Below are 60,948 nucleotides of genomic sequence, written 5' to 3' on the forward strand. Positions count from 1 at the left end.
AACCTGGAGGAGGAGGTGTATATGATGCAACCTGAGGGATTCGTGTCCAAGAACTGCCCAGATAAGGTGTGTAGGTTGCTTAGATCCATTTATGGACTAAAGCAAGCTTCCCGAAGTTGGAACATAAGATTTGATGAGGCAATCAGATCTTATGACTTCGTTAAGAACGAAGATGAGCCTTGTGTATACAGAAAGGTAAGTGGGAGCGCTATTAGCTTTTTGGTGTTATATGTGGATGACATCCTCATCATTGGGAATGACATAGGAATGCTATCCACAATAAAGGCTTGGTTATCTAGACACTTCTCCATGAAGGACTTAGGAGAAGCATCTTATATCTTGGGGATTAGAATCTATAGAGATAGATCCAAAAGGATGCTTGGCTTGTCCCAGTCCAGGTACATAGAAACTATTGTCAAAAGGTTTGGCATGGAAAATTCCAAAAGAGGTCTCATACCGATGAGACATGGGATATCGCTTTCTACGAGTATGTCCCCAAAGACTCCAGAAGAAAGGGCGAACATGGATATGATACCTTATGCCTCAGCAATAGGGTCTATCATGTATGCCATGCTATGTACTAGGCCTGATATAGCGCATGCTCTGAGTGTCACGAGCAGGTATCAGGCGGATCCAGGCTTGGAGCACTGGAAAGCAGTAAAGTGTATCCTTAAGTACTTGAGAAGGACTAAGGATCTTTTACTAGTATATGGAGGTAATAGCCTTAAGGTTGAAGGCTACACTGACTCAAGTTTTCAGTCTGATGTCGATGATAGCAAGTCGAATTCAGGGTATGTGTACACCTTGAATGGAGGAGCAGTGTGCTGGAAGAGTTCCAAGCAAGATACCACTGCTGACTCGACCACAGAGGCGAAGTACATTGCTGCATCAAATGTAGCAAAGGAGGGAGTCTGGTTGAAGAAGTTCATCACAGATTTGGGAGTCGTGCCGGATAGTGAGGAGCCGATTTCCCTATATTGCGACAACAACGGGGCAATTGCTCAAGCGAAGGAACCTAGGTCTCATCAGAAATCTAAGCATGTTCTGAGGAGGTTCCACCTTATCAGAGAGATCGTGACCCGAGGAGATGTAGCAGTGGAAAGAGTTCCATCCGAAGATAACATTGCAGATCCACTAACAAAGCCATTGTCTCAGATTGTCTTTGAGCGTCACAGGGGTCTGATGGGGATCAGACACATAGGTGATTGGCTTTAGGTCAAGTGGGAGATTGCTAGTCATAAGTGCCCAGCAAGCCAATCACGTGAGTGATGGCACGTGTGACTTGATACAGAATCTTTTTGCTTATTATATTTTTGGCGTATATCACTTTATAACTATTGCATAAATGCATATGTATAGTGATGTCCTTGGATTTGTGCAATGGGAATCGGATCGTGATGAGATCACGATAATGAGATCAATTCACCTTTAAACACATATCCTAAATAATCCCGGTCATAGGTTACTCGAGAGGGACATCGTGATAACCGGATAGACTGGTGTGCTGTATACCCGTCCATATGATGGATGCAGCTGGTCTCATAGCTGCTCGTGTAGGGACACTAGGGATACAGTACAGGTGCTCATTGGAGAATGAGTTCACTGATTGATCCGTTTACGGAATGCTGGATGGTTGATGATGCCTTATTGTCAGACAACGATTCCGTAGTCCTAGTGGTGTATCTGGTTCTTAGACTTGAGACACCAAGGATGTCCTGTATGAGTGCTCCACTCTTTGATACCAGACTTATAGGTTTGGCTGTTCCCAGATCTAGTACAGCTGGTCATTGGGAGTGGTAGTCGACCTTACGAGGGCTATTGAGTGTCGATAGAGGATCATCCACTCTCGGTATCATGAGAGGAATATCCCATGTGTTCTTGCTCAGACAAATCCCTGGCCAGGGTCATTCGGGTTGAGAGAGAAAGAGTTCTCCGGGAGAATCCGATTAGAGCGAGACTCGAGTAGAAACCGTATGGGTCTGACAGCACCATGCTCGATATACGGTCTCTGGGATATTAGATGGATGAGGGACTATAGGTACATGGTAACTGAGGACAGACAGGTCCAATGGATTGGATTCCCCTGTATCGTCTGGGGACTACGGCGTAGTGGCCTAGTACTTCCGTAGTCGATGAGTCGAGTGAATTATTACAGAGATAATAATTCACTTAGTTAGAAGGAGTTCTGACAGGTATGACTCACGGCCAGCTCGATATTGGGCCTAGAGGGTCACACACATATGGTAGGCATTGCGATGAGTAGAGGTTCGGATATGAGATATCCGACGGAGCCCTTGTCTTATTGGATGCAGATCCAATACCCACTAGGGAAAAGGACCCATTAGGGTTTTGACATGGGATCTCTATAAATAGGAGGGATTCACAGCCTCATAGGCTAGAGTCTTTGCTTGCCCTTCCTATTCTCCTCTCCCTCTCCACCTCAGAGTAGGCCTGGAGTTTTGAGGAGCGTCGTCACAACCCTGCTGTGTGGATCACCGCTAGAGAGGAGGATGCTTGACCTCCTTCACCCTCTCCTGAGGATCTGCAAGGAAACAGGGATATACGATCTCCCTAGGTAACACAATCTCTATACGCAGTTTTGTGTTTTGCGGATTTTGCGCACCAATCTTCGCACGACGACGAACATCTTTTTGGGAATCGGGGATTTTTGTTTTCTTGTTCTTCCGCTGCGCATATGATGTCGCCCCCCATGATTTCCCAACAGTAATTTCCACCAAAAACTTAAGAGAATTGAGGAGGGAATTGATAGCAAAATCAAAGTTTATATGACAGCAAGGATGTCTAATTTAATCAAGAAAATTTTGGTAGTATAACAGCATGGAAATTGGTGCAAGTTGCGATAGTAGAATTCTCGTCGAAAAATTTCAATGGCTTACGACGAAAATTTACAGCAACACAAAATCATTTTTAGAGATGAATTCCTCAATAGATCAATCATAGATGGAAGCTAAGATGATCTATGAAGTATATAAGAAATTTCATTCAAAAAAAGATTGCAAATAGATGGGTTAAGGCAACAATATGCGGCTGAAATTTTCTACAGCACAGATTTTTAAGTATAGCAGATTGGACATAAAAGATCAATGGTTTATATTGAGAATTTTTTAGTGAAACTAAAGGGAAATCCACTGTTAGGAAGTGTCAAAGCTATCATAAAAATTTTGTAGAGATTTGGATAGAAACAACGTAGTATCAAGATCAAACATATAGTGCTATGAGGCTGAAATTTTACAGTGCAGATTTTCAAGTATAGCAGATTAGACGTAAAATATCAATGGTTTATATTAAAATTTTTTTGACAAAACCAAAGGAAAATCTGCTGTTAGGAAATATCAAAGATGTCATAAAAATTTCGTAGAGATTTGGGTAGAAAAAACACAGTAGCAAGATCAAACAGACGGTGCTATACGGTTGGAATTCTGCAATGTATCTTTCGTCGTAGAGATGAAAACTTTATGACGAAAAATTTATGCAGCAATATAGGAATAATTTTTTTTTGGATTTTTAAATAAGGATAACTAAATTGCAGCAGCAGTAAGGTAGAAAACCAGAACCTGTTGCAATTCACGGGGAGATCAAAGGATGATCCGTGGTGGTGGAGATGATGGCGAAATTTGGTGACGATCTTTTAAGCAATTGTGGGAATTGCTTTGGGCGGTTGTGGAGGGTTGATGGATGCCTATGGAAGGGCAGCGAGACTCCAAGAATGCTGCTCTGATACCAGGTGTTAGAACCCTTGTAGATTCTAAACTTGGGGTTGATCTCTTTAGGGGATCGACCTCCTTGGAACTCTATAGGGGTTTCTCCCTCCAAGTTGCTGCTCAAAGGCTGCAGAAAAGATTCATCTATTGCTTATGAAAAGAGGAGGAATACATAACTATTTATAGGGCTTCTAAACCCTAACTCCTAATATGACTCCTACTCAAGACTCCTATTTCTTTACAACTCCTTATTCTTCTCTAAGAAATAACCTCCTAACCCTAGTCGGCCTCTTCACCTCTTTAATAGGGTTCAGCTTAGGTAGGTTTTACATGAATGTCCCTCTCAATTAGGACTCTCCTAGCTAGAGTCCTAACACCGGCTTTCTCTCTTCTTCTTTCTCTCTCTCTCTCTCACTTTTTTTTTTTTGAAGATGAAGATAACTGTAGCGAGGGAGCAACGACGACGGTGGTGGCTGCTGGCTGGGCAGTAGCAATGGTGGTGGAGAAGGGGCATCGATGGTCATTGGCCAGGACGCATATGTTCCTTCTTGGTTGAGAAGGATCAGCGTTCGTGGCTGCTGGCTTCACCCTTCCTCACACAAATTTCTTTCTTTTTTTTTATTTTTGTTTTTGATAGCTATGACAACACTGCAGCGAGAACGCCAAGGATGATAGCTACGATAGCATTGCAGCGAGAATGCCAAGGATCGTCGCTCTAATACCAAATGATAAGACCCTAAAGTCTTATCGTAAAATGCTCTGATACCAAATGATAAGACCGTCAAAGAAAGAATAAAAAAGGGAATGATTGCTTCGAGGGGATTGGCCTCCTTGATCACTTTGAGAGGATCGACCTCTTTGATCACTTCGAGAGGATTGGCCTCCTTAATTGCTTCGAGGGAATCGGCCTCCTTGATCACTTTGAGAGGATCGACCTCTTTGATCACTTCGAGAGGATCGGCCTCCTTAATTGCTTCGAGGGAATCGGCCTCCTAGGGTTTATCATAACAAATCGGAATAATATTTCAGTGATTGATTGATTGATTCCTTGAAGAAAGGGTTACATCACTATTTATAGAGTTCCACTGTAACTTAGATTTTTAATAATAAATAAATATTAAATAAACCTCTACCCGATTCTAACTGAACTAAACAGACTCAATAAAAATTATTCAAAAGCTCATAAAATAAAATGATCCTAACAAACTCTAGCACTTATTTACAACACTTTTACACCTCAACAACTCAAGATTATCTCAATGCTTTTCGTGCCTTTTCATGTAAAAAAGGGTGAGGTTTTTATAGGCCCCAATGGTTTCAAAAATGAAGCAAAAAAGTGTCTGATCCTGGATTTCTGGGATCCTAACGGTACCACCGCCATTACTGGGCGGTACCATCGCTTGACAGAGCTCGGAGACCGAGCTTTGGTAGTACCATTGCTTGACAAGGGTGGTACCACCACTGGCAGCAATAACTACCAACAGTACCACCATCTAGTTTGGGCGGTATCACCACCCAGATTTCCTGAGGCACTGCTTTCCAAGCGATGCCACCGTCGATCAAGAATTCATGGGCTAAATTGGGTACTCAATTCGACCCAATTCAGCCTTGTTAAGGGCCCAATTGGCCCCCTAATTAAGTTAGTGGGATTACCTCCCAATCCTAACTTAATTTACGCTCTAACTATGACAATTAAGACATATTCTTATTCCAGTGTGTTAATTACTCTTCCGACGAGCTTTCGGCGTACTTTCGGCGAACATCCGACGAACTCTCGGTAATGCTCCGATGGACTCCCGGTAAGCTCCTGGACTTTACGACGATCTTCTTAGCAAGTTCTGACGAGTTTCTTTGGTAAGCTCCTGGACTTCTTGGTTGGTTCCGGTAAAACTTCCGACGAACGTCCGGACTTCCGACGAACTCTCGAACTCCCAATAAGATCTCGATCTTGACTCCGGTACAACACCTGCTTTATGTCTTACTGCTATCGTAGTTAATCCTGCACACTTTTCTCAATATATAGATTAGATCAAACAATTTATAATTGACTTCATCATCAAAATTCGAGATTCAACACTTTATATAACTAATATTATATTTACACCAACTATATTAATTAAATTTGCTTAGATAAAATCCAAAGATGTTAAATAATAATAATAATAATAATAATAATAATAATAATAATAATAATAATAATAAACTGGAAGATGCATTACAGCTAGGAGATTTATGCGAAGCTTGCTACATGTGTTGGGAAGGAAAAAACATCACAAATTGTGAAGTATGCTACATATGTTGTGCATACTGTGAAGAGGACAGGAAAAGGAAAAAATATCTTAAATTGTGAAATGCTGCAACATGATTACATAAAATTATCATCTTTCCCAATGTTGATAGAACCGAATCATGTCAAAATACTGATGAAAAATATTATTTAAATACATAAACAAAAATAAGCATAGATGTTCAGTAATCATTATAGAATAGCATTGATACCATATGTTCAGTAAGCATAGTGTACAATCCATTTGAGTATTTTGATTTAATTGATGAATTAACCTTCCAATTATAGAGTATCTTCGAGAACCTTTTGTTTCTTTTGATCGGTGAAGAGAAATATGAAAAATTGATATTCCTAACTCTATTTATATCAATGCCCCAGGATATTTTATATTCCTAACTTATCTAATCATCAAGTTAGAAATGTACCTATTCGTATCCACACAATTAATTTTATTTTAATTAGATCATTTTAATTTTGATTAATCAAAATAATTACTTAATACATTTAATTATACATATGTGGTCCTAAAAATTCTAAGGTATAATACCAATTTGATAGATTACCGAAACCTTAATTATTTTTTTTTATGACATCAAGTGATAAATCTCGGTACACCACCCTATATACTGGTATCATACTTATTTGATAGATTATCGAAACCGGTGTCGGACTGAGATTTAAATCCTTGCTCTTGACTACTTTTAAGTTGTAATGCATTGATGATCTCATAGTAAAAATTCTAGTCGAGAATTCAAGATATGCAATCAAGATGACAGCAAATGAAATTTATTTAGATGACATGTAGCGGTAAAATTCAACTTCCATAAATGAAAAAATCACTCTATTAGATCCTTAGAAAATTCAAACAGTTGGAAATAACAGGCTTACTCAATTGATATAATATATGCTACAGTATATCCCTGACTATCCTACGTTAAATATGTACCAATACTTGTGCTTGAATCAACATTATTATGGGTTGCTTTTGTTTCCCAATTTTTTCCTTGAATATTTTCCCCACCAACATTTTAGCTTTACAGAGCTTTTTCATTTCCATATCACAATTAAAATGACTGCAGAACTTTCCATATAAGCACATAGATCCTTATTGTCTCTATAAATCAATCACATTCTTGTACGATCTTCATTCTTGCTGTAAAAGTCGAGTCACATTGCTTAAGCTCTCTATATGGGCATTTAGCTGGTAAATTTTAGGCATCCATCATATTTAATGGAATCAATTAGTGTTGAACCAATTCATATGTAAAAACTGAAGCAATTGGTATTTAATATCAGAGCACAAAGCTCTGAACCAAACAAAAAATTAGAAGAATTAAGTATTAACTGGAATCAACCAAAGCTCGAATGAGGGACCATTATCCCATGTTCGAAAAAATGGAATTTATTTTTAAAGAAATAGATTGTGAAGAGACGTGACTATGATCAAATCTTCTCAAAGGTAAGGGTATCTAGATGAGAGATTATTATTATTGATTACACATTGCATAATCTTTTTACTTATTATTATTATTGATATTTCTTATTTTATGTTGCATATTACATATATTATTATGTCCATGGATCTATGCAATGAGAATCGGATCAATGATGAGATCACGATAATAAGATCGATTCGTCTTTAAACACAAATCCTAAATAATCTCAATCATAGGTTACTCAAGAGGAACATCGAGATAATCGAACAGACTTATGTGCTATATACCCATCTATATGATGAAGGTGGTTGATCTCATAGCTGCTTGTGTGGGGATATTAGGGATATAATGCATATGCTCATTGGAGAATGAGTTCACTAATTGATTCGCTCATGGAATACTGGATAGTTGATGATACTTCATTATTAAATAGTGATTTTGTAGTCTCAATTGTATGTCTGGTCCTTAGACTTAAGATACCAAGGATGTCCTATATGAGTACTCTATTCTTTGATATAAGATTTATGGGTATGAAAGTTTCATATCTAACACAACCGGTCATTGAGAGTGGTAGTCAATCTTACGATATCAATTAAGTATCAATAGAGGATCATCCACTCTAGGTATTATAAGAGGAATATGCTATATATTCTTACTCAAGAAAATCCCTGGTCAGGATCATTCGGATTAAGAGAGAAAGAGTTCTCTAGAAGTATCCGATTAGAGCGAGACTAAAATAAATTTCGTATGTGCTTGATAGCACCATGCCTAGTATATGGTCTCTATGATATTAGATGGATGATAGACTATAGATATACGGTAACTGAGGATAAATAGGTCCAATGGATTGGATTTTCATGTATCATCTCGAGGCTTTGGCGTAGTGGCCTAATATGTCCGTAGTCTCCACTACGTCCGTATTTGTTGAATCAAGTTAATTTTTATGGATATAATAATTTACTGAGTTAGAAGGAATTCAAATAGGTACGACTCATAGCTAGCTCGATATCGAGCCTAGAGAGTCACACATATATAATACGTGTTGCAACGAGTAGAGGTTCGGATATGGGATATCCATTAGAGCCCCTATTTGATTGGAGATCAAGTAAGCCCCTGAATTGTTAGGTCTTTTGAGTAAGACCCAATAAGAGTAAATAGAGATTATTTGATAGAGATCTAGTATCCAATATGATATAATCTATTAGGATTAAGTAGTAGGAACCTCTATAAATAGGAGGGGACAAAATGTGACATAGGCTAGTCTCCTCTTAGTCGCCCCTCCTATTCTCCTTTCTCCTCTTTCCTCAACCGACAACCCTTATTTGGGGTGTGTGGATAGTAAGAAGGATCAGCCCCTTCTTGAAGATAGTATAGCCTTCGTGGTGCATGTAAAGAGGAAGATCATACTTCAATTTGAGGAGCATCGTCGTTGCATCGGATCACCACTAGAGAGGAGGACAATTGACCATCTTCATCTTTTTCTATAAATCTGGGATCTTTCAGGAATATACGATCTACATATGTAACACCTCTTACATGATACACATAGATTTTTTGATTTTTTGATTTTTTGCGCACCAATCGTTATTTTTTGTTTTCTATTTTTCTACTACGCATATGATTCTCTAATCAGATTTTCTAATAATAAATAGGTCTTTAAGGCAAAACATGACTCAAAAGATAATATCAAACGATATAAAACTAAAGTTTTAATCTAAGATTTTTCTTTAAAAAAAAGGTATCTACTAAAATGAGATATTTTCTTTAATTTCTAAAAAAGGACTCATTATTGATTCTCATAACATTAATAGCTTACTATAATCTTAAGTTATATTAAATATATATGAAAACAGTATTTTTAAATAGATATCTACGTAGGATTCGTAGAGATGAAAAAAAAAGTTGGGCTTGTAAATCTAAGAATTTCATTTATGATTATAAATAAGCTTCCAAACAATTATATATATTTTTTTATGAAACCATAACTTTCTTCGGATTTAAGAAATATACTATTAATTAGTATATATATCTGAAAGTCAAGAGGAGCAAGTTTATTATATTGGTTTTATATATGAATGATATTTTGTTTGCCAATAGCAATCTTAGTTTATTATACAAAATTAAGATACTTCTTATCAAGAATTTTAAGATGGTTAATATGAATGAAACAACTTATGTTATTGGCATTTAGATATTTAGATATAGATATCAAGGATTACTGAGATTATTTTAGAAAAAATATATTGATCAAGTCAATAAAGAGATTTAGTATATAGCTTTGTCCAACTAGTGATACACTTATTACTAGAGGTGAAAAATCTAATCAAAGTCAGTGTTCTAAAAATAATTTTAAAAAAAATTAAATGAAAAATATTTCTTATGCATGGGCAATTAAAAGTCTATTATATGTTCAAACTTATATAAGATCATATATCAATTTTATAATTTAAATGCTAGATACCAAAGTAACCCAAAAATAAAATATAGAAAAGTTATAAAGAAAGAGATGAGATATATGTAGGGAATAAAAGACTACATTTTTCACGTACAAGAGGTCAAATCAGTTTTAAGTAATGAAATATTCATATGTTGATTTTATAAATTATCTCAGTAATTGGAAGTCCACTTTAGGATTTATATTCATGTTAGCTAAAGAGATAATTTTTTAAAAAAATCTAAAATAATTACTTATTACATCATCAATAATAGAATATAAATTTATGATATGCTTTGAGGTCACAAATCAAGTTTTATAGCTGTGAAATTTCTTTTCTAGACTTGATATAGTCGATTTAATTGCTAGGCTATTGAAGATATTTTGTGATAATATTGTATTAGTTTTCTTCTCTAAAAATGACAAGTAGCCTATTGGTTTCAAGCAGATAAAATACTTCATGATCAAATAAATGATTTAAAAATAATAAGTATCAATTGAGAACTTAAGTATCACTTCGATGATTATTGATCTATTTACTAAAATTTTACAACTAAAAGTATTTAAAGAATATGTTATTTTATTTACTCAATTAAAGTTTTTTATCTTATTTATATTTATGTATATGTATATTATAGTCAAATGTGATATTAAGATTGTCTTCATAATATAAATTATAGAGGTTATTGTAAACTATATTATGAATAACTAATAATATTATGGTACATAAAAATAAAAGAGAGTATAACATTTGTGATATACAACTACTATAACTCACATTGATAGTCTTATTGACTTATTTTAAAATTTATGATCATATTTAAAATATTTTTTAATTTTTTTTAAATCTAATTAGGTAAAATTATTTTTAAATAACTTTTTATTTTAATTTATTTTTTATATATTTTATCAATTAATGAGCTAAGTAAGAAAATATTAGATTTTGTGATCATATAAGATATATTATATATCACATTAGATTCTGATTATGATTATTAATTAATAAAAAAATCTGCTTGTAGTGAGATTCATTAGCAATGACCTATAAGATTACATATCTATTATCGTCTCTCTCTAGCTCTTATTTTATCACTTGTAGTGCATTTTCATATAAAAAAAAATTGAATGATATCAAAACATATATGTGCATCTAATCTTTGATATATAATTATTAGATTTTAAGTCTTGATATTAATTTTTTTAAAATAATAACATAAGTGTAATTTTTTAGCTTGAGGAGTCATAATAAAAAAAAATTAACCCCATATAGAAAGATAATTATCTTATTTAATCACATAAATTGACCGCTAATGATAACATCAACACAATCCATCGCTTAAAGCTTTAAATTATAGACACGAACCCGGCAAATTCCAATGTGAACATAATATACGCATCATTTTGCACAAGATAATAAAAAAAGAGGATTTGGTGTTGATTTGAAGTCTCACCGGAATTATTTGAAAACATGTTAAAAACATTTGATCCCCTAACGTTGTACATCGTGAACAGTCCCATTTGGGTGTCGACAAACTGTTCACGTTCACATTTTTCTTTCCTTTTGTTGTGGAAAAAGAGCTGACCGAGAAACCAAAACAATGACAAAAAGGGGAAGAAGTGTGCTTCTTGACTGGATCGTTTACCTAATTAATTATTTAATATGAATTTCATAATCAATGTCGATATTTTATTATAATTGGTACTCTTTAGTTATCTCAATATATCTCTTCCGTTTCTATCATTTTCTTTCTCAATACGTTAAAGATTACTTATATAGTGTTTACTACTTTTTAATGTAATATATAAATTATATTTATTTTACTAAAAATATTAAAATCTACGATCTTCTATTCGGTTTTAACGGCGATGCAGTGATCCGAGAGAGTAACTATGCGTGTGACGGTGACAGAATAGGGGAAGAGGAGATGGACGCCGTCACGCTCAGGCCGAGAAATATCAGCGGTGGGGCGGATCCACGTTGCTGTCTCCGCTTCTCTATCACAGTTACGTGCGCGACTCCATCACACTGCCTTGCCGCTCCACGTTTAAGTAACGTGCGGCGGTGGCCTCGTAGTCTCCTTTGCCGTGCGGCCTCCGCGACTACCACGCCGCCTTCCCTTCCGTCCTTGGCTACGCAGCTCTCGGCTTCCTTGGCATATTTATCATTGCAACCCATGAAAATTACATTACATAGCATACATACTTGTTTACATATGGATATGTAAATTTAACGATACATGCGAATACGGCTTACTCCGAAGGATATACACGTGCCTATTCACACTAGCGAAGTAGCGTGTCCTCAGAGAGCCACCAATCAGAAGAGGATATCTGCTCGTCGGTCGGCACTGGCGGGTCCCATGTCTATCTGGAGAATCGGGCTCACTCGGATTGGTGCGAGAATGGGGCAGTCGGAAGGATATACTTACCCACACAGTCAGGATCGAGCCACCAATCAGAGAAAGGATGCCTCCTCATCGGTCGGCAACTGCGGGTCCCAGTCGATCTCGAAGACCGAGCGATCCAATAGGGGTGCCGTGCCGGGTTCGAAGGAAGTGCATGCAAAGACTGGCGTTCATCCAACACGCGCCGAAGTATCGTGTCCGGATCGAACCACCAATCAGAAAAAGGATGCCTCTTCCAATCGGTCGGGACGCACATCCATTTCGAGGGCGCGTGCTTCTGTGAGTGGTGAGGAGACGCGGTACCCGCGGGCAACGGCCAAAATTGCGGTCTTGCCCAGGAGGGCCCCGCGTTCGCGATCGTACTCTGTAGCGTGCACATTTCTCGCGTGACGTGTCGTATGTCATGTCGTGTCCGCCTAACACGAGCCACCAACTCGCCTTCGCTTCCTTCGTTGCGCAAGTCTTCCCTCCCTCTTCTTCTTCTCCATCCCGACCACGCAACGTAGAAAAGGCAAACGATAACACCTCCTCCCTCAGCTTGTGCGGAACACGTCACCAATCAACAGCCAATTAAATATCGTATATATATATAAATGATTCCACGTACTTAAATAATTTTTAATCTCAATTAAATGATGGATATAAATGATTCTTTGAGATTAGTGAGATGGCGAACATATCAATGAAGGATTAAGAGTTGAAGGGATAAATACGTTATATATGTAAAAATTATATAGGGTAAGTTTTATAAAATAAATATCTGTTTTATTTTCTTTCCCACAGAGTTCCGTAGATGGTTTTTCTCTCATAAAGTAACTCTTACTTTTTCAAAATAATAAAAAGTAACCATCAATCACTCTCTTACCATTTTCCTCTCTTTCAGAACTCAAAATTGTCCAAAATAGATAGTAGCCAATAAATTAAATAATATTAATATATTTATTTATATTAATAAAATAAATTTAAAATACATAATTAATGTATAAACATAAACATTATACAAATAATGTCCTATCAAATAATAAAATTTTTTTAAAGCAATATTTTAAATAATAGTTAAAACGAATAGGGTAAATAAAAACTCAAAAATACAAAATAAAAATCATTTCTAAGTATATTATGCAGTAATTTTTCATATTAGAATATTTATTAATTTCGTACTCAAAACCTTATCTTTATGATTTTGATATAACTTAATTAAAATAAATCAAAAACCATGTAACTCAAGTAAAAAATATATCTATTTTAAGGCTTAAAAGATCATTTAGACATTCATAAGTTATTTTCAAGGTTTAGTTAAAATTTGATGATTTTGGAAAATTAGACCAGAGTTATATTATTTTAGAATGGAGTTATACTACTATAAACACAATGCAATCTCATTAAAAAATAGTGTAAACTCATGTCTCTAAAAAAACAAATAGAACTTTAAAAAGCATTCTCTGAAAATACTTAATTAGTTTTTGGTCCAAAGTAATTGTAAATTCATATTAAATTAATTTTTTAAAAAATGACATAATTTCAAGCTTTTAATGTTTGATTGAATAGATAAAACTATTTATATTAAATATTTAGAAATAGATATAATTTTTCAAAGTTTCTTGAAATTTTTAGCATTTTTTGTAAAAAGTTAGATAGTGACTGACTTATATTGTTTCTAAATGAGATTACACTATTTTTGAATGAAACCCAAAAATAATGTATGTCAATTTATAAGTAGAATAACTTAGGTCTTCAAAATATTTTTCATCTTCAGAATTTCAGAAAATCTTCTATGATAATACTCAATTGTTTTTTTGATCAAAGGTGATTGTAAATGCACCTTAAATTGGATAAAATTTTTAAAATAACATAATTTAAAGTTTTTAAGGGCTAAAGTAAACAAGAATATCAATTTTGAATCCATAAAATAGAAAAAACAATTATTTACGTCATTATAGCTCATTTTCAAGGCATTTTCAAATTTGAAAATTTCAAAAAAAAAATGAATAGTGAGTTACATTATTTTTAAATAGGACAAAAAGAACAGTATAATTCAAGTCCTCAATTTTGTTTTCCTTGAAACTTCGAAAAGCTTTTCTGATATTATTTATGTTTTAAACAAAATGATTATAAATTCATCTAAATTAAATAACACTATATGTAAATTCACCTTAAAATGGATAAAATTAAAAATAACATAATTTCAAGCTTTTAAAAACTAACATAAATAATAATAAAAATATATTTGAAAGATTTTAAAATAGAAACAATGATCATTGAGGTATCATATAGGCCTTTATAAGCTATTTCTAAGATTTTCTAATTATTTATGAGTTAGATCATAACTAATTTTGAATGAGCTTATTTAAAAATAAAAATAAAAATATTTAACATTTGGATTTGGTTTAAAGATGGAAAAAAGAGGAAAAAGACATCTGAATGATTGAGGGCACGTTTCTTTAATTGAAAAAGGACTCTCTACTTGGACAAAAAAAAAATAATTAAAATAGAAATACTCTCCGAGAAAAAGTCAAGAAGAGAAATATTTTTAGGGGATTTGCACTATCGTATATAATAGGAAGACTATACCCACAAGAAAGGATCTCAATATAATATCTGCTCCTCCTCTCTGTATCTCTCGCCTCGCATTCTGTATTCGTTTACCCGCTCTTCTTCTTCTTCTTCTTCTTCGTCATCCTCGCCTCTCGTTAATTCTAGCTTTACCCTCACAAAAGAAGAAGGAAAAGGTAAAAGGAACAGAATGGAGGCGGCGTGCTCGACCTCCTCTTCTCCCTCCCTCCTCACCCTGCACTCCTTACGCCCGTCCTCCGCACACCGCCGCCCCGTCGCCGCCTCTCTCTACCCCACCGCGGCCGGTTTGAAGGCCTCGAGTTCCTCCTCCTCCCTCCTGGTCGAATTTCGACGCCGATCGCTTACCTCCATCCCCCTCCTCCCTTCCCAGCGGTATTGCCACCGACGGCGGTCCAGGCGGGCCATCTCGGCGGTGTTCGAGCGGTTCACGGAGCGGGCCATCAGGACCGTCATGTTCTCCCAGCGCGAGGCGCAGACCCACGGCATGGGTATCGTCTTCAACCAGCACCTCCTCCTCGGCCTCGTCGCCGAGGACAAATCTCCCAGCGGCTTCCTCGGCACCGGCATCACTATCGATCGCGCCAGGGAGGCCGTCCGGGCCATCTGGCCCGATGGGATTGCCGCTGATCAGGCCACGACGCCCTCCTCCGGGTCATCCACCGGCGTGCCCTTCTCCCTCAACAGCAAGCGGGTGTTCCAGGCCGCTGTCGAATGCTCCAAGAACATGGGCTGCAAGTTCATCGCCCCGGAGCACATCACCATCGGCCTCTTGAACGCCGATGATGGCAGCGTGGCGCAGGTCCTCCAGAGGTATATAATCTCTTTACAGCTTCCAGAATTATCTTTTGGGGGATAGATAGACAAATAATTAATAATCTAAGGACGCAAAAAACGCTCAAGTGGCGCTGGAATTTGAAATTAGCACACCTTGATGCTTCCACACTCGTATATTCAATAGAGTCAAATGAGCTTGCTAAATTTGAAATTTTCGTCACATCCATTACGGCAAAATGTAGATCCGGTTTCTCCATTCTAACATCAGATGTCTCTTAGTTAATCGGAGGGACTTTTCTATTAGACTCACCTTTCCTAAATAAGAATGTGTTGCACCTTGAGACTTAATGTTAAGACATCATTGGTATGGAAATGAATTTTAACTGTATCACAAGGAATTGAAAGGACAACTGAATGCATCAGGATCCTGCTAATGTGGGATTTTGGGGAAGGTAAACCAATGGAGCCTTACACCTTACCCTTTTTTCAAGTAGGTAGGCTGCTTATGTGACAAACTCTAGTTACTTAGGATACTAGGAAGCAAGCATACCATGGTGCTAAAACTCATCCTTCAAGTTTGTAGTATTTTATTAATGGAAATTATATATTTTCTTTAGATGGAAATAATGGTTTTTGTTGCCATAATTTGGGATAACAGTTATACATAAAGAAGTCGCTTACTTGGTTAACATTGAATACATCTTGTCGATTAAATTAATCCTTCAGAAGTACATTTGAGCAGTTTCCATGGGCTTCAATTATGATCTGATAAGTGGTTTGTCATTTTAGTTTGGGAACAGATCTCAGTCATTTAGCATCGGTGGCCCTATCCAGACTCCATGGGGAGCTTGCCAAGGATGGTAGAGAACCAGTGGCATCATCTCAAAAGATACCAGAGAAATCTCTTGATAGAAAATCTGCAAGTTTGAGGTCTTCAGATAAGACAAAAGGTTGCTGGCCCTCTTCAAGTGCTATCATTTTATGATATCTCATAAAATTTGCTTCTTTGGTATCTTGTAGTATACAAAATTGTTTAAGCTATTATTTTTCTTTTATTTTGTCAGAAAAAAGCCCATTAGCTCAATTCTGTGTGGATCTAACTGCTCTGGCTAGCGATGATCTCATTGATCCTGTAATTGGTCGAGATACAGAGATTCAGAGAATTGTCCAGATCCTATGCCGAAGGACAAAGAACAACCCCATTCTTTTGGGGGACCCTGGTGTTGGGAAAACTGCAATTGCTGAAGGATTGGCTCTTCGCATTGCTAAAGGAGAGATTCCTTCTTTTCTTAAGGTGTGCTTCTCATGTTTTATGATGAAAATTTCTACTTGTTTGCTTGAATTAGTTGTACTAACATCTTCAGGTTTATTCTTTATGCAGGAAAAACGTATAATGTCACTGGATGTAGGCTTATTGATGGCAGGTGCCAAAGAGAGGGGAGGACTGGAATCCCGAGTTACTGGTTTGATAAGTGAAGTGCAGAAAGCAGGTTAGCTGGAGTATCATGTTATGGTTCTTTGTTCTGTATTTACTGAGTTCTGTCATCAATCTAGATACTTGGACAAATGCAGGTGATATCATACTCTTTATTGATGAAGTTCATACACTGATTGGTTCTGGCAGTGTTGGAAGAGGAAACAATAGTTCTGGTCTTGATATTGCTAACTTGTTGAAGCCTGCCCTTGGTAGAGGTGAATTGCAGGTAGAACACCAAGGATTATTATTGCTTGTTAAAAGATTCTAGTTGACATCACCCTGTATTCATTATCCATTGGCCATTATGATTCAGAGAGGATGTATCCGTAGAGGATCTTATTTACATGAATCGGGAAACTCCTTTTTTGGTTTGATACAAGTGCTCTTTGTGTTTCCAGACCTGAATTTAGTTTAATTCTTGTTATACTTGTATCATCTGAAAATGCATCCAATGCAAGTTGTTGATGTATATCTGTGAACTTAATGTAACTGATGAAAATCTTGTTACCATTGTTTATATCATGACAATTTGTTTGTAGTGGTCTGGTCCTAAAATGTTCCTGTACATTAAAGTGTTTGAATATCTTTTGTGCATATCTAGGAGTTCTTTTTTTTTTTTTTGTATTAATGCACTTGATATCTACAGTGCATTGCTTCAACAACTTTAGATGAACATAAGACACATTTTGATAAGGATAAAGCTTTAGCTCGACGATTCCAACCAGTTCTCATAAACGAACCTAGCCAGGTACTATCACAGTTCTTGTTCCAACGTTCTAATCATTTCATATTACTAATGTATGATTTTCTTTATATACATTTCTTGAAATGCTTCAGGAGGATGCTGTGAAGATCTTGCTGGGTTTACGTGAGAAATATGAGATCCATCACAAGTGTACATTCACATTAGAAGCCATAAATGCTGCAGTATACCTCTCAGCAAGATATATTCCAGATAGACATCTTCCTGATAAAGCAATTGATCTGATTGATGAAGCCGGTAGCAGAGCTCATATGGATGCATTCAAGAAGAAGAAGGAAGAGCAGATTTCTGTGCTCTTAAAGTCACCCGAAGAATACTGGCGAGAGATTAGAGCTGTCCAGGCAATGCATGACATGGTAAACAACTTTACTGATGCACAAGACTATGTCTTCAAATCTCTGATCTCTGTTCTGATTTTGTTTCCTGGTCCAAGGACCTTTTGGTAGTTTTTACAGTATGTTTAAGTTATGTTTTGGCCATTCTAGCGTCACCATTTTAGTGTCGTACATATTAAAAATTCATAGTATAACTCAGAAAAACTGCGAACGGATCAGATTATGAACTTTATATAAATTAATACAGAAAACATAATATATACATGAAGGTTGGGAACTTTATATAAATAATATATTTCAAATCTAAGGTATTTTCAGATTATGAACTTTATATAAATTAATACATTCATGAAGATTGGGATACTCTCTGTTACAGTGGGATAAGTAAATACCATGGAACTCTGTTTTGGATTCAGTCCATTTCATTGAAAATCAAAACCGTGCCCGCCTCAAGTTATATTTTCTAATGAAAAGTGATTTCCTGTTATCCATTCAGGTGTTGGCAAATAAAACTACAGATGATTCTGAAACTTTGGTTGATGTCAAGGAGGTCTCAGAATTTTCTATCCCATACTCACAAGATTATGACGGGTACGATATGTGGCTTTTCTTAGTCGTTAATAAATTGGGCAGTCCTGAACTCTGAAAACTCAAAACTGTTTCTCTTGGGCTTTGCTTTGATGCAGACAAGTTATTGTTGGACCAGAGGAAATAGCCACAGTTGTTTCTCTTTGGTCAGGAATCCCAGTTCAGCAGCTCAATGCAGATGAAAGAAAGCTTCTAGTTGGCCTGGATGAGGAACTTAGAAAACGGGTAATTGGCCAGGATGATGCTGTGAATGCCATATCTCGAGCTGTGAAGCGATCACGTGTTGGCCTGAAGGATCCTGACAGACCTATTGCTGCAATGCTCTTCTGTGGCCCAACTGGAGTTGGTAAAACCGAGCTGACAAAAGCATTAGCAGCATCCTACTTTGGATCGGTCTCTCTCTCTCTCTCTCTCTCTTTCTACTTTCAGAACATGTCTACTAAATTTAGCTAGTTAACCATTTATGAAATTTGAATTGCTATATAGGCATTGATTGCTTCATATGTAACTCAAGCTTCATTAAATAAGCATGTAGCCTTGCCAAATATGCAATTGAAATAACTTCATGGTTTCTACTTTTGTGGTAAATTGGTTTTAGTAGTCATTCCAGCAAATGGTTTCAGGTGACATTTAATCTTCCATCATTCATTATACATGGTTCTCACAACATGCATTTATGTAAACAACTTATCCATTTTGGTTTTGCTGCTACTTGTTTGATTCTCTAAAGTCTAAATAGTGTATTAATATAAAAGGAGGACGCAATGCTGCGATTGGATATGAGCGAGTACATGGAGCGGCATACTGTGAGCAAGCTTATAGGATCTCCGCCAGGTTACATTGGGTATGGAGATGGTGGTACTTTGACTGAAGCAGTTAGGAGAAGACCTTTCACAGTGATTTTGCTTGACGAGATAGAGAAAGCTCACCCTGACATATTTAATATTCTCCTCCAAGTGTTTGAAGATGGTCACCTAACCGACTCTCAGGTTTGTAAAAACATCTTTCTGCTGCTCTAAATGTTTTGCTTTATCCGCTAAAGCTTATCATATATATCAAATTGGATATTTATGATTGAAACTCTTCTTTAATTTTCTATTGCTGTAATTCAGCACACTTTTCCAAAGTTTTCTATATTCATTTGATAGTTTAAAAAAATTCCCTAGCAAGTACTTCTATGACGTGATAACAGTTAAAACTAAGCTTAATTCTACAGCAGCATAGTGAGGTCTTCATGATAATGCAGTGATCAACAAGTTCAAGTCCTAAAACAGTATTGCAATACTCAAATACATCTATTTGAGTGTCTAGGGAAGGCATGATGGTCACGTAATGTCTATTGTGAAATAATTTACAAGATATGCTCTATTGATATTTTTAGATAGACCAAAATATTAATTAGATTCTATTAATTTACAACTATTTGAATGCATTTCCAGTTTTATTGCCCTCTTGTGGTGCTGCGTTTAGGTTCTAGATTATCATAATCAAATCTAGTACAGAAACCCATGGCATGATTTTAATTTCCTTGTACTTGTTAAAGGTAATTAACATTTTTCTTGTTTTAAATATAGTTATCCCCCTTACATATTGTCGTCTCAGTCAAGAAGAAACTTTGCCCCTGCCTGTTGTTGTCTCATCTCTGTGGTGTAATATGAACTTTTTCATATTCACTTTCTTTTCTCAGTTTCGATGGGCATGAATAGCTTGATTTTAACTGCTTTTATCAAAATGCCATAGATTAAGCTTCTGTCGTACAAATAATTGTACATATTGCTTGTAATGTTTTCCACCCCTGCCATGAGATATCTCACTCTCCATTCTAAAAGGCATGATATAACAGTCTTCAATATCATTAGGAACATTATTGCTATGTCAGGTGTTATGCGGTTCTCATTTATATTGCATGAAGTAGTGTTTTACCCTCAGTGTTTTCTTCTTGTGCAATAGGGGCGGAGAGTTTCATTCAAGAACACATTGATTGTCATGACATCTAATGTGGGATCTGAAGCAATTTCCAAGGGTAAACGGAGCATAGGATTCTTGATTGCAGAAGACACAGTATCTAACTCATATGCATCGATGAAAGCACTAGTGATGGAAGAGTTGAAGGCATACTTCCGGCCTGAGCTACTCAACAGAATTGATGAGGTCGTCGTGTTCCGCTCGCTTGAGCAAACTCAGGTCTGTTCCTCTATTATTAATCTGTCAAAGTCACTTTATCTTGATAATGGTATACCAAGTAATTTATTTACCAGTGGATTCAATGCTAAATGCTTGCTTAAGTGCAGGACTAATTTGAGAGCATGCTTCCCAAATTCTAGAGCTACCATAGCACCTAGGTTTAGATTTTCAAGTTTGCATCGCCGTTACATCAATCTCAATTGGTTGCTTTCCTTTTTCAGATGCTGGCAATTTTGAATATAATGCTTGAACAAGTCAAGAGTAGGCTGTCGTCTCTTGGAATCGGTCTGGAGGTATCAGATGCCATCATGAACTTGGTGTGCGAACAAGGGTTTGATAGAAACTACGGTGCAAGGCCTCTGAGAAGGGCCGTCACTCAGATCATCGAGGATGTCATTAGCGAGGCGATTCTCGCGGGAGATTACAAACCTGGTGACACTCTTACGCTGGACGTTGATGGCACAGGAAACCCTGTCGTGAATCAGCTACCTGATCAGTCGATCCACTGGTCTGATGCCACAGTATAGTGAAATGTTCTCCATAGTTATATTCTTTCACCCCCATACAATTACTAATTCTTTTTGTAGACACACCATTTATAACCTGTATATAACTGTTAACTGGAAAATTATCAAGGCAATATACGAGTCATACGTAACTGTTGACCCCAATACATTTATTGTGTTAGCTGACAAGATGTTTTTTATGATGTTATTGTTTAGTAAAGTAACGTTTAATAAATCACATAATTTTATTGCCCTCTTCGTTTTCTTTCTGAGTGGCATCACATTACTCCATGCCTGACAAAATCTGCAACCACAAACTTTTAACTCAAAGAACTATCAAACAATGAGATGAGTGAAATGAAGTTGGAGAGTCTTCAACTGAAGGGGAAAAAAAAGATAGAATAAATAGGATTACCTATTTTCTAACTGAGAAACATACATACAAGAAAGTAACAGTAATAACCCATTAAGACAATTAAAATAGAGCTAAATGGCAGGAAAAAAATTTCCATGAAGCAGCCTTTAAAAAGTTGGACACCCAAATATTAACTCAATATGCTATAAAAAAAAGCTCCTAGCCCTCAAGTGCACTCTTAAGATACTCGACTAGCTGAACATACTCATTAACTTTTGATGAATTATCTGAATTCATATTAACAAACATTAGAGGAACCTTGTCAGGCAATCCCACGATAAAGTTTTTGTAGAATCTCAATCTAAACTCTCCGGTTCTCCGATATCTAAGTCTAATATGAACTTGAAATAGACCTCGATTGTTTTTGAAATCAACCTACATATCGAACAATAAGAATTTAAGTCTTTTTTTCTTTTCGATATCATTATCTACACAAAGATGAAGAGAATGGATAAGATGCTTAATATTGATAATAACCTGATGTAGTTATGACCTTATAGCAAGTAAAACCTGATGTAGTTATGACCAATTCAACAGCTCCCAAGTGTGTTACAAACATCAAGGTGCAAATTTGAAATAACCTTGGTGCAATTCATTATTAATATCGATAATGAAATTTGAAACCTAAAAATAAACAATAAATGCAATTTCAACATATTTTTAAAGGCTTTTTTTTCTTCTTTAACTATATTGGAGAGGAGTGCTTCCATATAGTATACGGCATTAGATGTAATAAATAGCTGGAGTTGCATCAAATAGCTACCATAGATAGCATGTTTTGGTGGACGTTACTCTTTCCACCCTTTCTATTTCAGAAAAGGATTTATACAGTTATTGATATAAAATATCACAGAAAAAATAAATACAATCTTCACTTAATGAATGGAAACTGCAGATCAATCTCTGTTATTATTGAAGCTATATAAGAACATCTTATTCACAGCTTAATGTAATAAAAAGATATTAGAAAAACTGCAGACCTTAATTTCAGTCATATCCGATCATTGTTTGGTAGATCATAAAATGTAAATGAAATCGTAAATGTTTTCCAACCTTGATAGACAGGAATCAAGGCCTAATTGTGTAAGAAGAGAAAAGTTGGAGCGGCAGAGATCACTATGACTGAGATTGTTGTATCCGCAGCAACATTTTGGGAATACAACAACAATTAAAATATCCTGAGGAGCCAGCTACTTCAATGCTGATGAGCAATCCCTATGAGCAATCCCTAATAGTCCATGTTCCTTCTCGCAAACATATATGTAGTGCGAGTCTGGATCTTCAAGAACAAAACCTGATGGTAGCTGACCACATTTGGTAAGTGGCACAGGTTCCATGATTGACCTTTGCGAACTACATCCTCCATGGCTTTGGAATCCTGGCCTGGCTGGAAAAGAGCAGTTATATTGTAAGCAACAATAATAAAATACTTTTATGCAATTTCTTTGTCTTAGTGAGTTAGTAGATGCTGATGCATAAAACAAATCTTAGTATACCAACAAAGAAAAATATAAATCAAATGGTTAACTGCAGGGACACTTCTAGAAGATAAGAAAATGAAGATATTGTACACCAACTGTATATTTTACCCTTCAGATACCTGTGAAAGCAAATTTAAAAAGGTAAAAATATGTAGGCATGCGTATTGCACATTCTATTTGAAAATTCAATGTAAAACAGAAGGTAATATGATGTATACAAGGTAAATACTGAGTTGATAAGTGCCATTAATGTGAAGTCAAAAAGAGAACAGGATCAACTATAGGCAACATTATCTGGCACACTCATATATGCCCAAGAATTTACATGATACATATTTGCAAAAAAGATTAGGTAAGTACTTTGGATACTTCAATATGAATTTATGCAATATCGAAGATTTCCAACATGCAAAAATGCTTCAAGAATAGACTAGCTAATCCGGATAGGTACGAGTATGACAATAACGATCACAAGAGACTGCATGATGTATAGTTTCTCAAAGTGGCAATCCAATTTATAATGAGACTAATAGATAGATGTGGATCATAATTTCGAATCAGCAATCTACCACTAAAATAGCCAATCAGATCAAAAGCCTCACTTACACAATGGAAAAACTGCAGGTAACTTGGCTGTCAGTTTATATTTGAAAGAAGCACATCAAATCAGTTGATGTTGAGATTCAAAATTTGTACTATGTCTTGCTGAAAAGTTGAAATAATTCTCAGTCATTATGGTGATGAAGGACACAATAAAAAGATTCCAAACACAAGGAAAACAAGAGAGAGAGAGAGAGATGAAGTGTCATAGGAAAATATCTAATGATCTTGCACTAGAATAAAAATAGCACTCCACTGCAAGTGACACCCAGTTGAAATATCAATAAAGAGAGAAACGAGCAATTAACTATCCTACTTCATTTGTAACCAAAAATTGGAGTTGTATTGCTAGCTCAACATAAGCGGTTGCCGTTTGGCCAGGTTGAGGATGATGCAAGCTACTTTTGTCAGGTTTGGTGCTGCTATTGATGACTTCTGAGTGTGTGATGATTATTAGTAAGAGCGATGGCCCAGCTCTAATTACAAACAATAACATGCATTTGGGAACACATTTGAAATGTGTATCGATGGCCCAATACAGATTTTAAATGTGAATTAGTGTTTGGTAAATTTTTTAAAGTTGCATCTGACCAAGATGCTATACTAGAAATGTTCAAATGTTGATGTTACATCAAGGTAGTATTAGCATTTCAACATTTGTAGGATGCTAATATAATTTTTCAAATTCCAAAAGTACTTTATGACTTTATCTAAAATTATAAGATTACTACAATGATTTAGTAAAAAACCAACATCATTTATATTTTCTATAATATGATATTTTTATTTATTTAGTTTTAAAGATTATTTATGATTATATTTTTTATATATTATATATTTGGGCCATACAAAATTTTTTTAAGATTTTATTTATTTATTTAAAAATATGTATTCATTTTAGAATAAATATTAAAATTATTAGAAGAGTAAATTTATCACAAAATATTCAATGAACTTTTGAAATATAATTTTACCAAACAACACTGACATCAATAGACATTTAAAATACAGTTTTCATCTATTGTTTACCAAAGACTCAAAGCATTCTAGAACCACATATTCACTCAAACCCCTTTCTTCAACTGCATATTAAAAATACGAATGTGTTTCTAAACACAACCTAAGTCCTTGTCAGACCCAATGCTCTAGTGACTGAAGTGCACAATAACAGCAACAACCTATCCAAGTCTTATTGTTACTATACCTAGATATACTAGTAGTGCAAGATACGAGTCATGGTTGATAATCAATAATACAAGCTAGGTTATACCAACCATAACCACACATACAATAGATATCAACTGATGCCCACGATAAAAATTTTCCCCACCTTTCATTTCCTCTCTCAGTTCTGATGTTTTCCTTGCTTTCACCCAGATATATCATTACTTCCCGTCTCCACCTGTCTTTGTTCTCCTTAAGTTTGTCAGGTTTAACATTTCAAAAGAAGGCACAACTTAGTCAAATGAGTCAAACCCAAACCCAATAAGGTACTCTATCAGTCAAATCCATATTATAACTTCAAAGGTCAATTAAAATTTAGTTGCTCAACTTGAACCAGAAAGTTGAGAAAGATTTGGGCCTCTTTGCAAAGTTGACTATCAAATACACTTGGAAGATGTTCATATATTGTCTAATAGACATCACTGGGGACATGGAGGAGCAATGGCCTCAATCTATATTTCGCCTCATCTTACTTTTCTAAAGGTTTTTTTTAAGGTTAATTTAGTAAAAAGATTTGAATAATATAAAGGACTCTCTTCATCAAGATAAAGGAGCAAATGAATGTGTGACTAAAAAATCTAGGTAATTTTCAAATTAACTAGTTCTAAGTATATTGGTTGAGGACATTTACTAAAACAACCAATCATCAAAACTTTAAAATTTGCCTTAAATATTGTTTTGCTTAAACAAGTTATGTATGCTCCTCGTAAGGATGGTATTTATTTTCAATATTTTCAAACTAAGGAAAATACACAAAGGATATGAAATGCTCCATACCTTACAAGCTTTTGTAAATTTGTCTTAGAAATTATAACACAAACTGGAGTTAAAAGTAATAGCTAAATGATATATATATATATATATATATATAATTTTTGCCAATTCAAAGGGATAAACTGGTAGTCTAGTCCTTTCTAAGGCCCTGTTAACACACCAAACTTCATGCACAACCAGAGGTCCGATACCATTTGCAACTTGCCTAAAAGTATAATAGAAAGAACAGAAAAAAAATGTGGACACAGAACTTACGTATAATATACAATATAATATTCCAACTGCATCCTGGTTGGTTTAAACGAGGAATTCGAACTGATGGATCACCATAAGTTATCTGCCAAGATTAGCAAATTCTTATGCTGGATTCATATGTCATGCATTGGATTAAAACTGCCAGATGTACTCAAGAACCAGGATTTACCAACATATAGATCCCGCCAGGTCTGAGAAGCCTAACTTCAAGGAAATAACAAATGTCAAAGTAAATAAAACATACACACATAATATTGGATAAATATTAGACATTTTACAATGATTGAACTTGTAGAAAAAAAAAAGAAACAATTGCTGGAGCCCAAACCTGTTCACTTCTTCTAGCATCCGGGAGGCACTAAGTGTAGCATCCACACCGCACTAACATCCAGATAAAATTACAGTTAACCCAAAGAATGACTGCCTTTTAATGTTTTTATAAAGCTTAACACAGAGCACTTACCATTAAAGAATCCAAAGTCCCTAAACAAAATCATTATGGAGATAAGTGACTAAAACAACAACAATTAAAAAGAAAATTTTGTATAATGTATTTAAACCTAACTAGAAATAACATAGCAATAAAAAGATAGTTTAGTACCTTTATCAATGACACAGTCAAATGATTCATCATCAAAGAAGCTCATGTCCCTTACATCCATTTGCATGTCTATTGATCATAAGGATAAAAGACTAGATCCCTCTGCTTATCCAAAATTAGTAGCTGTGGTACATAGAATACCGAATATGAATAACTAAAAATAGGATACAGCGTAGTTGTGGAATATGTGTGTATTTCTTTCTCATCATTTCTGTCACAACTGATGAGATGTCAATGTTCATGATGTCTATGTAACCATCCTTCACCATATCCTCTGACATAACTGCAAGGTCAGATAGATAGATTGAATCAACTTGTCAGCAATAGAAATCCATGAAGAACTTAGTAAGTATCATATATAAACTAAATAGCATTTATGCTAACATGTCACATGAAATATTAGGCAATTCTTTATCGAATAGCATGAAAAAAGGCAGAAGATATAAGCTATAACAAGCATGCAAACATGGTAAATAGTATTTATAATGCTTGTCTATGTGCATGCACAATGCTATATAAGTATGCTATATCTAGAAATGATGAACTTTGAATAATAATTTCACAACCACATGCAGCAGCTAAGATATTAGCTTTTTTCTTTATATGAAAAAAACAATTGAAATGATTGATAATATACCAATTATTAACTACTTTGAATATCCTATACTATCTAGTAGTAAGCAGCTCATATATGTCACCACTATTTCCTGTCTTTAACCACTGGATGAGTCTGAAACGTTCCTTTTAGCTTAAAATGAAAATCCAATCTGTACCCTAACTAAATGAGCAAAATCTAAGTCAAACATGCAAAGGCTACAAAAAGGCCTAAATTTACCTCTAGAATATGTCAATAACGTACAGGACACATTTAGATCCGATTGATCATCCAAACGATTGCAAAGCGTTCAATCAGCTAACAGAGTTTGAACTTGATGATCGAACACCCAGTACTAGCCAAAAACTACTGAAAGCTTTAAAACTGAAGATCACTATAATTATAGAAAAAAGTTCGAACCAGACCAAAAACAGGTACAATGAAGACGTCTAATATGCAATTCATGATTGGGTTCAGCAATTCCAACTTAAATTCATAGCTCAACATTGACAGAACAACCTTTTTTCCCGTGATAAACAAGTCTATGAAGAAGAAAAATCAAGCATTCCTGCCCAGAACAATAAAAGCCTAACCTAAACTAACACAAAATCTAAAAAAAGGTACACGTCAAAAAAAGCCGACAAAATTATAAGTTTGAGCGAGACGTGGTTCTCGTTAATAAGTTCTCAATTTCGAGAAGTGACGACCACAGCCGGTTTCGAGAAGTGACGACCACACCTAACCTAAACTTCTCAATTTCGAGAAGTGAACCGGATGCCACACGGAATAACGGTAAAGGTGGGGGAGGAGGGAAGAGGAACGAACCAGCGTTGCCGCAGCCGACCATGAGGACGCCGGCAGAGACGGGGACGTACTTTCTAACAAAGGGGCGGAGGGCGGAGTAGCGCTGGTACCAGTCGAAGGAGGCGCTTCCGTCGGCGAGGTAGCGGGCGTCCCAGTAGAGGGCGTCCCCGTAGCTGTACGCGTTGCGCTGCGACGACGACATCATCATCGACTTCCGCCTCTCGGGTTCCCCTCCTCCTCTTCCTCCTCGCCCACTTCCCTACCGTTGTTGTCGTCATCGATCCTTCCTATCCATCGATCCATCGATCTCGTGCGTGCAACGCGAGGAGCCGCCGCGGCCCGTCGCCATCACGTCCCCCTTTTACTCTACCCGGCCTTCCCCTCCCCCACAAATGCCTCGAAAACGACTCCCGACGGAGAGAAAAATCGCGGTTCTTTGTTTCAGCCGAACGGGCCCCGCCTGACGCTTGAAAGGCAGAGGGGATTGCCATCGCTGAACCAATCAAGAGAGGGGTAGAATGCTCGAGTACTCTTGTCGCCGTGGTCTTCGTAGTTTTGCTGTAACAGGCGGCACTGTTGGTGACTGAGGCCTACCACCTCGCCTAGCCGAGTCAGCCGCTGGGAGCTTCTCGGGTGACGTCGCCTCCAAGAAACCGCCCGCCAGAGGGCATGAAGGCGTCTGTGGTCCCCACTGGACGGTTAGGCTCGAGCGAAACGACGTCTTATGACCGCAGCATCACCACACTGGGCGGCACTGTTGGTCACCGAAACCTGCCTCTGGTTAGCCGAGTCAGCCGCTGGAAGTTTCGTGGGTGACGTCGCCTCCAACAAAACCACCTGGATGAGCTGGTGGGTGAGACCCGTCACGGGAGACAGCCCGTCGACCCTGAGACATCACGGGGGTGGTTCGGTCCGACCGAGTAGCTCTCCTTGTCGATGCCAAGGCAGGTCGAATCAGTAAGGATGTGAACTTGACGGCAAAAGACGGTGTGTGCTTTTCCGATCCGACCACGTCTTATCCGCATCCTCGTTTCATTCCTAGTTTGAATGAGGCGGAGACGAAGACGAGGAATCTCCATCGGCGGCGAGGAACAATGGATTCTCGTTATTTCTCATAATTAATTTATTTTAAAAAATATCAAAACTAATTAATATTATTAAAATTTATAAATAATAATAATAATGATTGAACGTGGAATCTATTCGTTCCACACAGCCGTACTAATTTAATTAAATCAAATAATTCATAATTAATTTCTAATTAACTCGATCAATATTTAATCTAATCTAATTTGAACCAAGCGGATTAGACGTTCGGGCTCACCCACATATTGATGGGTGAGAAATGCTGTATTTGTCCTCGCCTCATATTCATTCGGAGAATAATCTTATGTTTAAACTCTTTAAACTCTTAGCATGAGCAAATAACCTCTTTAAACTCTTCAAGCAAGGCCAACTCCATGATCACCAGAAACACCTCGTCCTTGCAAGGACTGAGAAGTGTCATGCAGAAACAAATCCTTGAATCGTGAAGGTCATGCTGTAGATCATTTAAAATGATATAACTCCACTTCTGACGATCCATCATGGCCTTACTCGAGCTTTGAAGTCTCTTCTGAGGAAAAGAGCATAAAGGAGTTCGTTCCATGCGTCAGGAACCCCAGGCAAGCACCAATGGCTGCAATCCTCCTTACGAAGCCTTGCATCGCTCAGAGGACCAACATGATACAGTGACTGATGCCCATCTTTTCTCTGGGCTGTCATCTCGGTCACGTTCAACACATCTATTTCTTTCAATGCAGATCGAGTTGAATTCTGCATGCGTTGTTCTGTGAATGGGTTCAGGAAATGGCTCCATGATTTTGATAAGGAATACGAGGATCTGAAATCTGGGACTGTCTCCGAATGACATTTTCCTCCACTCTTCCCATCACCTTCACTGCAAAAATGTAATGCATATAAAAGTTCCAGTAAGTGCGATCTTCGCATTTACCCGAAACATGCTGGAAACCGTGATGGTTTGAGTCCTCACAAAGTAAATGCATATGTAATGCGTGGTTTAGTCTTAGACAAATGATTTGAACGAGTCTATTTGTAATATCTTAATTACTGATTTGAACCAAACGAAATCGATAAATCAGTTAACTCATCAAACTCCAATCGTGATATCTACCATCATTAACTTGAGCTTAATGATCAATAATCAAAGTATATTGATTGATTTTTTTGATATATATATATATATATATATATATATATATATATATATATATATATATATATTCGTTTTGCGAATTCTTCACTCCCCCAACAAAAATAATATGCTAAATAACAGTCTATGACACCAAGGCACTAAATTTGATGATGTTGCAATGCGTGCAGTCATAAGATCAAACCAACCTGGAATGTGCAGGGGAATAAGTACGGAAGACGACCTGAGTCCTGCTTGTGTTGATCTCCTTGTCAATCCAATCTAAGAATGTCTTCATCGATCTCTCATAAGCGCTTTCCACGCTCATCTGCAGCTCCACCTTCCCCCCTTCCTCGAAATAGCATCCACTTCACAGCACACAGCACAATGGAGGGCATTCAAAACTACGTTATTCTCCCGTAAACAAAAGCTTATTAGACATAGCGTACGTACCTTCCGATGGTCTTCTCATGGCTCCACCAGTGGCCGGTGTTGACGACCAGCACGTCGGCATCCCTCCACCCGGCGGACTTCCGGTCCATGACGTCCAATCTGAGCACGCTCTTAACAGGCGACGGCGCGTCAGGGGGTGGCCGGCTTCGCAACACCAGGTGGGGGGCTCGGTAGTACTCCACGGTGCAGTTGTAGTCCCTGAACCGGAATATCAGGAACCCCTTGTGCTTGGTGATGGGCTGCCCGTTGACTTCGTACACGGAGTCGTCGTTCGCAGAGGCGGCTGAAGACAGCATGCAGAGGAGAGACTCCCACTGGTTTCTCCCAATGGAGTCGCCGGCAAAGACCAGCCGACGGTTCCGTAGCTTCTCCAGCATCAGCTTGGCATCGAATCTGCACGCATCAACGACAGATTGGAATTCAATGTATTAGATGGAGTTCATCGTGTCGACGGAATGGTGTTGACTCGGCAAACCATTCGTTGGCTTCCCTTCCACCCAAACCAAATCATTCTTCACCGTAGAGAGAGACGACCTGGGGAGATTGCAACGGGCGGGCTGCCACCGCCACTGTGTGTAGAGTCGATCGGGCCTTCCGTTCTCGGCACACCGGAATCCCTCGTCGATGAACGCACAGTTCTTGGATTCATACAGTGGGTAGCTCTCGTCCTGCACCCACTTTCCATCGAACAGATCGCAGCCATCGGCACCTCCTCCTCCTCCTCCTCCTCTGTCTTCCTCGCCCTTCAGCACTTGCTGTACTCCCCAACCCTGCGACCTATCGCCGCCCACCAGGGCCCCACCGGCCACCGCCTCCCAGAAGCGGAAGCAGAGGGAGCACAACAGGAACAAAGACGAGGCAGCGAAGGCGGCACAGGCCAACACCACGAGCTTCTCCACGGTCTTCATCCACTTCTTGACGGCCACGTCCATACAAATCTTGCTTGTGGTGGTTTCCGCATGCATAAGCACAAGCGTCGCGGAGAAAACAAGTCGAGGGTGGCAGCGAGCCGGCGACGAGGAGCATATAGGAAGACATATCGATGACAGGATGTGGATTTATTTATACAATAGGAGCAAAAGCAAACTTATAATATTCTTAGTTGCTTCGGGCTTCAGAACGTTCTTATCTGAACAACTTATTTCTTAATATATCTAAACAATTTATCACTATAAAGTTTGATATTAGAAGGAAAAAAAAAAAGAACCATTTAAGGAGTGGCTCATATGATAATCGACGAAAATCAACTTATGTGGGAAAGTGACTAAAGATATAGTTTGATAAAGATACTATTAACTCAACCCTAAATATCATTTTACCAATTAGACTATTTGACATTTCCAAAATTTTGTAAAATGAACCCTCAACCTCTGACCTTCGAATTTGGTATTTCAGCTGTTAAAACACCAATCCGAGGTTTCGACTAAAGCTTTAAAGCAGGCACAAAAAAGCATTAAAAAGAAATTTTGGGAGAGAGAAAAGGCACTCAGTGTGCAACCTTATTTGTACTTGATGAATGACATAAATTATTTTTTTTATAAATAATATTTTTTTTATTTAAATTATTAATTTTCTTATTTGTATAGTATGATTAATAAAATAATTAAAATTAATTTCTTTAATCATATGAATAAGTTAAGAATTTTATCAATTAATTAAATTATTAATTAATTTATTTCTTAATGAATGATGTGATTTTTATTAAATAAATAGTTTATATTCCATTTTTATGTGTGAACCATAAGAAATATATATATTATATTTCTATCCTTGTATATGAAAATAAAATAAAATTTAAATTATTACTTATTTATTCAGATTTTTATGGTGCATAATAATGTCTTATTTTTAAAAATTTATTATTAATATATAATGATAATTGATTTGTGATGTTAAAATGATTATTTGATTTATAATGATCTCTTAAGCTTAATCGAATTTCAAGATTCATTTAATTATAATAATTTTTATTTTTGGATTAACTTAGTAGTTCTACTTTATTTAATTAGATATATTTATGTTTTATGAATTTTTATGATTTAATTAGTTTCAAATTTAAGATCATGAATTTAAATTATTTAATTTATAGATTTAAGTTATTCTTTAATAATTTAATATATTAAATTCTAATTTAATAAGAGGAGTCTAATTATGATATGATTTGAGTCAGGTTGATCTACTAGATCGGGTCGACCCAACCCTTGTGGCCAGATATGACCCATCCTATGTGACCAGGCAAAACCTAGCTCATGTGGCCATGTACATCTCAGCCTATATTGTTAGATGCGACCCAACCCATATGGCCAAGTACAACCCAATCTATGTGGTCAGATATGACCTCAACTCATATGTCTAAGCACAATCCAACCTGCGAGCTAGGTGTGGCTCAGTTTAGAGGTAAAGCTTAGCCCAATTTGTGAGGGAGGCTCATCCTAGTCTGCAATGTTAGGCCCATCCAACTATGTGATTAGTGTTGACATATCATCACTCCTCTATCCAGCTTGGGACATGCACATGCGACGTACATGACTCATCTAATACTCATGTGAATCAGTTCATTTTAAACTAGCATTATATGATATAGTTTAATTTTTTCTCCATTAATTGATTTAATCAAATAGGTTTGAATGGTTTAACCTACTTTAGGGTAATTGCAAATCAACTTAACTACTTTAAGACCTAATTAAAATCAATAAAATCTAGATAATTCATGATCGATTCTATAAGGATTTGATATTGATTCCGTTAGATCCTAATCAAATATTATTTTGGATAAGCACGTGCAACGCACATGACTCATCTAAGACTCTACTAGGTCAATTCAGTTGGGCTAGCACTATATGATATAATTTAATTTTCTCTCATTTTATTGGTTTGAGCTCATTAATGTTTAAGGTGATTCTGGATTTACTTGACTAGTTTAAACTCACTTGACATAATCAAAATCAATCAAATCTAAATTAGACTAATCTAAGGTGATTCCAAACCAATTCTATAAGGATTTGGGATTGGTTCAGCTAGATCCTAGTCGAATTGAATTTGGTTCAAATCAATTCGACTATTTCAATTAGGGTTCTAATTGATTAACTACTATTGAGAGATTAATGTCTCATGTCTTAATGATTTGATAAACTTAAAAGTTTTATCTGAATGTTTTATTTTGAAAATAATTATTAATTTTTTATTTTTTTTAAGTTTATGATATTGATATGATTGTTATCATATAGTATATGCACTTATGCTAGTGGTCCACATTATGAGTGTAACTTATGAAAGGAGTTATGATCCATTACCCTGCAAAATCACCGAGGGACATAGTCGAGCATATTATACATCAAACATGGTATCTCATAATACTTTATCATACTATTTTTTGAATGTATGCATAAATAAATGGATGAATGTAAACGAATGATAATAGTTATTTATGTATCTATGCCAAAAGGCATGTAGGGTGATTCCGAGGATTAGTGAGCCATCAAATATGACGATTAGATAGTTCCTCCACTTGTTGTTGGGAGGAATGTGTCTCCACTTGAGCAGATAAAGGATACCACTCCATCTGTTGTTAGGATGAATCTATCCTGTGGAGTATGACATCCATTGTTGAATGAGTATATCATTAGATGTGATATATGTGTTTGTTATTATGTATTACATTTGACTAGATGTAAAATCTTATTTATTACATAAAAATTATCATTAATTTTTATACATAAGTTTTATAATAAATTAATATATTATCATTTCATATTAAATTATTAATATTTATATATGTTTTACAAATATTAAAAATTATTTTTATGCTGATATATATTTATATTATATTTATTTTTAAAATAATCTATTACTTTATAATAGATATGAGGTGTAGGATGAAAAAGATTTTTCGTCACTTATGATATGATTTTTTTAGTTAATAAAATATTTAATATTATAAATATAAAGATTTAAATTCATAAATAATTTTTTTTATATAAATTATAAATAATAAAATAATATTTTAAAAAAATAAATCTGGGATGTAAAAGACAACATCCAAAAGAACACACACAAGAAAGCCGCCTAAATACCTCCTCGGCGGGCTCCATGATCGATGAGTACGTGGAGATTCTCCACTGTGAGAAGAAATGCAATTGTCATATGGACTTCCAATACTCGAGTCTGATCATCCTGAAACAGAAATTACAATAACATATTTTGGCAGATCAACAAGAACCAGAGTGCATAAAAATTTGGAAGTATAAATCTCCACTTAAAAGATGGTTAGATAATTATGCAAATTAAAGATTTAAATTAGTGTCACACGATGTTTCCTAGCAAATGTTATTTAAGGAAGGATCTGGGTTGTGGGGTGGATATTAAGGGAACGGAAGATGATGTTATGTTGAAGGGAGAAGTCAACTTTGAAGAAAAGAAATCACGCAATTGAAAATGCAGACGAACAGAATAATAATCAACTTTCAGCTTCTAATATGAAGTTTTGGAAGATGCTGCTGATAATTTGTTTAAATATGATACTGATATTATAAGTATATATTGATGGGGATATAAAGAGGAATAATCTTTGTATATGAACAAATACTAGAAGACCATAATACGCAGCGGAATAAAATGGAAACACAATTAAACAGAACACCAAGATATACGAGGAAAACCCCTTCAATGTTAAGGGTAAAAATCACGGGGCAAACTAGAGATAATCCATTATGAGAATAATGAATATACAAATCTCAATCTCTTGTCCAAAACCCTAGCAACAACCACAAGAGAATAACTAAGATACAAGGATCACGTCACTGCCCACAATATCTAAAACCTCCCCAAGTAATCACAGCAAGAGTCTACTGTAGATTTGATCTAACCTGAGATGAGAACACTGCTAGATGATTGAGAACAGTCTCTCTGCGTTGTCCTTGTCTTCTTCCCTTTCTTTCTCTTCCTTTTCTGCCTTGTTCTCCTTCTTCTCTTTGGAATCTCGTGGCCCTCAAGATCTGCCTCGTTGCTGCCTTTTTATAGCCTTTTTCTGCTTCTAAAACGCAACCACCACACCCCCCTAATCTTAATTAGGGTTAGGTTAAGAGGGGGTGTGGGCTGTGGGCTGCCCTAGCCCACATGGGCTTAATATGGGCTATCATCCCAACAACCTCCCCCTTCAGCCCATAAAGGAGGCTGTCCCGACTCCTCAATGTGAAGCCATGCCGACCAACTGTCAGCATATCTCCTGTATTTCTTTTGGTAAGGTCTTCGTCAACATGTCTGCTCTATTGTAATCTGTATGAATTTTCTGAAGCTACAACTGCTTCTCTTCAAATACATTTCGAATCCAGTGGTATCTGACATCTATATGCTTTGACTTGGAATGAAACATTGGGTTCTTACACAAATGGATGACACTCTGGCTATCACAATGCACCACATAATTTTCCTGTTTCAGCCCCAATTCTTGTAAGAATTCTTTCATCCATAACATTTCTTTACATACCTCTGTAGCAGCAATATATTCTGCTTCTGTGGTGGAGAGAGCAATACACCTTTGTAACTTGGATTGCCATGACACAGCTCCCCCCTGCAAAAGTAAGTACATAACCTGAAGTAGACTTTCTCGTATATATATCTCTTGCCATATCTACATCTGTGTAACCTGTCAACATAGGTGGTCCACCTCCAAAGCTTAAACAAACCTTAGAGCTCCCTCTGAGATATCTAAAAATCCACTTCACTACTGCCTAATGCTCTTTACCTGGATTTGCAAGAAATCTGCTAGTAACACCCACTGCATATGCGATGTCTGGCCTCGTACATACCATTGCATACATTAAACTTCCAACTGCTGAAGCATAAGGAACCTTTTGCATTTTCTCCTTCTCCTCATCACTTGACGGACTCTGTTTTGAGCACAACTTGAAGTGACCTGCAAGAGGAGAACCAACTGGTTTTGCATTGCTCATACTGAATCTTTCCAATACCTTCTCGATGTATTTCTTCTGTGACAACCAAATCTTCTTGTTTTTCCTGTCACGAGAAATCTGCATGCCTAGTATTTGCTTTGCTGGCCCCATGTCCTTCATTGCAAAAGACTCACTCAGTTCCTTCTTCAACCTATCAATTTTAGACATATCTTTCCCAAGAATAAGCATGTCATCAATATAAATTAATAGAATAATAAAATCCTAACCAAACCATTTGATGTACACACAATAATCTAAAGCCGTTCTTTTGTATCCATTTTCTGTCATAAATGAATCAAACTTTCTGTACCACTGTCTTGGAGCTTGCTTTAGCTCATACAAGCTTTTCTTTAACTTGCAGACAAAATTATCTTTACATTTGACTTTGAAGCCTTCTGGTTGCTCCAAATAAATTTCCTCCTCCAAATCACCATGAAGGAAAGCTGTCTTCACATCTAACTGCTCAACCTCCAAGTCCTGGCTAGCAGCAATACCAAGAGCAACACGAATAGAAGACATTTTAACAACAGGAGAAAATATCTCTTCAAAGTCAATACCTTTCTTTTGACCAAAGCCTTTCACAACCAATCTAGCTTTGTACTTTGGTTGAGAACAATATTCTTGAGTCTTCAACCTAAAAACACACTTGTTCTTCAAGGCCTTCATTCCATTTGGTAGCAGCACCAAATCATAAGTGTGGTTCTTCTGAAGAGCATCCATCTCTTCCTGTATAGCAACTAACCACTTCTCTTTCTACTCACTCTCAACTGCTTCCTGGTAACTCTCTGGTTCACCTGCATCAGTAAGCATCACATACTCATCTGTAGAGTATCTTCTGGAAGGTTGACGTTGTCTAGAAGATCTTCTCAACTGAGGTTCTGCGGGAACTTGCTCTCCTACTTCTTCTTGCTCAACATGTCCTGCAGGTAAATCAACATCAGGCTCTACACTATTTTCCTGCACATCTCCCCCATCACCCTGATATACTAGAGGAATAACTGGGTCACAATCTGCTAATCCTTCTGCAGAAGTCTTGGCTGGTGCCTTCTTCTTCAAATCCTCAAAGGTTTGATCCTCAAAGAAGACCACATCTCTGCTTCTGAATACCTTCTGCTTTTCTGGATCCCAAAGCCTGTAACCAAAATGATCATGTGAGTAACCAAGAAAAATACATTCTTTAGACTTACCATCTAGCTTGGACCTCTCATTATTTGGAACATGTGCAAATGCACGACAACCAAACACTCTCAAATGCTTGTAGGAAACATCTTTCCCTGACCATACATGCTCTGCAACATCACCATCTAGGGTTGTACATGGTGATAAGTTGATCACATCAACTACAGTCCTCAAAGCCTCATCCCAAAACCTTTTGGGTAGCTTGGCTTGTGAAAGCATACATCTGATCTTTTCCATGATGGTGCGGTTCATCCTCTCTGCAATTGCATTATGCTGAGGTGTACCAGGAATTGTCATCTCATGTTGGATCCCATGTGACTTGCAATAGTCATTAAACAATCCCGTATACTCACCACCATTATCTGATCTTATGCATTTCAATTTGCTTTCCGTCTCCCTTTCAACCCTGGCATGAAACTCTTTGAAGACATTAATAACCTGATCTTTGGTCTTCAAAGCATAAGCTTAAACTTTTCTGGAAAAATCATCTATAAAAGTGACAAAATAAAGTGCACCACTTATACCAAGAACATCAACAGATCCACCAGGAGTTTTTATCCTCAAAGGACCACATACATCTGTATAAACATGGTCTAAGGCATGCATTTTTCTAGACAAAGCAACACTAGCAAATGAAACTCTATGTTGTTTACCAGCCAAACAATCAATACAAGGGTTCAGATGTATACCTCTGAGATCTGGTAATACCTCTCTCTTGGAAAGAGCTTGCAGCCCCTTCTCGCTCATGTGTCCCAATCGCCTATGCCATAACTCCATATTGAAGTCTTTCTTTGTAGCATTTAACTGCTCACCATAAGCTTTAGCCTGCAACCTGTACAAAGTATGACATTTCTTTCCACTAGCTATAACAAGAGAATCCTTACTGAGCTTCCATTGCCCTTTGTGAAATCTGCTTTCATACTCTTCATTATCTAGTCTTCCAACTGAAATTAAATTCAGCCTCAAGTCAACCACATGCCTCACATCCTTAAGTACCAACTTGCAGCCAAGGTTGGTCTTTAAATGGATATCACCCATGCAAATGATGTCTGTTGTGCCATAGTTGCCCATCTTGACAACACCAAAGTTTCCAGACCTGTATGTAGCAAAAAACTCTCTCCGATGTGTAGCATGGTAAGAAACACCTGTGTCAATCACCCACTCAAGATCCTGACACACACAAGAAAAAATATCATCAGAAGGAGACAAAATCAAATAATCACCACCCTACACTATAACTGTAGTATTATCCTTTGACTCTGTAGACTCCACTTCTTTTCCCTTTTTCTTGTTCTTCTTAGGTTGCTTACATTGGTTCTTGTAATGTCCTTTCTCACCATAGTTATAGCAAACAATATCTTTTCTTGATCTTGACTTGCTTCTACCCATACGTGAACTGCTTCTAGACTTTGACCTTCCTCTATTCTCTGAGATAAGTGCCTGTGAATCATTCTGAGATGTTGCTGAACTCTTTCTTCTCAACTCCTCATTCAACAAACTGCTTGTTACTTAACTCATAGTGACAATACCATCTGGCGCAGAATTACTAAGGGAAACCACCAATGTCTCCCAACTTTCTGGTAATGAACTGAGAAGTAACAATGCCTGTAACTCATCATCAAGAGACATTTTCATAGAGGATAACTGGTTAGTAATACTCTTCATTTCATTTAAATGCTCAGCAATAGAAGCACCCTCTCTATATTTTAGGTTCACAAGTTTTCTGATCAAAAAAGCTTTGTTGCCAACTGTTTTTCTTTTATAGAGACTTTCCAATTTTTTCCAAAGAGAATATGTAGAAATTTCAGTAGAAATATAGTGAAAGACACTATCATCAAACCATTGTCTAATAAACCCAATTGTTTTTCGATCTAACCTCTTCCACTCATCATCTGTCATAGTTGTAGGTTTTGTACTATCCCCTTGCAAAGGTCCATAAAAATCTTTGCAATACAAGATATCTTCCATTCTTGATTTCCATATCATCCAATTGTTTCCATTCAAACTAATCATGCGAGAAATATTACTGGCCTCCATGTTCAAATACAAAAATTAAATCACCAAAACCCCGCTCTGATACCAGTTGATGGGGATATAAAGAGGAATAACCTTTGTATATGAACAAATACTAGAAGACCATAATACGCAGCGGAATAAAATGAAAACACAATCAAACAGAACACCAAGATATACGTGGAAAACCCCTTCAATGTTAAGGGTAAAAACCATGGGGCAAACTAAAGATAATCCACTATGAGAATAATGAATATACAAATCTCAATCTCTTGCCCAAAACCCTAGCAACAACCACAAGAGAATAACTGGGATACAAGGATCACGTCACTGCCCACAATATCTAAAACCTCCCCAAGTAATCACAGCAAGAGTCTACTGTAGATTTGATCTAACATGAGATGAGAACACTGTTAGATGATTGAGAACAGTCTCTCTGCGTTGTCTTTGTCTTCTTCCCTTTCTTTCTGTTCCTTTTCTGTCTTGTTCTCCTTCTTCTCTTTGGAATCTCGTGGCCCTCAAGATCTGCCTCGTTGCTGTCTTTTTATAGCATTTTTCTGCTTCTAAAACGCAGCCATCATACCCCCCTAATCTTAATTAGGGTTAGGTTAAGAGGGGGTGTGGGCTATGGACTGAATATGGGCTATCAGCCCAACATATATAATATTATTACCTTCTCTACTAAATGCCCGATCAACAAAAATTGCTTGCGTACGAAGCTCGGATCCATCGAGTGTTGTAATTGTAGCTTGTGCTTCGTTGAAGCTCTCATTGAATTAAATAAAGGCATAACCCGAAATAAGTAAGCAAAATACAAACTGAACGTACAAAGACTTTAATTTAAAATAAGCTACACAAATAGTGACAAGTAGTAGTGAAAAGTAATGCAAGCATTTTAAATGATTAATTGATTTTTATAAAGATCTCATTGAATTCAATAAAAAACCCTTTCTATCCGCTCATTCTTTCTCCTTTGACTCTCTCTAACTCATTACTCCTTGTTCTAAACGTACAATTCAAATTCTAGAAATCTACTATAAACTACTTCTCAAAACTCTAGAAAAATATGTATTGTTATTCTTTCTTAATTTAGATTATTTTTTCTAAAATTATATCAAATTTATATTTATTTCTAATTTTTTATTTTTAAAAATTTTTGAAGCTATTTTATATATTTTTTTGTGTTGCAATCATACCAACACATGATATATTGGTAGGAACGACACGTACCACGTCGTTGGCCGCACCGACACACTAGTAAGATGAATCTTATAGCCAAGTATTGTTAACTTCTGTTTGGAGCATCAAGACATCTATTATTCGACTTCAACGAATCAACCAATTCACAATCCTTACCCTCAAGAATCACGAGGCTATATATATATATATATATATATATAGCCTGTTCGTGCTTCATAGCCAGAGAGTACCCCATTGTGTCCGTTGTTGCACACTATAGCTCCATATGCCACTGTCAAAATTTGATTTAACTATCCGTCAGATCAAACGATTAAAAAGTTGAATACTGGTACATCCAATATTTCTCTATATTAACAGTTATGTCTACAGAAGTATTATAGTCCCAAAACTATCCAAAAAAATAAAGTTAGTGGTTAAGCACTTTTGTTTTTATCTCCGGCAATTTTAAAGAAAAAAAGATCAAAAGAGACTACATAGTAATATTTACAAGGATTAAAGATGGTTACACAATGACTGTTTTCACAAAGTTAATGAGAACTGTTATACTACCTTGACAAATTCAGTGCCACGATCAAGATTTAGATGCAATTTTTTGACCTGACCAAATTGATGAAAGGCGTTGTGCAGATCATCCTCCTGTGCCTCTTCATGGACCCTGGTGACCAGTATAATCCACCCCTCAATAGCTGTCACAACAAAAAGAAAAGTGTTTGTAATACTTACTTTCCAATAATAGCTTCATCCTATGAAAAATCACACATGGGATAGTGATTGGGGATAATATTAAGATATGCTAACATCAAAATGTCATGCATTATCAGAAAAACAAATACAACTTGTTTGACAATTGTGTAAGTTATTATATATTCTTCATGAAACCAAAATTAACAAACACAAGCAGCATCAAGAAATAATCTTCTAGCACAAGCTGCAGAGGAGACGGGCATTGCCCAAAACAATTCCAGTACAAAATATGTAAATATATATAACCTGATATACAAGCATGAGATGATGAAAACCATATTTGGGATTCTTCCAGAAGCATAAAATCTCATGTCCAATTTTTATTACAATCGCCAACAGTTGCAAGAAGAACATACAAACTGTTTTTCTTGGTATGAGTTAGTTATATGATATGTTGCTCATTGCTGTTAAATCTCAGTGTTGCCGGCTTGTAACATGCAGATGGTAGTTTTTCTTACCGTTCATGAGATCAAAGAATATCAGCACATGTATGCTGAGCATTAAACTCCACATATATTTTACATTGGTTATAAATATCCAATCAAACTAAACATTTTCATGATAGGGAAAAGGCGAATACTTCATTTAGTGTAAATTTGAAAATTTCTTCCAAACTTACAACACTAAACATCTGTATTCAGCTTAATCATACAACCAGAAGCCCTCAAAGTATCTTCGACACTGCCGTAAACAGACTCTTTTCTCCTTGATGGAAAAGAGAATTTTATAGCCTCTCCAACCAATGGAGGAATCCCACATGGCACTAATGTGACAGCCAAGACGAGTGTTATTGCATGCACGCAAGGTGTGATAAGTGGCAGAATGGTCCACTCATGCATGTATGATGTCTGAATTGTCAATGTGCATACATCGTGCACTACAATAGAATGGGTAAGATGACAAATCTATGTTTCCCACTAAAAACACTTGGAATCCTCACAAAACACAAATTTTACTTCAAACAAATAAACAAATGAATAACTGATAAAATAAATAATAAGATAAAAACTGCTCACGCAACTAATTGTTTTTTCAAAGAATTATCCTTGTTCAGTGAAGCATCCAATTGAAGAAAACAGAATGATTCAGGTTTTGAATTATGTTCCCTTCACCTAGACCTCAACTAGCCCTCATATAATATGGAACCAAGGGTCATCGCACCTTGGTGCATGCAACAACACTTGGCACTACTATCTTGTACCTTCAAGTTTCACATGACACTCTTCCATTAATTGGAATAGGTTATAAAAGTCTATTCCCCATCCAGCAAACGTAGAAGAAAATCTAAGACAAATAAGAAGCAAATAAAGAAGGGAAAGGAGAGAAATTTGACTTCCAATCATTTTCTATATTAGGTTCTATCGATTTTTCAACTCTTTCACTTATTATGTTGTCAGTACTGAAATGTCTTCCGATTTTTCATGATCATGCTCGTAAAAGAATCCATCAGTGATTTCTCATCAGACATGCACAAGAAGACAAGGAATCGCATCAACCCCATTATTGTGTTTGACAAAAAATCACCCAATATATAACTAGGTCAATTCTTCTATGAGGTTGATTCTTCTACGAGCACGACCGAGAAGAATCAAAAGCGGATCGAACACCAAGAGCATAATCAATGAAAGAATTAGAAAATTAAAAAATCAAATAGTAGAAAAAGATTAACTTAGTTAAAATTATCTCCTTTTTCTTTCTTTGTTTCTCTATGATATTCCTAAATTTTCTTTTACCCTTTTGCTGGATGAGGAAGAGACATTGGAGAAGAGTCATGTGGCACTTGTAAGACACTTGCATGCCAACAACAACGAGCATTGTTGATTGCATGTAAGATGCAACTGCTCCTAGTTTCATACTGTGTTTTAGTTAAAGTCTTGGTCAAAGGAACATAGTTCACTCTATTTCATTTATGATAGTTATGTAGATATTCATTGACTATACAGAAGAATGAGAAGCTTTTATTTTATCATTAATTTTATTTGTTTATTTGTTTGAAAGAAAATTTATATTTGTAGGGGATTATTAGAGTTTTTAGAGGGAAACACATATTTACCTTTCTACCAATGATACTATAGTGTGTGATGCAGGCGCACGTATGACTCATTCATCGTGCATGCACAAATGGATCATTATGTCACTCGTTGACACTCCATTGGATGGACAAGTGCATAAAAGTATCTTCCACATCAAGCAAGAAGGTAAAAGAAATTTCAGTAAAAATTAAAGAAAAAGGAAAAAAAAAAGGAGAAAATTTTAACTTTTTACCTTCTTATCATATTCAGTTCTTTTGAGTTTTCAATTCTTCTACTTTTCACACATCTTCTGATTCTTTAAGGTCATGCTAGTAAAAAAATCCATATGGTTGTAACTTAGTGGTTTCTTATTAGAGGCTCATACAAAACTGAAAAATATGCTTATGACAATGCTAGTGTGCCTTCGGATTTTTTTTTCTAAACTCCATATTTTAATTTAAAATAATTTGAACCTATTTATGATTTCATTCAAGGATAATTTTTATATTATTGCACCAACAAGGATGTCTTAATTTATTCTATTTTAGAATTTTTAATTACACATAGAGATCATAATCTATGATAAAATAGGAAAATTTTGAATATAATAGTTTATTAAGAAATAATTAAAAAACTTGAAAGAAACATGAAAGTGTAGGCATTCATGAAGGAGTTGTTGGTTTATTCCTTAGTATCAAAATGGTCAGATGGAACAGACTGAAACCTATAGACTTAAAACATGTGGAGCTTCATTTTATTGATTTGACCATGTTGAGGGCTTGATTTGTATATATTGCTTCAGCTCATAGAGTGAAAAAGTTCAAATTTCAATGTTAAAATGATTATTAACAATGTCACACATCCGAGTACAACGGACACTGTGGTAGCTTGGGCAGGAAGGAAATGCATGTTTCGCCCTAAAAACTCTTTAAAAATCCCACCTATAATTGTCATCATATATACACACAAAGTTGAAGTGTATGCCACCTACTACTGTGTAGATTACAAGCATAACATTCGACCAGGCATTTAACTACCAAACATGATAACTTCATTAACTCCATGTTGTTCCTTTTTTTGTGACATAGTTCTAATGACTACCAGCAGAATGGCAAACACTAAATTCTCAACGAAGTGTGAGTACCAAATCTCCTACTTCCATGAACTAAGTAAGTGTATGAAGATGATAAGCAAAATTCCAATAACTAAATAAAACGAAATCAAAATCGTCTACTTTAAACACAATGCATTGACAAAAACTCAGATGAATAAACCCTAAAATGATCGAACTAACAAAACCTCCAATGCAACAGAAGCATAAAGATAAATAATAAAGAGAAACTCCATATCCAAAAATCCTAGATATTAAATAATAAAAGGGTTTTCTTCAAGCATGCACCGTTGAGGATCGGGACCGCCATCGGACTCGAGGGAATCGAAATCCCTAGCTCCGACTCGCGGAAGCCTCTGCCTTTGGTCTTCCTCGGGCCCAAGGCGTTTCCGGCGATCGTGGATCGGAGCTTGGGTGCAGGCGAGGGGTCGGCCTCGGCAGCGCCGGCCTTCTTGTCCATGAGATCATCTTCATCGGGCTCGAAGTCTACCACCTCTTCGTCCCCTACCGCACCAACCAATTTCCTCTCTCTCTCTCTCTCTCTCTCTCTCGGATTTGAATGACAGAATAAGCTACCACCCTCCTTTCGAGGCCGGAGACTCGGAATGCGGCAGTATAAAACCTCCCAAAACAGTTTACTACCTCTATAGTGATAGGAGACGAGTCTCGGCAGGCATTCGAACATTTTGTGGGCGGTTTTGCTCCTATGGGCTCCACGTCTGTTTACCTCTATAGTGACGTACATTAGAAAGCGAATTCGCGAGAAATTTTGTTTTTTGTTTTTGTTTTCGGAAGATGTAGCAATCATACGAAATTAACTTTAACACCGTTGTCCGTTGATGTGGCAGCCATGTGGCACTGATATTTCCACCACACTATCTCTAAACAAATTTACTAACTTACAGAATGTGTATATCCATAAATTTTACAAGATAGGAGTATATTCTTAAAAAATTGTTACTAATACAATTTAATAAACCAATAACATTATATTTCTAAAACATAATCAGGATGAAATAGTGAGCACATGCAATGAGAAATTAACACGTATGCCTTATTATTTACCAATGTAATCAAGTAAACAATTTCTCGATAAGAATTTACTTATTTATGTCGATAAAAATTTCTCAATATCAAGAACACTATCGTGAGACTTATCTTTAGTATTGCTAGGAAATATTATGGCAACCATCATAATCCATCAGCTTATCACCATCGAGAAGTTGACGTAAAAGACACAATGCATAGGTCCTCTCCTCCACGATCGACAGTGGAGCAACAACCTGTCGACCATCGTAGATTGTAACTCAAAGGAGACAATATAGATTGGTTGTCGAGGGCAATGGTTCGAGTCAACCTGTGCCTCCCTTGGTTTGTCACCCGCGAGAAAATTTTCGACTCAACCCTATTAGGTGTCAGGGCTTGTAGGTAATACTCCCTAATCATTCTTTATCGATAATGCACTGTTGGAGGTCGTACAAACCAACCCATCACATAAATGGGCTACAAAAGGTTGTAGGAATATGCTGCTCGTTGGATGTGATTCATTCATTGGTTTTTCAAGTATAAATATCAATCCCCAATACCTAAACAAAGACCGAAGATTATACCCAAAAGCCCATACTATTTTTATTTCACAAAACTAACTTGATTGTTAAAGAGGTTGAGTCAGAAAATCTTTCCTAATTTTGACCTTTGTTGTAAGACCTTCGAGGAGACGGAGCTTACCCAACCTAGCCTCAGAATGATATCGGAGGCTCAAAGATCACTTCGGGATCGCTCCTACTAGCTTATACTCGACACTAACCACCATAAGGATCTATCAAGTCAATCTTATATATTCGAGATAAGACTAAGTTGCATCGATTCCCAATTCACGGTATAAAAATGGTAACAAGTATCAAAGATGATTTTAAAATGCTTATCGGTAAATGGTACCACTTTGTAGGCTTGCGGTAAGAAAATTATAATGTGACCTTTTCCAAACGACTAATCTCTCTTGAATGTGAATGAAATGACTTTTCCATCCGTAAACTTCCAACAATCTTGCAAAATTTTGCTCGTGCGAGTTGATCAAAGTATTAAGGTTAAAAAAAAATTCAAATCGATAAATATTTTAATTAAATAAGGTAAAGTCAAATACGACATAAAATATAAGGAGTTATTACATCACTATTAAGATGGGCCCGATGAAAAGTCCAGCCCGTTATAGCCTATTGGTCTCTGAAGTTTATCATCGCAACACGTAAAGTTTCTAATGTACGTCACCAAACACGTGAGAACATAAACGAGGACGCATCCCATGCTCGTTTCCCTTGCGAGATATTCTTCTACAACGTTCTTTTCCCACCAGTAACGTTTACCCGACAAAGCGACCGCCCGTTTACTGAAAACAACGAGGGGGGGTTGATGAGACAATGACTCATTATGGGCCCCACCCAATAATCCATTCACAGGGAAGGTGGGAAAGAGGGTTGCGTAGGGACGGGTACAAAAAGTATCGCCCTTCGTTCTATCCCGACGGCTATTAATTGCCCCACAACCTCCTCTTCCTCTCTCTCGACCGACTTCTCCCCTCTCGACCTCGATAGACGCTCCCTTACCCTTTCCTTTTCCTTAGCCGTCGTCGATTCGAACCCTAATTTCGTGAGATCGCAATCCCCCGATCTCCCACAGCAAAACCCTAGGTCCGTTGGGCTTCAATTGATTCTGCCTTCCTCGGCAATTTCTCTTTCGCCGGAACCCTAGATCGATTGGGGCCGCCGATCCAGTCGTTCTGAGCCCTTCAAGATGGGTAGCGGCAGGGTATACAGAGGAGGCACCTCCTCCCGGATGTCCTCCTCGTCTTCTTCCCACCCCTCGGCGCCTAATCAGCCGCCGACGGAGACGGCGTCGACGTCCATCACCGACACGGTGAACGGCTCCCACCACTTTAGGATCTCCGGTTTTTCGCTGCTCAAGGGGATGGGCATCGGCAAGTACACGGCGTCGGACACGTTCACGGTGGGGGGCTACGACTGGGCCATCTACTTCTACCCTGACGGGAAGAGCTTGGAGGACGGCGCGGCGTACGTGTCGCTGTTCATCGCCCTCGCGAGCGAGGGGACCGACGTGAGGGCGCTTTTCGAGCTCACGCTGCTGGATCAGAGCGGGAAGGAGCAGCACAAGGTTCATAGCCACTTTGGGAGAACGCTGGAGGGCGGTCCTTACACTCTCAAGTACCGCGGCAGCATGTGGTGAGTTGGGCTGGCGTGTCGTGTGAATTATGCTTTCGATCGTTTCTTTCTTGTTGGATAACTTATTTATGATTCTTGGGATGGTTTTAGTTTGATGTATTTTTTCTTTGATTTGGGATCTTGTAGATCGTTCTTAAATATGCAGAACACATCTTAATAAAATTGACATAATTAGTTTCTAGGGATAAGTTTTTTTTTTTCTTCTTTTAACTAGGCTATCGATGAGTCGTTAGTGATTACCTTGGTTGTGAATTATAGTTTCATTTATTTAGTTTGTATCCGAAGAAGATGGCTGTCTGAGGGTGGATGTTATCAAAATGTTAATTACTGAATGAGGTAGCAACACAAAAGAAAGGATGCGTTGATTCTTGAACTGATTAGTGCATGGTGAATTTGATCGATTTTATTTGTTCACTTGTTTTCTTATTTGGACTGTGTGCTTGGAAATTCTTGCAGTTCATGGTTCTGTTTGAGACATCTCAGTACTTGCGCACTTCATTCTTTTAAGCTCAAGCTATGACCAAATAATTGTTAAGTGAAAATTTTGTCTTGATGGTCATGGATGTTGAATTTTTTCACTGTAAAAGATGATCATGAGTTTAAAAAAGTAATCCTTTACTTTTTGAAATTCTGACAATGTGAAATATTTATATTCACATGACTTACAGGTGAAAGTCTGTTCTGATATAGGAAAAAGTGTGGTTTACCTGATTAACCTAAGAGGTGTTTGCAAGTTGGAAGGTTCTAGTAATCTGTTCATAGACTATATTTTTTTCTGTTCACTTTGACAATATGCCCTTGTTTACAGGTGAAAGTTGGAAGGTTCTAGTAATATTTATATTAGTTTCTGTTCACATTGACAATATGCCCTTGTTTGAATTTCTCTTCACTTCGCCAGAAGTCCTTGATATGTTTAAACTCCCACTATACTAGCGTTTTATTCTTATCAGTGTTAATGCATTATTTGAAGAAAATTGGTATGAATAATATGCTCTGTTATATGATTCAACATCTGGCTTTTTAGTAACAATTTCACAGTATCAGTTTATCAGTAGAATTTAGTTAATGATCATGGTCTTTTTTGTTAGGACTGATGCCTCCCAAGAGGTGCCCCTTTCATTTGAGCTGAAGTAGGGGCCTCCAAAGAATAAACCAAGGAAAAAAACTATCACTGGTAAATTGCAGGAGATTAATGTAAAATTAAAAAAATTTCAGTCTTGACCTTCTTTTAGGGTTCTTAGGCTTTCTTTACTTATACATTGTCCCATACCCAAACCCTACTTTGATTCAGATAATTATTAGGAGTATTTTGTTGCAAATATCTTATCTCTCTGCCCCCCTCACCCCCTTCTTCTTCTCTCTCTCTGTCTCTCTCTCTCTCTCTCTCTCTCTCTCTCTTTTATTTACTCACATTACTATTCTGAATACCCATCCTCTGGGTTTTCTTAAGCAAAAACAAAAAAGAAGGCTTAGGCCCTTGTCTGGCTCTATTGGGAGAAGTATTCATGGCTCCATCAGATTAGGCTTTAGGTAGATATGTTGTAGGTCATCATGGAACATGGTTTCCAAGGTCATATGACATGCAAGTTGTGGCTGGGTGCTGAACATGGGAACCGGTGCAACACAATGCATTGCTGATGTAATGCAGGTGAGGTGCGGAGAGTGAGGATTGGTGTTTGTTATAGACAATCAAGAAATTTGCTAGGAAGGATTCAAATACAGTTTTAAGTTTTTGACCCTTTTGCCAGTCTTACCAAGCTTGCTAGCTGGATGTTTTTCATTGTTTTTATAATATGATATAATTCAGTCAGTTTTAAGGGTTTTATGGTTCTAGTTGAACTACTTAACATTAGCATATTTTGGTGATCCATTTAAAATAGTAAGAGTATGCTATTTGATAGCTCGTGTTGCTTTGTGTGGAAAATGTGTGGTAAAATCTGGTGGTCTCACTAATTGTCTGATCTACTTATCCTTTACTCAACAATTTTATTGGATAAGATGTTCTTGTCCTTTATCAGTTTCTGCGTGGAAAATGTCCATGGTTATAAATTAGGGAGCATTGATTTCACAATGACCTAATTATGTTCTTGAATAAGATTTTTCTTAATCATCCTCAGATGTCCTTGTACTTAAATTGTAGAGAATGGTAATGCTCATAAACTGAGTTACTTAATATTAGTATTATTGTCATCATAATGACTTAATTATCTGCTTGATTAAGATTTTCTACCTCTTAACTCAAATGTTAAAGATGGTAATGCTAAAAAATAAGTTACATTAGCGTGAAGTTGGTTAGGTTAGAAAATTTTCCTGAAGTCTGTATTAAAGAACTATTCCATCTGAATAATTTTTGATAGACATCTGAAAGCTCCAGATTAACAATTTGAAGCTTCTTTTAGGTATTAATGTCTGGCTGGCTAAAGATATAACTAAGTCAAGCATGATCAGTGTTCGTTTTGTCAATTTTCTCCTTTTTATCATTTCAGATAATCAATGATACATTTTTTTCATCTTTTTCAAGAGAGAGCTTTTAATAAGGTAACAGGCCATTCTTTTAAGGGCATAATTACATTTCTTTTACATGTTCTGCAATATAGCACTATGTGAATTTTATACAGGAATGCAATAATTTATACTATGAATGCCCATTTACAATAATATTGCATTTGTTGTGAATGATGCAGGGGTTATAAGCGTTTTTTCAGAAGAAGTGCTTTAGAGTCATCAGCATATCTTAAAGATGATTGTCTCTTAGTTAATTGTAGTGTTGGCGTTGTTAGATCGCACACTGAGGGACCCAAAATTTATACCATTGCAGTGCCATCTTCTAACATAACTCAGAATTTTGGCCAGCTTCTAGATAGTGGAAAAGGAACCGATGTAAGTTTTGAAGTTGATGGTGAGATTTTCAATGCTCACAAATTGGTCCTTGCAGCTCGTTCACCTGTTTTCAGGGCTCAACTTTTTGGTCCGATGAAAGACAGGAACATGCATTGTATAAAGGTCGAAGACATGGAAACTCCAGTTTTTAAGGTAGGGTATTTATGCTTCTTAATTTGGATTTGGTGTTGTCACATTTTGTGGTTCAGATTCTTTCGTCATTTAACTTATGCATTATGGCTAATTTGAATTCTTGTTTACTGGATTTCTCTTTTCCCCTTTATTTAAGAAGTTATTGTAGTTTCTTTACTTCTTTTGATCAAGTTCAAGCTCTTTCTAGGCCTTTGGTTAATGGAGTAAATGCTGTCTTGTTGCACGTCTTAAATTACATACATAGTAATGCCAGTTTACTTCAGTGCAGGCTTGCCAGTTGTCTCTTGGGTTTGTGGCAAGCCCCTTTATCCAAAAGTTACCTTGAGCGACAAGGGAATAACTTCTGAGGTTAATGTCAAAGTTTCTGTTGCTCGTAGAAGCTTTATGTTTTGATGAAGCTACCTATGATAGTGGCATCATAATTTGAGGTTTAAGGTTGAACTTTATATGTAGTTGCTACACAAAAATGACGGTTCTTCTCAAGGGCATGAATGAATTTTTGTCTTGATAGGTTTATTGATATTCACAGTCTGCACAGATGAATTACCATATGACTGCTTTTCCTTTGGATCTATGTTAAGAAGGAATATGCAATTAATGATAAAGTTATATAATTTACTTCGTCAAACATTATCACCTATACTTTTCTATATCATTTGGGTGAGTTCACATAGTGATTGGCTAGGCCGCTTTCTTTCTTTCATACTAGGTATTTTTTCAGGATTAATGCAAGGTAAGATAGTACCATTGCTGAAGCTTATGTCTACATTTATGCCACTTGCAATACTACACTTGATTGATTATAAAGTTATTATTTATGTTACTGTTGACACTTCAGAAGGGTTTGATACTCCTATATTTTGCTGTTAAACCAAGAATATACTCATCTGCACTTTTGTCTACCTTGTGTTTGGTTATTTCTATGCTAATGAGGTTGACTAAAGATGACATTGTACTATATTGCTGTAACATGGGAAGTTTCCTTAAGATGAGTTATGATACAAGAAAATCCAATTACACAAGTGCTTTCTGATGGATCTTGTGTTTCTTACTTATCATAATCTCTCCCTAAAAGCAAGCGCAACACTAAAATCCTATATATGACATTTTTCTAGTTGATTCTTTTTTTGCGTGATATTGGTTGGATGAAATACTTTTGACATACAAGACAACATAAATTTTATTCACAAGCCTTATTAAGTGACAAGAAAATTTAATCAATTTAACATGATCACCATTGACAATGACATAATCATTGTAGTGCATAGTTTGTTCCTTATTTTCTGTGCAGCATGCATTTGTGTGGATAACACTGAAAACATATGTTCAACAATGATATCGTACTACACAGAATATACGCGTTTTGTGTAACTAATTTTCATACAATCTTGGGCTTGCCATCTTACTGTAGGCTTTATCTTCATTTTTTAATCTTTGCATGCACAAGGATTTGCTATATGTGATTTATAATTAATTAGACAAAACTAATGATTAATAGTTTAATACTGTATGCTACAGTGAGAATGTGGAATCTGTGTATATCACATTTGTTCCTCATGCACGTTAGTATTGTCATTCTCTTTGTAATCATACCAATTGAGCTTTTAACAACTTAAAGCAAAATTTGCATATTGTTGTGTTTTCAGGCTCTACTCCATTTCATATACTGGGATTCCCTACCTGCCTTGGAAGAGCTAGCTGGTCTGAATACAAAATGTGCTTCCACTCTAATGGCTCAACATTTGCTTGCTGCTGCTGACCGCTATGCATTGGATAGGCTTAAAATACTTTGTGAAGTCAAGCTGTGTGAGGATGTCGCCATAAATACTGTGGCCACTACTTTAGCACTGGCTGAGCAGCATCACTGTTCTCAGCTTAAATCTGTTTGTCTCAAATTTGTTGCTTTGCCAGAGAACTTGAGAGGTATGACTAGTATTCCTCTGCTAAATGTATTCTCATGGTGACATCTTTAGGACAAAAAAATTAAGGACTGGTCAAACACAACATGGGTGTCTATTATATATCATTGCACATCTGTCACCTGTTTGTTCCCAGTGCTGGTTTTCGATCAGCAAGGTGTGGCGTGAACTTCAAAGATAATTGTCCATTGGAGTAATCATTTCCACAGGAAGATGACATTGCTCTTCTTTGAAAGTTCTGCTTTCCATCTCTTAACTATAAGACTATTTTATTCTTACAACACTGGCTTTAGTTCTTTCAGCAAAAAAACTGTGTATTTTCTAATTTATGTGAAGATTAGTATATGCATCTAAACATCGGTAATAGGATATTTGAATGTTTTTGCTTGAATTTTTTCAAGCTATGTACAGATGATTTTTTTGAATCAAAATTCACAGTCATTGTAATTCAGTACGTTCTGCTATCATGATTTCTGAGGATCATGCTATACAAGTGCTATATCTGAAGACCAATGTACTGTTACTCGAATGACAAATGTTGTGAATGCTTGTTACTGATCAGCGTAGCTATATCAATCGCCCTAGATGTCAATTCCAGAATTGCATGGTGTCTATTAAGTTGTTTTCCTGTACATCTTTCTCCTTGACATCTCAGCGCTTTACTAAGAGGACATATCTTGGTCAGGTTCTCATTTTCTCTGTTTGCTTATCTGTTTTCAGTAACCAGACAGTATCGTCTTGCTTTCGATGTCTGTTCTTCTCATGCATTGGCACATCATGATTTTGTTTCTTCTATCTGCAACTCTATGAAGTGCCGAGTGTTAGATCTAAAGATGACATTTGATTTAATTGTCTAGTCATGTTGATTCTTGCTCACATATTGGGTGATATTTAAGCAAACCACTGTACTGTTTTTGTTGTAGTTTATCCTTATTTCGCAGCATAACTGTAAATTGAAATGATATCAGTGTAAACTTGTCTCTGCAGAAATGTCTCTTGCATTAAACGTATAGTTGATTATTTAACCAGATTCAAAATATTTGTCGATGACCTGATCTTTTTGGTGTTTTGACCTTGAGCAATTCTACAAGATCTAGTGGTTTTATCTCTTAATAGAGCATAGGGTAGTAGGCTGCAGTCATAGTTAACAGGTTAATTGCCATTTATACTCCTTGTGATCTTGCTGAATTTGATTTTGTTTGTATGGTCTTTCTGGTGATATCTTGTTCTTAGTATGCATTGTCTCTACTCTCAGGTCTCAGTTATTTCATGTAGATGGTGAACCATCTAATGCATGTTAACATTGATCATGATGTTTTCTTCTTAACATTTTAATATATTAATTGGAATATGGCAGACATTATATTTGAACGTCTACCTATGAAAAATTATCGTGTCTGATCTCTGATCGCATCTTATGTGATTGCCATGCGAAAGTGCTGTATAGTAGGCAGTCTAACATGTGACACGGGTTTTGGGGTTCACAAGAAAGCATCTCTCTCTGCTTGTAGGAATAACATTGCATATGTTGGCTGTACTTAAATCGGCATTCGTGCCTTGTCTGCCTCTGTAAAGAAAATCTCAACTAGTATCTTAGATAACTTGTGTTACTAGACCTAACTGTTTTTTTTTTTTTTGTTCTAATGAATTGTGCAGCTGTGATGCAAACTGAAGGATTCGAGTACTTGAAGGTCAGTTGTCCATCTATTCTGATTGAGCTTCTTGCACTCGTCGCTAGGATCGGAGAAAATTCACTAACATCCAGCGTGTATTCAAGTGATGCCCTCCTTGATGGGAGTGATGCAAATGGAAGACGGGTGAAGCCCCGGATATGATATTTGCTGCAACAGCAACAGTTATTCCATTGATGAAAGTTCATTGCTTCCTGCCCTGTACTTGTTTCTTGTCAAGTTATAAATATCCTAGTTTGAAAATTTTCCATGTCCATGTGCCTTGTATTGACTACTGTCAGCAGAACTGAGCTAAGGGTTTCCTGCAATGTTGTACCATGCCAGAACTGAGGTTGTGGGGAATGAACTTGCATGAATAATTGTGGAGCGTTTTTTGGTCGTCATCTTCTTCTGTTCGTTTATAGTTTTGCATTGGGTAGAATCAGACAGCACTCTGGCACATCTCTTAACTGGCTGCATCAGTTGGACTACCTCTCTTGCTTTGGTGACAATAGTCCCGCCATATCCTCACTGAACAATGCAATGCTTGTGGTACGTGTGTAACGCTTAACCTCCAGGGCGGGAGGTTGTGAAATAGCCTTGTGTGGATAGTTGTGTAGCATTTTGGATCATAATAATTTCGTTTTCATTTTTATTTAGTCTCTTGACTGGCGATTTGATTACATTAGCTGTAATTGGGGGACGCAGAAATATCTGAGAAATATAAGGTCAACTATTAAGAGGTCCCACCTTGTGGTCAATTTCTTTTTCTCCTCGATCATCCAGTTCCTGATTTCGTTATATTCAATACCAACTGGTGGAATGTTTTGATGGAAGTAATATACATATCTGATCTTGCACTCACCAAGGCAAGTGTATCCTGTTGTGGATGGTCAGTTTGAAAAATGAGAGGAATGATTTATTGTGGCCTATTAATATTTACACTATGAAACGACCACAGTAAAAGAAGTAAGCATCAATCTTCCCTTCTGTAAACTAAGTTGGGATGAAAAGATAGCTTGGGAAGAAAGGGTATATATATATATATATATATATATATATATATATATATATATATATATATATATATATATATATATATATATATATATATATATATATATATATATATATATATATATATATATATATATATATATATATAACTGGTCTTAAATAGATTAGCAGAGAGGCAGATAGCTTATTAGTCGCAATAAGAGAAGTAGAGACCAAAAACCTTATAGCTCGATACATGGAATAGTGCAATGTCTGTCGGTTCAATGGCTTAATTGTCAGTTCGATTCCATTCTCTTTACAACCAATGCCAATGATTTTAAACAATTAGTTTGATGATGACCACAAGTTTACCCAAAAACCAAATTTAATACCTTGCAAATACAAAGGGCCCAACTGTCATGGACTTAGTAGATTTTGCCTAAGTCGTGCGGCACCATTGCGTGTTCGTCCGCAAAGATCAACCTTCCTAAAACCTCCCATGGTCTCTTAAGACCCACAAACGAGAAAACGGGTTAGAGAAAACGTCTCACTTGAGATCCACAAGCAAACATTTTCGAAAACAACACTTTATAGACAATGCAAATTACAAACATACTTTACAAGCTCTGAACAATTGCACAACAAAAGGTCAAAATGGTCCACTATAGACCAAAAATCTCTCACAAGTGTCCACATAACACAACCTTTATTTACAAGCCTAAAGCGACCACCAAACCCAACTAAAATGTGACTATTAAGCCTTCGACCATCCCTCTACATGCTGTGCAAAGTATGAACATACCCAAAGACACGAACATACATAAGCATTATATCAAACATCCTGTTTAGAAGTTTGTCCGTGATGTTCTCCCTCACTTATTCCTTCGACGTCCTCGTCGAAGCCTTTCACCGACACTGCAACTCCTCGCATTTGCTAAGTCTTCAATCTTCTGCTCCAGTTGCAATGCACCTCTTAGCTCCCAGCTACTTTCCGTTGTTGTTGTTGAGTAGTCGAACTTTTGATTATTTATGCTGTTTCAACTCGTCAATGACTTTGACTCTAGTGTAGGGTTGGCTGAGTTGTGTTGATTCTTGTTGATTCCTACAGATCCTCTAGATGAAGGAAAAGACCATCCTTATTATGTGCTAGTCTCTCAAATACCACATGCTGCTTGAACTGGGTGGATGCTTGTTGGAGCTTTAACGAGCATCGCCTCGTAAACTTTCGAAGTTTTAAGTCATTCCTCCACAAAATTTGTCCATCTACTCTTCTTTCACTTAGTTGTCCATTTCAAGTAGGTTCACATCACTTCCGCTTTCGATTGACATTTCGTTGGGAAATGAAGCGGACAATCTATTCTCAATAGCACTAATCACCGTTGGTAAGGTTTCAACAATTATTGTCTTCTATTATCTTCGAAGGGTCTTTGAACCCGTGCAGAGCTCTTTTGCTAGATAGATAAGAGAATTGGGATACTCGGTTTCGCCCATTCTCTTAAGAGTTAAGAAGGCAAAGGTTACTTGACTTCGCCCCCTTTCTTGAGGTTGTACTTCATGCATCGAGCTGGTTACTGGCCTTCACCTGCTCTTTGCTCACACTTTTGAAACACTTGAAGTGTTTGCACTCCTTGCGTTGAGTTACTTACTGTGATTCACCTTCTTAATGCTATCGAACTTCTGGAATGCAGGAAGTTTTCACCCCAACTTGGAGTAATTCTCTAATAGATTTGGTTGCCTCTGGGATTGTACCGTCTTCTCCATTAACTTTGTCGCCTACTCCATTGAGTAGCAAAGGTACAGCACCGCGTACTGCTTGCTTTGTTCCTTGGTCATGCACTCTTACTTGACCCGAAGTCCTTCACTTTCGGTTATCTTGATGAGAAGCTCATTGACATCGGTCTTATGAAGTTCCTTGGCTTCTGCCCTTCAGCCTTATCTTGATACTTAGAGTTTGCCTCTGCATGCTCCACCTCCTTAGCCCCTTTCACAACCAAGCGCTCTCCCTTCATGAGAGCAAGGGATCATTGACTTTCACAGAAGTCCCGCCTTTGTGGTACTATGGCGCTGCCATGCCCATGGCCCTACTATCCATCGTCTCGCATCTGCATCCCTTTTCTTCACGATCAATAGATATGTCTCTGTGGCACTCCTCCGAGTCCACATCCATTCTAACTAATGCTTGATTTTGGGTAGCTAAGTCTCTCTAGACTTGTCGTCGCTTTCTCGCCCCTTTCGACCCCCTGCTTCAACACATCTGTGTTATCCAAACAGCTCCCTTTGGTCGATGGAAAGACAGACTGTAACTCCCATGCATGGCCTCTGCCATCACCTTATAGGATTTGCACCGATTCTATTTTCCTTAGCTTCCTTGGTAGCAACGTTCGCTTACTCGACCTTGTCCTCTGACTTGTCGGGCTCTCTTAAGAGAATATGGGCTCTAGAGCAGTTCAACTCTCCAACTGCTTCGATCATACCTCTACATGATCAAGTCCCTCTCATAGGACTCACTGGTACTTACATTTGAACTTTCCCTTGGTGGAACATAACTCCCATATGCTGATGACCAAGGCTTTCATCCGATGCAAAATTCGATGCATGTATGAAAGACCCGCCTCTACAGTACCATGACTTTCACTCCTTGAATCCATAGCCCTTCTTATCGTCGTGTTGTTCACCGAAGTAGAGCTTCCAGTAGCTCCCGATCAGACCTTTGTATGATCTAGTCTCTCACAGAACTATGTCATGTGTATCGCATTGTAATGAACTGTTCCACTATGATCCGCAACACAATGTAGCCTCCTAGTGATATCTCTATTGCATTCTGATCCTTGTGGGATGAACTCGAATTGTGATCCCTCTATGTGTGGCCTCTGCCAATACATCGCAGGGTCTCTTACACCTTCAATTTTGTTCGCTCCTTTGGCAATCGACCTTTATCCACACCCACTCTTGAGTCACACTTAGATGAAGCACCGCTCTAGGACAGTCTGTCACCTAGTAGCTCCCAAAGTCCATCGACTTCGCTGTAATTAGTGCACCATTGTTTGGATCCTGGGCCTCTGCCCCTACCAACATAATCTCCGCTGCACACCGCTTCCTTCATGGCAACTTGAATGGCAACACTGTTGTATCTTCTTCAAGAGTACCCGCCTCCACGTCCTCTTGCCCCGTGCCAAGGTCTTCTGAACCCAACTTCGCCTTCGTAAGTTGAGTCACCTTAGTTCGTCTATCAAATGCTTCTCCGAGATAAGGTGCATATGCCCAGAAGCTCCCTTCGTCTTTGGCACCATGCAAGATGAGTCCGCTCCGTCAGAATGAAGGACCCATGGAACAACATGATCCTACTCTTGCCTCTGCAAGAGTTCATGTCCTTGACCTCTATCAAAGGAAAGCACTGTGCCTCCGCTCTATGTTCCATCTTCTATGCTTGCTCCCTTCATGCGGCTTGGGTACTTCACCAAGTTATACCGAAGTTGCTTCGCTCTCGTTTTTGTATTGAGTTGATGGTGGCCTTCGCACCCACCATTCCATGGGTCAGCCCTCCCATGAGTCCGATCTCCATATCAGCTCCAAGTATGCCTTCATTTATGTTGCTTTGGGTCGCTCCCTTACTTGATCTCGCAATGCATCCACCAATGCATTCTCTCAAGCGAGATCATGCGATAACTCCTCGCCGCTCTGACACGGACTTAGCTGGTTTTGCCTAAGTCGTGCGGCACTCTTGCGCGTCCATCCGCAAAGGTCAGCCTCCCCGAAGCCTCCCATTGTCCCTTAGGACCAACAAAAGAGAGAATGAGTTAAAGAGAACGCCTCAATCGGGATCCACAAGCAAACATGTCCGAAAAACACTTCATAGACAATGCAAATTACAAACAGACTTTACAAGCTCTGAACAGTGGCACAACAAAGGGTAAAATGGTCCATTATAGATCAAAAAGCTCTCGCACGTGTCCACATGACACAACCTATATTTACAAGCCTAAAGAGGCCACCAACCCAACTAAAATGGGACTATTATGCCTTCGGCCATCCCTCTACATGTTGTACAAGGCATGAACATGCCAAAAGACACGGACATACATAAGCATTACGTCAAACACCCTGTTTCGAAGTTTGTCCATGACATTCTCCCCCACTTATTCCTTCGACGTCCTCGTCGAAGCCTTTGTGAACACTGCAACTCTTCGCCTTTGCTGAGTCTTCAATCTTCTGCTCCAGCTGCAATGCGCCTCCTGGCTCCCAGCTGCTCTCCGCTGCTGTTTTTGAGTAGTCGAACCTTTGATCCGCCATGCTGCTTCAACTCGCCAATGACTCTGACTCTGGTGTGGGGTTGGCTGAGTTGTGTTGATCCTCATTGATTCCTGCGGATCCACCAAATGAAGGAAAAGACCATCCTTACTGCGCCTATCTCTCAAAATTTCCATATGCTGCTTGAACTGGGTGGATGCTTGTTGGAGTTTTAACGAGCATCGCCTCGCAAACTTCTGAAGTTTTGGGTCCTTCCTCCACAAAATCTGCTCATTGACTCTTCTTTCAGTTAGTTGTCACATCCAAGTAGGTTCGCATCACTTCCGCTTTCGATTGGCATTTCGTTGGGAAATGAAGCGGACAATCTACTCTCAGTAGCACTGATCACCGTTGGTGAGGATTTGACAACTATTGTCTTCCATTATCTTCGAAGGGTCTTTGAACTTGTGCAGAGCTCCTTTGCTGGATAGATAAGAGAATTGGGGTACTCGGTTTCGCCCATTCTCTTAAGAGTTGAGAAGGCAAAGGTTACTTGACTTCGCCCGCCTCCTTGAGGTTGTACTTCATACATCGAGCTGGTTACTGGCCTTCGCCTGCTCTTTGCTCACACTTCTGAAGCATTTGAAGTGTTTGCACTCCTTGCGTTGAGTTAGCTACTGTGATTCACCTTCTCAATGCCATCGAACTTCTGGAATGCGGGAAGTTTTCACCCCAACTTGGAGTAATTCTCTGATAGATGAGGTCGCCTCTGGGATTGT

General features: G+C 37.3%; 5 protein-coding genes across 6 annotated transcripts; 2 read left to right on the top strand and 3 right to left on the bottom strand.

Annotated features, from left to right (window-relative positions):
* The first annotated feature begins 14,885 nt into the window (after nucleotides 1–14,885).
* Nucleotides 14,886–21,652, top strand: LOC103988912 (chaperone protein ClpD2, chloroplastic). The gene is made up of 12 exons (XM_009407595.3): nucleotides 14,886–15,668; nucleotides 16,422–16,582; nucleotides 16,697–16,926; nucleotides 17,014–17,122; nucleotides 17,205–17,335; nucleotides 17,756–17,857; nucleotides 17,947–18,228; nucleotides 18,704–18,798; nucleotides 18,894–19,188; nucleotides 19,551–19,784; nucleotides 20,746–20,979; nucleotides 21,201–21,652. The coding sequence occupies exons 1-12, from the start codon at nucleotides 15,028–15,030 to the stop codon at nucleotides 21,504–21,506; spliced, it is 2,820 nt and encodes a 939-aa protein (XP_009405870.2). The 5' UTR covers nucleotides 14,886–15,027; the 3' UTR covers nucleotides 21,507–21,652.
* A 1,192-nt stretch (nucleotides 21,653–22,844) lies between these two features.
* Nucleotides 22,845–28,625, bottom strand: LOC103988911 (uncharacterized). Of its 2 annotated transcripts, none has more exons than XM_018827269.2 (8): nucleotides 28,256–28,625; nucleotides 27,005–27,118; nucleotides 26,836–26,904; nucleotides 26,698–26,717; nucleotides 26,563–26,615; nucleotides 26,404–26,434; nucleotides 26,235–26,316; nucleotides 22,845–23,283 (listed from the first exon to the last, which is right to left on the bottom strand). In XM_018827269.2, exons 1-8 carry the CDS (start codon nucleotides 28,440–28,442, stop codon nucleotides 23,129–23,131), a joined length of 711 nt encoding a protein of 236 aa, XP_018682814.2. In that variant the 5' UTR covers nucleotides 28,443–28,625; the 3' UTR covers nucleotides 22,845–23,128. The 2 variants fall into 2 exon arrangements, with proteins under 2 accessions (XP_018682814.2, XP_009405869.2); XM_009407594.3 differs by having other exon boundaries at nucleotides 22,845–23,287.
* Nucleotides 28,626–29,818: 1,193 nt separating this feature from the next.
* Nucleotides 29,819–31,810, bottom strand: LOC135613939 (protein trichome birefringence-like 11). The gene is made up of 4 exons (XM_065110939.1): nucleotides 31,413–31,810; nucleotides 30,879–31,271; nucleotides 30,635–30,793; nucleotides 29,819–30,173 (listed from the first exon to the last, which is right to left on the bottom strand). Exons 1-4 carry the CDS (start codon nucleotides 31,808–31,810, stop codon nucleotides 29,819–29,821), a joined length of 1,305 nt encoding a protein of 434 aa, XP_064967011.1.
* A 9,594-nt stretch (nucleotides 31,811–41,404) lies between these two features.
* On the bottom strand, nucleotides 41,405–45,719 carry LOC135613590 (RNA-binding protein Y14A-like). The gene is made up of 3 exons (XM_065110616.1): nucleotides 45,377–45,719; nucleotides 41,771–41,907; nucleotides 41,405–41,492 (listed from the first exon to the last, which is right to left on the bottom strand). The coding sequence occupies exons 1-3, from the start codon at nucleotides 45,546–45,548 to the stop codon at nucleotides 41,475–41,477; spliced, it is 327 nt and encodes a 108-aa protein (XP_064966688.1). The 5' UTR covers nucleotides 45,549–45,719; the 3' UTR covers nucleotides 41,405–41,474.
* A 1,923-nt stretch (nucleotides 45,720–47,642) lies between these two features.
* Nucleotides 47,643–55,350, top strand: LOC135615321 (BTB/POZ and MATH domain-containing protein 1-like). Its single transcript, XM_065113621.1, has 4 exons — nucleotides 47,643–48,324; nucleotides 51,009–51,357; nucleotides 53,004–53,280; nucleotides 54,933–55,350. Exons 1-4 carry the CDS (start codon nucleotides 47,879–47,881, stop codon nucleotides 55,109–55,111), a joined length of 1,251 nt encoding a protein of 416 aa, XP_064969693.1. The 5' UTR covers nucleotides 47,643–47,878; the 3' UTR covers nucleotides 55,112–55,350.
* Nucleotides 55,351–60,948: the final 5,598 nt, after the last annotated feature.

The sequence above is a fragment of the Musa acuminata genome, chromosome BXJ2-6, assembly GCF_036884655.1.
Source record: "Musa acuminata AAA Group cultivar baxijiao chromosome BXJ2-6, Cavendish_Baxijiao_AAA, whole genome shotgun sequence".
Lineage (NCBI taxonomy): Eukaryota > Viridiplantae > Streptophyta > Magnoliopsida > Zingiberales > Musaceae > Musa > Musa acuminata.

Coding starts and splice junctions, on each gene's coding strand:
- LOC135615321 (XM_065113621.1), top strand. CDS start 47,879: ATGGGTAGCGGCAGGGTATACAGAGGAGGCACCTCCTCCCGGATGTCC. Junction 48,325..51,008: donor AAGTACCGCGGCAGCATGTG/GTGAGTTGGGCT, acceptor TGAATGATGCAG/GGGTTATAAGCGTTTTTTCA. Junction 51,358..53,003: donor TGGAAACTCCAGTTTTTAAG/GTAGGGTATTTA, acceptor TTGTGTTTTCAG/GCTCTACTCCATTTCATATA.
- LOC135613590 (XM_065110616.1), bottom strand. CDS start 45,548: ATGGACAAGAAGGCCGGCGCTGCCGAGGCCGACCCCTCGCCTGCACCC. Junction 41,908..45,376: donor GGCGGTCCCGATCCTCAACG/GTGCATGCTTGA, acceptor TTGTTGTGACAG/CTATTGAGGGGTGGATTATA.
- LOC103988911 (XM_009407594.3), bottom strand. CDS start 28,442: ATGATGATGTCGTCGTCGCAGCGCAACGCGTACAGCTACGGGGACGCC. Junction 26,435..26,562: donor ATGCTAGAAGAAGTGAACAG/GTTTGGGCTCCA, acceptor CCTTGAAGTTAG/GCTTCTCAGACCTGGCGGGA. Junction 26,317..26,403: donor CTGGCGGGATCTATATGTTG/GTAAATCCTGGT, acceptor TAATCTTGGCAG/ATAACTTATGGTGATCCATC.
- LOC103988912 (XM_009407595.3), top strand. CDS start 15,028: ATGGAGGCGGCGTGCTCGACCTCCTCTTCTCCCTCCCTCCTCACCCTG. Junction 17,336..17,755: donor TTGGTAGAGGTGAATTGCAG/GTAGAACACCAA, acceptor TGATATCTACAG/TGCATTGCTTCAACAACTTT. Junction 17,858..17,946: donor TCATAAACGAACCTAGCCAG/GTACTATCACAG, acceptor GAAATGCTTCAG/GAGGATGCTGTGAAGATCTT.
- LOC135613939 (XM_065110939.1), bottom strand. CDS start 31,810: ATGGACGTGGCCGTCAAGAAGTGGATGAAGACCGTGGAGAAGCTCGTG. Junction 31,272..31,412: donor GCCCGTTGCAATCTCCCCAG/GTCGTCTCTCTC, acceptor TGATGCGTGCAG/ATTCGATGCCAAGCTGATGC. Junction 30,174..30,634: donor TATTCCCCTGCACATTCCAG/GTTGGTTTGATC, acceptor ACATTTTTGCAG/TGAAGGTGATGGGAAGAGTG.